Source organism: Notothenia rossii (assembly GCF_949606895.1).
Source record: "Notothenia rossii genome assembly, chromosome: 4".
Taxonomy (NCBI): Eukaryota; Metazoa; Chordata; class Actinopteri; order Perciformes; family Nototheniidae; genus Notothenia; species Notothenia rossii.
In genome coordinates, this window is record NC_136902.1 from 52,346,571 (window position 1) to 52,406,707 (window position 60,137).

At 40.9% G+C, this 60,137-nt stretch overlaps 1 protein-coding gene and 2 long non-coding RNA genes across 4 annotated transcripts; 1 reads left to right on the top strand and 2 right to left on the bottom strand.

Annotated features, from left to right (window-relative positions):
* The first annotated feature begins 10,078 nt into the window (after positions 1 to 10,078).
* On the top strand, positions 10,079 to 15,125 carry LOC307035549. 2 transcript variants are annotated; one of them, XR_013807135.1, is made up of 4 exons: positions 10,079 to 12,635; positions 13,363 to 13,530; positions 13,662 to 13,795; positions 14,657 to 15,125. It is a non-coding gene; the product is annotated as an uncharacterized lncRNA (long non-coding RNA). The 2 variants fall into 2 exon arrangements; XR_013807136.1 differs by lacking the exon at positions 10,079 to 12,635 and having other exon boundaries at positions 12,655 to 13,530.
* Positions 15,126 to 30,161: 15,036 nt separating this feature from the next.
* On the bottom strand, positions 30,162 to 31,990 carry LOC307036802 (uncharacterized protein). The gene is made up of 3 exons (XM_079677415.1): positions 31,755 to 31,990; positions 31,577 to 31,669; positions 30,162 to 31,184 (listed from the first exon to the last, which is right to left on the bottom strand). Exons 1-3 carry the CDS (start codon positions 31,926 to 31,928, stop codon positions 31,008 to 31,010), a joined length of 444 nt encoding a protein of 147 aa, XP_079533541.1. The 5' UTR covers positions 31,929 to 31,990; the 3' UTR covers positions 30,162 to 31,007.
* An 888-nt stretch (positions 31,991 to 32,878) lies between these two features.
* LOC307038343 lies at positions 32,879 to 35,335 on the bottom strand. The gene is made up of 2 exons (XR_013807968.1): positions 33,377 to 35,335; positions 32,879 to 33,229 (listed from the first exon to the last, which is right to left on the bottom strand). It is a non-coding gene; the product is annotated as an uncharacterized lncRNA (long non-coding RNA).
* Between the last annotated feature and the right edge of the window lie 24,802 nt (positions 35,336 to 60,137).

Genomic DNA, 60,137 nt, shown 5'->3' on the forward strand with positions numbered 1-60,137 from the left:
GCTGATTGGTCTGAATACACAGCGCGGCATTGTTTATGCGTACTGTCTCCCTGCTCTCCATCCTTCTCTCCATCCATCTCATAATATATAAACAGTATATCCATCTGCCTTATCGCTTCCAAGTTGTCTGCACAATGTTGTGTGTATTGCTGCATCATGTTTTACACTTGCCTCCAGCACTGTGTTCAGTATTCAGCTCTGTGATTGTGCTTTTTTCCTCCACAACTGCCCTCTCGGTCTGTAACCGTCACATTCAGCACCAGGATCTAGTGCATTGGTGTGTTTACTTCCAGCGTACATACAAACAATAAGCAGAGAAGCTTGCTTGTGTACAATTCTACTAAGATGCCATAAACTCTCTTAACACACTAAACATTAGGTACCATTTTTGGGTATATTCCCATATTTCTTTCTTAGCCCTGCTTCATATTCATAGATGTAACCAGTGTTTCTGCCAGAACAGGGCTGAGAGGGCATCCACCCCGAGAGCGGGATGTTGAAATTTGAATTGAGCCGTCCCTTATAGATACTATCTCTTTACGTATTAGTTCCGAGCTGAATAAGGGCATCAAATGACGGCAAGACGCCCCCCTGGCGGAAACGCTGGATGTAACACTCATTCCCTAGGGCTTTGGTTCCCAACCTGGGGGGGCGCCAGGCCTCAGACGATTTGAGGCCAAATATCATATTTAGACTATTTTTTTTTTTTTACATATAATTGTAACGCAATACATGATTGTCACTAAAAGCCTTGTCTCTACATTACAATAAAATATAAAAAAATAATTGATTAATTAATTTGAATACAAATTCAAGTTAGTAGCTAATATAGGCATACAAAGACAGAAATGTATAATTCTTTCTTTAATAGAAATGTTTCTTCTGCCCGTAAAGTGTCCAAACCAGGCTTTTCTGGATAAGCGCATTTTTTAAAACATAGTCATTGTCCATGCCGGTTTCAATTGGATTATTTGTCAGAGTTGCTCCGATCAGATCGGTCTCCTCCATTTTGTAGATTATTTACGACTTTTGAATCCACATAAACACATCGGCAAAATCCGGCTTACTTTGAGCATGTGTTTAAACAGTTTAATCCCTTTGTGAATTGTTTCCACTTGCGCCTTCCTTTAATTTCTTCATACAGCGGGAATCCAAATGAATTAATCCCAAGTCCAATAACCATCAAAGTCACTCAAATAGTGCTCCCATCCTCCTTTAACAAAATACTTCACATTCATCCAATTTTGCGACAGTAGTTGTAGCATTTTTGAGACTTTTAAACTTTAATTACCGGTGTTGCGCACCCCCCCCCCCCCCCCCCACCCCCCCCCCCCCCCCCTCTCCTTGTGTGTGGTTGGGAACCCCTGCCCTAGGGGATCATTAATGTTTAATCTAACCTTGTGCAAAATCACATCCAGAAACCTCAGTCGTGCAGCTCCACAGGAGCATTGGGGAGTTTTTCTGTGGTTTGAAGGCCACTCCACTAACTCTCTGGGGATGCAAAGCATTAATAAGCTGCTGTCCCTGGTAGAGATACCTGGTTTCAGAATAGAAGTTGAAAGATTACCAGTGAGCTGACAGACCGTGCTGTGTTCATCAGATGTTTTTCTGGCAGTCCTTTGCCAAGTTCCTCTTGTGTGCTTGATTTACCTTTTGTTGTTTGTTGAAATGTTCCCTTCATGTCCTTAGATGACTGCAGTGGAAGGAAGACTGAGACAAACACATTAGATGTATAAACAGTATTTACTTACAAACACACAGGCACAGACAAATAAACACACACACATTGTCATTTTCACTTACAGATGTAGCGATTCATTTCAGAAAGTTTGAAACGCGAGGGCCGTGATTGGTACGTGATCTGCCCTCGCTCAAGGGAAAACCTCCAGCTTGACTTGAGACCGCCCCCGTGATAGATAAATGTAATTATAATGAAGCCAGCTGCAATGGATCATTAATCCACCAGGGGGTGCAGTGGGGTTCCACACTGGAGCTCATGTGAAATAAAGTCAGATACAGTACGCTGGATGTAGAGCGGAACTTTGTTAAGATCCATATGTCACGGATATCATACTCTGTGCTAAATAAGAGACATGTAATCATTTACAAAACATCACCATGTTGTTATTTAACAAAATAATGTTGTTTAGTCGAAAAAAACGAACAGGAGGAAATGCAGCCCGGCTCTCGATTTTTAATCCTAATTTAAGCATCATCTTCGCCACGATCATTTATGTTTATGTTCGCCGAATTGACATGAAATCACTGACACATATGAATATACTCTATTCAACTTCATTAAAACGTTATTAACGTGCCTAAACTCAGTAATTCACGAAAAATATTCATATTTTAATGGAGCCTCGTCGGCAGATCAGGATCCCAAAGCGTGGCGGAGGGATCCTGATCTGCATGACGGGTGCTATTTTCCCCATAAGGAACAAATCGCTGCAAATTATCCCGCTTATTACACGGCCACATTCTCAACAAAGTAACGACATGACTCCCAGTATTAATTGAAATGCTTTTATGGATTTAGAAAATGTTTTTATTGATTTAAAAAATAGTTGTATGTATTGATTTAAATTGACATGCATCCGCTAAGAAAAATAGTCCGTTGTTACCGTTTTTTAAACAGTCTGAATGAAACGGCAGCTCTCAGCTGTGTATTTACACAACTAATGGCCCATCAACCACAGCTCTCTCCCTCCCGCTTTAAAATGAGGAATAACAGAGGATATTAGCAGAACAACTAAAGCAGCAGTGTTAATAATAACAGAAACGCCAAAGAGTCACATCTAATAGAAATATATAAAAGCATTTATTTTAAATTGTGTAGCAGTCAGTTTATAATTTTGGCAGCACTGTTGAGCATTTTGAAAATGTATTTTCATGCCTCTGTGCAAGGCTTAAGTCTTTCTATTTTTATAGCCATATGGTGTTAAGTAACTAAGTTCATAAACTCAACAAGTACTATACTTGGGAACAATTTTGAGATACTTGTACTTTATTTAAGTATTTCAATGTTTTGCTACTTTGTTCTTCTACCCCACTACAGTTCAGAGGTACATGGTGTACTTCTACTCCACTACATGTATTTAATACCTTTAGTTACTTTACAGATGTGGATGAATGATGTGAAATATAATCAAGTGTTAAATCAGACTTTAGTTCCACCTGGAGCAAATCCACAAGCTACCCTGCAGTATACAAAGTCATTCAAACTAGCTGCACCTTTACCAGCTTTGAGAACACTTTCATGATCAATCATTATAAAACATATCATATATATTATTCTGAAATGGACCAATCTGCACAATGACTACTTTTACTGTCGCTACTTTCACTATATTTTGATCTGAATACTTTTCTACTTTTACTTGAGGAACATTTTGAATGCAGGACTTTTACTGTAACAGAGTATTCCTACACTCTGGTACTTTTACTTTTACTCAAGTACAAGATCTGAGTACTTCTACTTTTACTCAAGCACAAGACCTGAGTACTTCTACTTTTAATCAAGAACAAGATCTGAGTACTTCTACTTTTACTCTACAAGATCTGTGTGCTTCTACTTTTACTCAAGTACAAGACCTGAGTGCTTCTACTTTTACTCAAGTATATGAGTATATATATATATATATATATATATATATATATATATATATATATATATATATATATATATATATATATATATACTTATACCACCTCTGTTTATAACCTATGAAAAAAACTATTAGAAATAGAAGGCTAAAGCTAACGTTAGCAGATAGTGACAATATATGCTAGCTAGCTAGCTCAACGATTCCTTAAATAATATTGCCACAGAAAAACTTTTCAGTTCACATCACGCTCTGCCGCTCCGACAGGGAGCTCTGCTCTGAACACCTGAACGGCCCGTTCTAACAGCTGTTCACCAGCGGTCCAGTCTGTGACACAGTGACTCCGGACGCGCAGTTAATATTAACGAACGCACCCGTAGGTAATGTAGCTGCTGAAGCTAGACCATCATGTCGGAGCAGCAGAGCCTTATTATACATCCATGAGCAGAGCCGACAGGCAGGAAGACTCGAGCACACAGCTCGCACTTCATTATAATATATAAAAAAAGAACACCATGCGTGTCATGATGGCACATAACAGCTCACGGCCGCAGATTACTCCGGGTCCCAGACCCGCCCATACCCAAAAAATATTTGTATTGCAGATCTACATGAAATGACATGAAATCCCTGACAAATATGAATATACTATATTCAACTTCATTAAAACGTTATTAACGTGCCTAAACTCAGTAATTCACTACAAATATTTATATTTTAATGGAGCCTCGTCGGCAGATAAGGATCCCAAAGCGTAGCGGAGGGATCTTGATCTTGAAAAATAGTCCGTTGTTATCGTTTTTTAAACAGTCTGAATGAAACGGCAGCTCTCAGCTGTGTATTTACACAACTAATGGCCCATCAACCACAGCTCTCTCCCCCCCTCCCCCCTTGATCTTTCTTCTCCAGCAGCTAAATTAACTGTAGGTTACTCTGAGTGACAAGCGTACAGTAGACGCAACACTGTCATTGCAAGTGACCCTCAGTTAGTTGACTTTTATGTTCAACTGCTAAATTCGTTACTGATAAAAAAGGGCTTCTGCTGTACCTAATTATCTTAACATTAGAACCGCCAGAGGTTTTTGTATAGGCCTACCTAAAACCGTCAAATCCCGCTATTAGAATGCAATTTTTAACAACATAGGGTGCTACATAACACACTTTCAGGAAAAGTCACGGACTGGGAGACTTTAATATTTTATTTTTAAAAAGTTACATTGCACACACACATCACACAAATTGACCCGATTGGTGGTTCTAGTGTTAAATAAACTCACTAATTAATTAAATAGTTCAATACGCATTATATTTATTCTTATCATTCTTTATGAGCGCAGAAATAGTCTTAAAATCAGATCTGTTTTTTAAATGAAATCTGACGGCAGGCAGTTAGCTCTGATCACCTATGATAAATGCGCCGCACCTAATCGCTGGCCATTCAGCCACAGAGCTCCCTCTATACAAATCAAACTGTAGACGGTGTGAAAGCACCTATTGTTTTAAATAATGGTCAGAATGTGAACTGTGAGCCTTCTGAATTACCGTGGGACAGCACACTCTAAACTAAAATGTTCAATCAATAAAGTAACATCTTATCTTATCTTAATAATAACTTCATATTAATAATAATAATACTAATAAATAGGGATGTAACGATATACCGAATATCGCGGTATCGCGGTAAATAAAATTTCCCAATACCGTCGTGAGACTGACAAAATCTACGCCGATTTTTAAAAAAAAATATATTTTTTTTAAAACACTTTTTCTTTTTTTTAAACCTTTATTTAGAGAGCCTGTGACACGATTTTCCCCCATCATCCAAACCCATCAATTTGAGTAAATATTGTCCCCTTGAAAACCGTTACTGAACTGATTTTGGATATTTGTACTTTGATAACCATTAATCTGCCCTTCAATGTTGACCATTTCCTGGATCTTCTCGGGGATTCTTCAAGTCCCGCCAAATTATGGGTGACGTCAATGCGGGCACAGCGCTCCAGCTGCACCGTTCAGGATCCCAGTATCTGCATGTAAACGCACGATGGCGCACACAGCAGCAAGCTCAGACAGCGATGACAGTTTAATTTTGAACGTGTCTGAGAGCTCATATCAGGCTGAAGGATCGGTTTATTTTGTATCTGTTAGAAGTTTAAGAATTAGGTGCGTCAATATGGGCGATCATACGGTCATGTAGCCAGTGGTGGACTGGGACTAAAAATCAGCCCGGGACTCTCGACCGGCCCACTTCGGTACCACTAGTAAATTATCAACGGGGGGAGTGGGGGATGTGCTAGTGATTTATCCGACCGGCCCACTTCGGTACCGGCCCATCGGGATTCGTCCCGATGGCCAGTCCGCCACTGCACCCAGCCCAGCCCACGTAAACTGTCAACAGGGGGAGCCTCGCTGCGGGGAAACGGTGGACCTAGTGTCCCGATCGGAGTGGGAATAATAATAATAATAATAATAATAATAATCCGTGCATTAATTTCCCGAACATTGTGGTAAAAAAAAACACACGTTTAATCCATGTTGGTGTACTACTACAACCAGTGGTGTAGTGGGGATGTTTTTACTGGGTGGACGGGGTGGTGGGTGGACGGGAGACACTATGGACGCGCTCGTGAACTGTCAACGGGGGGGGGGGGGGGGGGACCTCTGTGTCGCCTGTCAGCGCAACTTACATGATGCCGTTTAGACAATATAATAATAAAGGGCGGTGCCGGCTGTCAGCGAACCGATCCGGCCTTTCTGCGCGACTATCAGTCAAATGCGGGACATAGTCTCAATGTGTGGGACGCGGGACAAATAATAAAAATGCTGTGTGTGCAGTCCCGCACAGTGCGGGACACCTGGTCACCCTACACACACAGTTCTGCCCCTCACACACACACGCTTCAAATCAAGTTGCATAAATGCTTGAGCTACGTTTTTATTATAATTACTGTGAAATCTGCCTATTATGTTTTCGTCATTATTACAACAAACACACACTTGCAACTGATAACACTGGCAATGATTTTAGATGTATTAGACTATTAAAAAAAGAAATCATGCTTCAAATAAGTGGGGGTACGGCGTACCCCCGCGTCCAACGCCCACTACACCACTGACTGCAACTACAAAAAGCTAAGGTTTGTTTTCTCATCAGGAAATGCAGACCGATGTTCGCCGAATTGACATGAAAGCACTAATAAATGTAGTTTCATCCACTTGAGTTTACAAAAATAATCGATTTGTTTTTATATCACATCCGACGGGAGGAAATTCAGCAGCTCTCACTACCGATTTTTAATCCTAATTTAATCATCATCTTCACCACGATCATTTATGTTTATGTTCGCCGAATTGACATGAAAGCACTGACAAATATGAATATACTGTAGTCAACTTCATTAAAACGTCATTAAGTGGCCTAAACTCAGTAATTCACCATTTCTACGCATGACAACACACTTTGTCCGTGTTTGGCTCTCTCGCCGCACAGTGAAGCGTTCCCGCATTGACGTCACTTCCGGCTTCCCCCAAAACCTCAAAATGAGTCGAAGGAATTTTCCCGCGATGTTCGAAATTATTGATATTTATCGGAACGGTATCGCTTTTTCTTTTTTAAACTGACGGTTCGAGATTACTAGTAGCCCACTATTTCATTGCACAACAGTTGTTGGGTTCGTGTCACAGGCTCTTTAACCAGGTGGTCCCATTGAGATCATCGATCTCTTTTTCAAGAGATCCCTGTCCAACATGGCAGCAAGTAGGTTACAACCTGAAAATAAAACAACAGATAACACAAAAGGACATCTTATTTACAGGGCTACATTTACACACCTAGAGACATTGACAAGTACCAACCATATATTTATATCTCGCCATGTCAATAAGCCTGGCTTTAGACTTTTTCGCTGTCCGTCATTTTGACAGACAGGATCGTAAAATATCCTTCATAATCCCTTATTACCCGTCGGGTCTGAACAGTTCACGGTAGAGCACACTCGTGAACTGTCAACGGGCGGGGGGGGGGCGGTGTTATGCCGTGTGTGCATGCACCTCGCGGGACGCGCACAGCGTAAAGCAAAACCTCCCAGACATGTATTGATCTGTACGGCAAAGTACGGTTTGGAAACTATATAATTTCCTTTTGGAGGGCATGCATAACACGGCATAACACCAGAGCCTGGCTCTGGGGAAACGTTGGCGCTGTTCCGAGTTTGTTCTAATCTGTCAAAATGACAGACTGCTTTCAGATTTTTCCGTCATTGTTAAATAAAATATTCGTTTAACGCGACCACCGGTGTCCCAGCACCATTAGTAATAAGCGAGAGAGTTTTTTCCAGAGCAGGGGATATTGTAAATGCCCAAACACCCCAGCTTATAAATACCTGGAAATGTGGACATTCTCATATTCCTAAAAACCTGTTTGATGATGCTGAGTGAGTGACTAGTGAGTTTGAGTTGAGTTACTTGAAAAACTAAAGTGAAACTTGATTTATTTTATTGCAGGGTCTGATTATTAAATGTCCTTGTTTATTTGTGAGATGCAGTGGCATAAAGAAAATGCTAACCGGTACTTTGTTTGGTAGTACCAGTAGGTACAAAAACACTGGTTTTCTTGTTCCAGTCGGTTACTGTCACTTTAAAATACTGCTATCCTACACAAATGCTGTACAAATCAGATTTATTATGTAATAAAGAAACATTTTCCTAGTAAAAAAATGTTTTATTGAAAAAATAAAAATTCAGAATTTTTTTTCTTCCATTTATTATTCAATATCGCGATAAATACCGCACCTTGGACTTGTTATCGCGATATTATCGTACCGTGAGTTTTTTGTATCGTTACATCCCTACTAATAAATCATACAGTATGTGTCCGAAAGGGAGGAGGAGGAAGCAAACACAAAGATATACAACAAATATACTGCATATTAAAGCAAACGATTGTAAAGGTAAAAGTATGAGCATAACAAATAAAGAGGTGTATTGTAAACATTTACATTATTATTATGATTATTTAATATATAAAGACTATATGTTATTGAATTACAAGATTAGATATACTTTAGTATAGTATCTAAAATATTGATGTGTTCAAATGCTCTTCAAACACAACTGAAAGTCCATGAAACTTGTCTTTCTGTATTTGTGAATGAAGCGCCATCTCCTGGTTAAAACCTGAAATTGAAAATCTGGCAACGCCCTCTTGGAAAATACTGGGAGGGCTTAACATTCCTCTATACTGGTTTTAGGCAGGTGGTAGGCAGGATGCTGTAAGCTGGAGTCTGAAATGAAGTGCTACATATGTACTTTAATTCCACATGGGCCAATTCAATTAGACGTTTTTTTCAAAATACACATACATACAGTATTCTGCTCAGAGTTCCCGTTAGATTATTTTTTTGCCGGTCAACATGTCTGTTAAAGTTTAAATCTTACGGACAAAATGAGAAAAGTGCCGGTCAAAGGTCTTCTTTGTTATTTATTGTGCTTTAAAACAAATTGATATGATTCGATATTAAACAAACTAATTATAGTAGATTAACTACATTATTCAAAAGTGTACAATAACACTGGAATAATAAACGGAGCGCTCTCCCTCTCCTGACAGCCCATCAAAATGCAGCTCGCGGATCAGTAATGAGTGACCCGACAGTAAAACTAAACATATCTATAACTAGTTACGGTAGTTTGAGAGGTAATTAAAATAGCTACGTGTGATATTCTAACCTGAAGTGTGTTTTGTTCCGCTCACCGCTGCAGGTGATCATGCAGAGCTGCGTGTCGACTCGTCAGCAACAGCTCATCTCTCTCTCCTGTCAGATTAGACTTCACTCGTGTTTATGTCCATATCGATCAGATCCAGCTAGTTCTAGCTAATGCTGCTTATTACACCTAAACAATAAGCGTCACTATGCGGGTGAGGCCGCAAAGTATAGCGCAGCATTATGCATTTGTTTACATGACCACCGGAACCCCGAGGCATTACCAACAGATCAACGCACAATCAACCCATACAGGACATCTCTTTCTCCACATTAAGTGTTAGACATTATAATTGACTATTCTTGTCTATCACATACTCTTTTGTCTGTCACATAAGTAGCGCAAGTTGTGCAACTGATGTGGTATTGCGCTAAGCGGAAATTATTTTGAATGGACACTTTGACCGGAGAGATTTAGATTTGCCCGTCTTCAGCATATTTTACCGGTCGTAGTCTGGTAATTATCGGCTAACGGGAACTCTGATTCGGCTCTGAAACATAATGGCAGTTTTTGGTTTGTTTCAGGTGGAAACACATTCAATAACTTGGTTAAACTTTTAGTAGAGCTAAAATCTAAGTATTATAAAAAATACAAATATTATTATTGGATATATCTGTCAGCTGGCACATTTTCCATGTCAGGAGACTCTATTCATACTCTTACTATGAGAAATGTGGATTGGTTTGTTTTGCTATGTTTCAATAGCATTGCACATCCCAAGGTGCTGTTTACAGGAATCTGATCATTCATATTGATCAAGTAGCATGAAGGAGCCTCACACATTTATGGTTGTGTGCACCTTTACTGCAGAATGCTCATGTTTTATGAGCTTGCATCCTGTTGTTGGGTTTAAATGTGATGCTCAGTATTTACACATTTCTCCCAAAAAGGGTCCCCCAAAAATAACTATGATACAGAAACATGTTATTTAATTCACACCTTCATGACAGTGTCACACGGAAAAGACTTGACATTTTAGGCATTGTAAAAGCAGACTCAATCAATCAATCAATCAATCAATCAATGTTTATTTATATAGCCCAATATCACAAATGTTACATTTGTCTCAGTGGACTTCACAGTTTGTACAGAATATCAGTATGACAATACGACACCCTCTATCCTTAGATCCTAATATCGTACAAGGAAAAACTTCCAGAGAAACCCCACAGTTTAAAGGGAAAAATGGGAGAAACCTCAGGGAGAGCAACAGAGGAGGGATCCTTCTCCCAGGACGGACAGACGTGCAATAGATGCCGTGTGTAAATCGAAGAGATAATACATTTTACAGCGTAGGTAGACCGAATGTTTGGAAATACCAAATGTTTAGACATTCATGTGTCTATAATACGAAGATGAATCCACGAGGATGTCAACAATCCTGTGGGAGCCATCAGAGAAGTAGTATGATGAGAGTCAGGCAGGACCACAGAGACAGGTTCAGGATCCAGGACTCAAGATCCAGGACTCAGGATCCAGGACTCAGGATGCAGGATCCAGGACTTGGGATCCAGGACTCAGGATCCAGGAGTCAGGATCAACATTTTGGCACCCAAAGCACTAAATATATCTCACTGGCTTCAGTAGAAGAAGAACATGTTTTAATGTTCCAGTAGGTTGGATTTGCATAAACCTCTGGGCTAGTGCTGAACAATTAACCCTTTTTTATGTCAAAATCCAAATTGCAGGAGGCACAATATTTGTAAAAGGCAAACTTTGTGAAACGATACCAGTCTGAATAAAGTATGGTGGTTCTGCAAATATATCACAGCTTACACATCATATTCTACAGACTTAAAGAAAAATATTTGTTTGGTACTGTTTTCCCGAAACATCCTACCATGATCATTTAATATCTTTTTCAGTGAAAAACAAAATAATGATGCAAAAATTATAATGCCATCAAATATCCTGATCCATATACAATTGCAATATCATTAAAGGAAATTGCAATATTACTTTTTCAAAAACGCTCAGCCCTACACTCTAAAAAATGCTGGGTTATTTCTATAAACACATTGCTGGGTTGATTTGGCTGGGTCAAAGGGGTTATTAGGGCTTCAATTGCAGTTGAACACCTGCCTGGTTTGTTTTATTAATTTTTTTATTAATTTTTCCACTTCTGAATCATTCTGGAACCATCTTTTTGTCATTTCTCACAACACAAGGTATGTAACCTATATTTGATCACTATATTTTACCTATATTTATATAATTATACAATTCTGTAACTTGTTTAATCACTAGTAAGTGATTTGGAAAAACCACTACAACCACAACAGTGATTTTGCAGAACCAATAATCAGCCAGTGATTTCAACACCAGTGTTCTTGCACACTGTAAGACCGAATATTACAAGCTTCTGAAAGAAAAAGGGTTGTTTTAACTCAAACATTTAAAAAAGTCAATTCACCGCTAATTTTCTGATGACTATGAACTGATTTTTAATACTGTGTATACAGTGTTCAACCACTTTGGGTCATAGTGGTAATAGTACTCAAGCGCAACTGTGGCATGCTTACGGCCCCTACACACAGCGGCGGGCTTGTCTGAAGCTCGACCAACAACCAATCACTTGAATATCCCGCCCCGGACACACAAGCACGCCGTTTGATTGGCTAAAGCTTGTACTGGCATATGATTTGATTGTCACAATGCAGTTTGGCAAAGCGTGCCGTCACTCCATTAAAAGTGAATGGGCAGAAGCGTTGAAGCTTCAATGCACGCCGTTACGGCCCCTACACACGGCGGCGTGCGTTGAAGCTTATGCCCATTCACTTTGAATGGGGTGACGTCACGCTTAGCCGAACTGCATTGTGGGAGCAAAGCGTAGCTTTCATGTGATTGGTTGTTGGTCTAGCTTCAGACATGCCCGCCGGCAAGCGTCAACGCACGCCGCCGTTTGTAGGGGCTGTTACACTGTAGGTGCGCCGCGTTTGGGGGTGCTGCAGCCCCTTCCCGCGTCCTTGTTTATTCCACATGGTTACTAAAATGTGAATGAATATTTAGTGCTCAACACTGAAATTGTTAGATTTGTGTTGGTGCCTGTGAATATTGTTACGTTTTCCAATGGCTAGGAGATGCAAACTTTGTGCTGCTGTCTTTGTTACAAGGGCAGAGTTAGTTGAACATTATAACATTATTATTCCCTTGATTTAAAAGTTAATGCAGACTACCTTTGCCCTGCGGCGCAATGAGATCATCAATGATGAGCTACCTGTTGGAGAGATCCTGGAACGCTGGCCTGCCTTGAAAATGGAGTCACAGGTGAAAATATTTTATTTATTACAACTGTTACGTCCCGTCCCTCTACCAAGCGGTAGTGGCTCTTGGGAAGACCCGTAACATAAAAAAAAACTACACGCCAAACACAGAATTCAGTTATCGATGGGCATTTATTTGTAGCACAGCCGTAACTCACATAAATGCCTTTCGGCAGAGAGGAACCAAGTCTGGAGGACAGCGTAAAACAAACAAAAAGAAGAAGGGGGCCTGGGCCAGCCACACCATGAGCCGTAGGACCCAGACTTCCCTCCTCTACCCAGAGGTCCAAACACAGCCTACTGGGAGGAAACAAAGCCGCGAAAAACCTATACTATTATCCTCCAGAGTTCACACAATAAATGCAGCATACATATATATATCCACACGAGGTCAGAGGAAAGCCAAGTCGTAGTCCCTCGGTTTCAGGACGGGAAAAGAGACCTCTTCTCCTTCAGCTTCTCCTCTTTAAGTCATCCCCAGCTGAATGTCATCAGGACACCTGGGGAAGGCGGAGCCAGGGGCGGACCAGGTGTACCTGCACAGCAGAAAGACAGAGAAAAACACACCCAGCACGTAACAACAACTATATAATTATTTTGTGTGCCTTTGTCACTGATAACTTTGACATGTTTACTCAGATTTAGCATGTTATGTTTCTGTTTATCTCTGCTGCCTTCAGTCCACACATACATTGTACTGTGAATTAAATAGTCATTTTATATTTTGGCAGATTTGTGCAGAGTTTCACAGGATAACAAACCTCAACCTGAAGAACCACTTCTATGCAGAGTTGGATAGACATGTCCCCCGTCTTCAGAGCCTGTTCAGGTAGAAGGTGGCAAGCAAAGGGAAGGTAGCTGAAGTTCTGGATCAGCTATTCGCCTCCTATGACCTCCAGGTGAGTCGGTTATGCCTCTTGGTGTTTTATTCTCATACTAGAGTGGATTATCTTTGTCAAAATGTTAATCTCTTCAGTCATGGAAGAGCCCTTTCTTGTGATATCAATTGTTGTGTGGCTATTCTGTTTAGCATCCAAAGTAAAACAAAGAGATGTTCTCACACTCAAGGAGCAAGGTGACGTCCATGTCCGACGTGCTGCTGTCCTCCGTGCTCTGCCTGCATATCTGCATGAAGATGACTCCACGTTTCTGAGGCTGTGGCATGTAAGTCATCATAATAACTGTTTTGAATGTATGTGAAAGATCATCAAAAAATATAGTTTATCTTGTTACATTGTTTCAGGAGCTCTATCGCAGGAAGAAAATTATTTGAATTTTTATAGTGAAAAAATTATAATAAATGATAGATTTAGTTTGAAAAAGTATGAACTGTCCTGGTGTCATAGAAGCTTGATTCTCTCACTGAGGTGTTGTTAATCATACATTATATCTTGTGTTGCTCACATCCCATTCAGGTTCTAGTTCCAAGATTTGAATATTGCCATACGAATTGTAATTATTGTAAGGTACACAATGGACATGTTGAATATAATCTCCCTTTACTTCAACACTTCAGAAGTGTTGAATATGATTTCTACTTTAGGATTTATTTGAAATTAAGCTCTAGGTTTCAGTGTAAAAAATGGGCTCACGTGATTTAATAAAATACACAATCAAGAGAGGGTTTTCTTTCCTGCAGCATCAGTGTTCAATACAAAATAATCTCTAGTGTTCCCCATATTTTTTTGTATGTGTAGTAGGGAGAGATTATACTGTAAATATGTATTCAGTTGCCAGTTTATTAGGTACAACTAGCTAATAGTAACGGTCTAATACAGTGATAAAAATAAATCCTACCCTTGTGAAGGTTATAAATGTTTGTTTTTTTAAGGAATTTATGTCAACTGACAGGCTGACGTTTCTGGTGCTGTAACATTATGTTGTGCAATGCTAATAGGCGTTTCCTTAAACTCACATTATGCAAAAAACATAAGGTTATTCAATGTGATATGTCACTGATGTATTTTTCAGAAAACACATTTTTGAGATAGCCAAGGCAATTTGTTTATCTGTTCTTGTCATTAGGTGGAGCAGTCTGATGATCCAGACACAGAGGACATCGCGGTCGGACTTCTCATGATCAGTGCCAGGTCAACAGATACCACGGTCTTCTGCCTAGAGAGGATCGCTGTTGTCATTGAGGGTAACGGAGTTATTGAACTCCCGACACTGGCTGACGCATTCATCCTGCTTTTTGCACTGACCTTTGCCCTGCATCTGAGCTACCCAAAAGACTTGGCCAACACTTTCGACTTCACCCAGAAAGTGTTGATGGGCCTGGATGAGGGGAACTTGAAGACCTTGAAGCCCAGGGTGTTGAGCCTGAAGAATTAGCTTTTGGCAGTTTAATCCTACCAACAATGTTGCACTTTAACAATCACACACACACACACACACACACACACACACACACACACACACACACACACACACACACACACACACACACACACACACACACACACACACACACACACACACACACACACACACACACACACACACACACACACACACACACACACACACACACACACACACACACACACACACACACACACACACACACAAACACACTGCTGCTTTACATCTGTGTTCTGTTGTGTTCATTGACAGATTTGTTACTGTTCAGCTTCAAGTTGAAGGACTGTTTGTAGATGTTGTTTTATACTTTTATATGTATTGGGTCTTTATGGTCCATGTGTTAAATTGATACGCAGAACTGTTCCTGAAAATTGTGTTCACTCATAAGTGATGGTTAAAATAATCACAGATATTTCTCAAGGCCCTAGCACTGTTTTTAAGGTGTTTTTTATTTTATTTAAAATAGTTAATATAAATATATATATATATATATATATATATATATATATTATTATAATATATATATATATATATATATATATATATATATATATATATATATATATATATTAGGGCCGGGACTCGATTAAAAAAATGTATCTAATTAATTAGAGGCTTTGTAATTAATTAATCGAAATTAATCGCATTTTTAATCACATATAAATATTTGACCTGAGAACACTGAGAAGCAATTTTTTTCACATGAATTTTAGTATACCATTGAATAATAACTGAATACATAAGCTTAAGCAACAAAACATTGTTTATTTTTTTCAAGGTGGTACTTAACCAATACCAACAGAAAAGTGCAATTTTTGCCATAAAGTGTAGCAATAGCATATTTAGGAATATAGTACATTTCAGAGATTCAGGTAGCCTATAGGTAGGTATACCTTCTGTAAACTATAACACTTTGTTTTTTAAGTAAAACACAATACTTTCAAGTACATTCAGAACACTGGAAACCCTGACTATTAGAAAACATCTCTCTGTTGCTTCAGACGCCATAACAGACTTTGTTGATTTACCAACAGTTGATTTAAAAATCTAATCAATTTCAGTCCAACTCTCTCAATAACCTTGGCCAAAACAATAAACAGTTCAACATAAAGTGCCAGTTGCACCAACAACGTAATAAATAGTTCAACATAAAGTGTACCATTTAAAATAAAATAAAAAAGTGCCAGTGATTGACCACAATCCCTCCTATTCTTCCAATATCCTGATAAAAATAAAATCTCTCTGTTGCATAGGCCACTGTTTGATCAACGCGAATTGGGTGTGGGTCCTTGTACTCCGAGTCGGGCTAACGTCCACGCTAGCTTCCACGCTAGCTGCTATATGTTTTGCATTGAGGTGATACTTGAGGCTTGATGTACTGCGGTGATATGCGAATTCCTTTTTGCATAATTTGCAAACAACCATGCTCTTATCGACGCTTCCATCCGTCCGTTTTTTAAAACAAAATGTCCCATCATATATATATATTATGTCCGGGACGTATGGAAGTATGGGCTTCCAAAATGTCTGTTTTTTAAAACAAAATGTCCCATCCACAGGGCCAACCAAAGCGGTCTCATCAGCTTCTTCGTTCATGTTTGACTATTGTTCACTGTGGTTTGTTGTTGTCTGAAGTCATGAACGTTAGTTGGTGCTCCAGTATAATCGGTACCCCTGAAACTCATCCAGTGAGAAACGTTCCGCGGTGCAAAAATAAGTGCGATTAAAATGCGTTAATTTTTGTGTAATTAATTCATCTTAATTAACGCGTTAAAGTCCCGGCCCTAATATATATATCTTAATAAAACAGTGATTTGCATTTCAATTGTCAGTGTTAAAGTGCTTTTTAATGTTTACTCAAAATGTTAACTTAGCGATTTTGAGTTACTGTTATCTAAAAAAAATTATGTAATCTTTTTCAAAAGATGTTTTAAGTACTCTACATTCAATTCATTGAATTTGTATTGTGCTTAAATGCATTGTTCTTTTAGTGGAAATGGAATGTTGGCGATTTGCCTATTTTTTAACCCAGTAGTTTTAAGAGTGTACGGCTGACTTCTGGGATGCTGTCAGAGAAGGGTCCGATAGGTGCCATGTTTCCAGTTGTAGCCTACTCAGCCCTGTTGGCTTATAATTGAATTCGGACCGGAGACACGAGACGGGGGCTGTCACATGTAATGTAGCTGAGCAGACGGGAGAAACATGACAGACTGCTAACCTGCGCTTACCCAGCTGCCTCAGCTCCTCACATCACCCAGAGATGATGATGTTAGCATCTCAGCTATGATCCTTTTGTGGCCCGCCTTCTTTGTTTTGGTGTGGCACTGTTTATACAGCTAACACCTAAGATTACATATTAATTAGGAAGCACGGATGTTTGGTATAGTGCTTCATTAAATATTGAGAAACTGACTTATCATGGTTTGTAGTTAGCCCAACCTTCTCTTGGTGAAATGCAGTGTGTGAACTAGTTTGTAGGTTGGAAGCCAGATATCTACTTCTGATATTAAGATATAAGCTGGCACCTGTAACATCTTTAAGAAAAAACACTGATGGAAATTCTTACAGATCGACTTCAAAGTAGAGAAAAACACAGGCTCATACTGTAAGGCTGGCTGGTCCCTTAAATGACGAGTTCTCCAAACTCACTGCTCAGATCAACCTGAAGACCCCTTCAGCTTACTGCCTCCCGATGGACTGTATATATAATAGGGGTGTAACAGTATACGTATTCGTACCGAAATTATTCGGTATGGGCCCTTCGGTTAACGAATATAACGTTAAACGTAAAAAATGTAGAACGTGTACAACTTTTTGGAAGTAATCTCAGGTGCTGCGTCGCAGCGTTCAGAGTCATTTGCTCACATTGGGTTCAACGCGTCATAGAGCGAGCAAGTCATTTCATTGGACGAGAGGCATACTATGAGAGCAGGTCACAGGGATGCTTTCAAATGTAGTCAGTAATTTGAGGAACTGTAGAAGTGGCGAACGCCGATAAAGTTAAGCTCGAAAATCCTCCAGCATCATTGAAGTCTCCGGTTAGGGAACATTTTGGTTTCGCAGTTACGTACAAGGATGACGGACAAAGACAGGTGGACCGAACCAAAGCTTTTTGTCGGCATTGTTCAACTGAAATTGGTTACGCAGCTGGCAATACATCAAACTTGCACACTCATTTGAAAAGGCATCACCCGAACGTGAATATCACCGCTACCAAAAGAAAAAAGACTGAAGTGCAAACCCAACTCCCACTAGCATTTAAGCCTCCACCACTCGCAACAACTTCAGACCGAGCCAAAGCTATTACAAACGCCAAATATCCTTATGTTGCCATGTTAGCAAAGCGCTACCTGGCTGTATCTGCTACCTCTATCCCTAGCGAGAGGGTGTTCTCCACAGCAGGAGACATTGTTAGTGCCAGCAGATCTGCCCTTTCGGCAAGCAATGTGGACAAGTTCATTTTTCTTAAAAAAATCATGAAAATACAATGACAAGCAAGTCTAATGTCAAGCTGGCTGCTTAGGTACTAGTACAGTACAGTTCAAATACAGACTATTTGAGTTCATCGAAATGCTTCACCTTAATGTTTATTTTATTATACTGTATGTTGTATTTATTTGAGTGAATATTCAGTTTAATAATAATTAAAAACCCAAAACTAATATTTTATGTTTTGTGAGTACTAGTACAGTAAAGTTCAAATACAGATTATTTCAGTTCATCGAAATGCTGCACCTTATGTTTATTTTATTATATTTTGTATTTATTTGAGTGAATACATTATCCACAGTTTAATAATAATTAAAAACCCACAAAAAATATTTTATGTTTTGTGATCATTTTTTCTGCTGTACCGTAAACGTACTGAACCGTGACCTAAGAACCGATCATCATTCCATCTCTCCTTTTCTCCTGCTCAATACGCTCTTATTGAAGTAAGCACACTTTTTTTGAACACACTCTCTGTGAAAAGTTCCAGTTATTAACTCCGGTATTTACAAAGCCATCATCTCTACATTTGGATTTGATGGATATCCATCGATCTGATTGATTATTATCAGAGCAAATTAACAAAGTACTAACGGAGGGAAAATAATTTTTTTTGGATTGTGTGTGTGTGTTTGTATATACGTGTGTGTGTTTGTGTATTTTTGCCTTTGTGTGTATTGTGTTCACTCACGAGAAACACTGGCTGTTGCTCATACCTATGAGCAGTAGGCCAGGGCCCGGCTGCAGTAAGGATTTAGTATTTATTTGTCACACTTCGTTTTACAAAATGAAGAAAGCAATCTTTAAGTCAAGCCTGATGTTTCCTCAAACGTAATATAATGAACCAGTTACTTCCACACAGTGAGGCAAAACAGCTTATTGATTAAGCATGCAATATCCAGATTGATACTCTGTATCGGTATGAAGACTGGAAATGAGGATGGTTGCATCCAAAGTGTGCACCCTCTTGTTTAGAGAAGCACATATGGCAGGGCTTCCACCTCTCCATCTGTCTGTTTCCGTGTCTGTGTCATGTGCTAGAGCAGTGCTTCTCAAAGTGTGGTCCGCGGACCAATGGTGGTCCGTGAGCGGCCCCTAGTGGTCCGTGAGTATACTGGTAAAATTTCACATTTTAAATAAATAAATGTAAGTTTTCCGCACTCTCGCGGTAATATCTCCACAATGGAGGAAGCTTAATGTTAACTTGCTATTGCTTGATATAGCCCAGGGCAACACCTTCGTCACACATGTTACCACTTGTTTGTACCATTTTCAGGCGATTTGTAATCTGTTCTAGAAAAACGATGTGTTTTGGGATATTTGTGGAGTTAGGTGGTCCGCGAGTGTTTTTTTATTGGTTAAGTGGTCGTTGGTATGAAAAAGTTTGAGAAACATTGTGCTGGAGGACATTCCAGACTGAGATCAGAGCAGCGCTGCCTGTCTGACTCTGTGTGGAACACACTGCATCATGCTCTCTGGGTTTGCCTGTGCTTAAGCTGCCAATGGAATTGTCAGTTGATGCTTTTATGCAGGCATTGCAGGGTCTTTGCCTCATCTGAAATAAACACTCCCACTACTCACTTTAAAATGAATGATTACACCTCAAACATAACAGTGTTCAAGGTTCAAGGTTCTTTATTGTCAATCTCACATAGCAACAGAGTAATTATGTCGTTGAAAATCTGAGGTCACAGGCTTCTCCAACAATGCAACACAATAATACAGATAAGCAGACAATATTAAAGCAATATATTATAATAATATATATATTATATTAAAAGTAATACAAAAAGAAAATAGTTCTAAAAAAAGTGAGAAAGTGCAATAGTGCAATACGAGTCTATATACAAGTGTCATGTACTTTCTAAACTTGCTGCATGTTGAGATGTGTCAAGATCTGACAGGCAGGCCGGCAGGCACAACCAATGATACTTTACTTTACTTTACTATTCATCAAAGTAGCGTGTTGCAATTTTTGGGAACATGAAAACATTCCAAGTTTTTTAGAAGTTGGGAGAATTAAACGTCAATAGTTACATCAGTCAGCCAAACAAACCCTTGGTTGATTTTGGTTGGATTAGCAATAGAAAAGTGAACTACTGATTCTGCAGAAAGCTGGCGCTTTATGCGACGGTGAGAAAGTAAAACTCTGTTTACGTGTTTTAGGATATATGCAGGACTGATATTTGGTTAATAAGGAAAAAGCCTATGTTCCTGTGGTTTTCATTCATGCTATCACTGAACAATAACTATCTGAACCTTGCAACATAGTTAGGCAATCCATTACAATGTAGGCTACTGTACATCCAGTCTCACGCAATTTTTGTCAAAGTTTTGAATCCTATGTCATTCAGTAGAGTCCCCTTCACATACACACATGTATAGAAGAGTGTGTGCAGCTGACCTTAACTGACTTGGATCTCTCTGTAAAGAGCTGGCTGAATAAAGTGCTGTGCACGTTTGATGTCGGGCTGCTAAAGAACTGCCCAGTTTTAAGCTTTTCAGAGAAGAAGTGGAACAGACAGATGGAGAGTCAATGGAAGAAGATCTGAGACTAAGACAATTAGTTAGTTAGGTATGGAAAAGACAGATGGACAGAGAGAGGAGATGCAAATGACTGACAAAAGAGAATAATAAGGAGCTTTCTGGCATCATAAGATCTTTAAAAATGCAGAATCTTTTCCACTTTCTCTTGTTTTTTGCAGTCTTCTCCTGTGCTATCTTTGTCTGTTACCTCACTTCATGACAGCAGGTTTTTCTTAATGCATTCTCACCATTCTCCCTGTACATCTATGAAATGGACTCTCTTTTTACCTCAGGAGCTCAGAGAATCCTTAAAGTGTGTCACTGCTCTCACAATGTCTCCACCTGCCATGCATCTGTTTATAAATCTGTGAAAGTAAAGATGTACATTAGTATTGACGGGAAAGATGGGAAAGACCCTCATCAGCTGTCAGAAGTGCAACACATATTGGTTCAGTTCTGTTGTAAGCCCATTCAAAAGACTGCAGGCTGGAGGGCTACATGTATAACAGCTACCAGCCTACCACCATTATCACTATACACTATGGAGATAAAATACATTGCCGACCTAACTAAAAAGCCTAAAAAAATTGTGAAAAATAAGGAATCGCTAAAGAAAAATGTGGGAACTTGTTCTTCGGTCCACCCGTTCCTTGGACATGTGAACCTTGTCTGGTGAAGGCACAGCCTCCCAGAATGTAAAATCCACACGAAAAATATTTGACCCTCAATCACTGACGTCGGGTACAAATCATGTGCCTGTTGAAAAAAAAAAGGCAAATGACTCCCTGTTGTTGCAATGGCTTATCAATCCATTCTCTTTAATATGATTCATCATTATCAATAAGGCATATAAATATACTTAGAAATAAAAGCAGAGACATTTTAACTGATCAGCAATTACAGATTTGTGCCTCTTGTTAAACACAGCCGGCTTCCTGTCAGGCCAAAGTGACTTGTTTAGAGCTCTTTACCTCATTCTTTTATCTCATATTGCAACTACAGCTGTACTGTATTGCATAACCCATCTACACCTATCACATGTCTCCTATTCTGCGTTACTAACATTTACTCTCTCTGTCCTCTCTTCTGTCCTTTGTCAAAGTCTCTTGACTCTCTTGACTCTTAACTATACATTAGACCTGTCTGCCGGCTGACATTGTTTTTCATATGAAACTTTACCTAATCACCTTTTTAAAGCCCCTGTCACACTGTCCCGAAATTGACACCAGATGGACACACAAATATGGAATTGTGAATTTCGCACGAAGATGGCCCCGAACCACACACAAAGGCAACATTTACATTACATTTAAGACATACAACTGCAACGAAAGTAACAAAAACTATAATGTTAAAGTACTATGATAGCCTACTGTGCTGATATTTTCAGACTTTGTTCTTTACTTTCTCCGTCTTTATATGTAGAAGATATTACGTTTTCTCCGTCATGTTGTTTCCGTAGCAACAAATACTTCCTGTCAACTCACCTGCTCACCCCCGCGTCAAAGTAAACTGCAAACTGAATTCAGATTATTTATCTTTCTCTCGATATGGACATAAACGCGAGTGAAGTCTAATCTGACAGGACGGAGACACGCAGCTCTGCTCACCTGCAGCTCCTCCCGCTGTGATGCAGCGGTGAACGGAGTAAAACACACATTTCAGTCAGATCATCGCCCTTAGCTATTTTAATTACCTCTCGAACTACCTAAACTAGTTATAAATATGCTTATTTTTACTGTCGGCCGGGTCACTCATTACTGGATCAGCTGCTGCATGAGACAGACACTGACGCTGTCCGAAGAGAGGGAGGAAAGAGGCTCCTTGTATTTTATTATTATATAGAGTCGTTATTCATTTGTTTTAAAGCTCAATAAATAACAAAGAAGAACTTTGACCGGCATTTTTTATAATTTTGTCCGGAAGATTTAAACTTTAATACACGTTGACCTCGGCCCCATGGTTGTATAATAAGAACTGGAGCGTGGGAGGCGCGGCCTCATTCATTCCTATGAGAGTTGCTTGGCGTATGATGATAAAATAGCCCAACTTTTGAGAGAGCGAAACGTCACAGATTACCCAACATGCCTGCGAAGTACCCGTATGTGCGCTCATAGCGTATGCGCAACTTTAACCAAAATGCAAAGAATTATTGCACTGTATATATATATATATACAGTGCAATAAGCTTCTTAGTGCAATAAGTAGCTACAGGGACGTTAATCTAACGTCGGTAATATTAACTTTATTTAATACAACATTTACGGTACAAGATTTAATCATACAGCCCATGTAGTATAATATTTTACAAATGAGGAATTACAGCAAACATGTGCAATATATCCATTATTACAGCTCCGTGGGATGGCAGTGAGACGATATGGGTCCGTTGTTATTGTGCATCCATGGGTAAAGATAAACGCATGTAGTGCTGAACCTGCTGAACACGTAACATGAACGTGCCGGGCGGCGTGGTCCCGTGGGTTAGATGCACGTTCATAATGCAGAGGGATATAACTCTCAGAATAACGTTATTAGCACATTTTTACAAATTGAGGAACGAATGTTTTTTATTAGGGCTATACAAGTGTTCATACTGAGTGGTTTATTTAGTTTTTTAAAAATTATCCAACGATTTACAGACCATTCTTTCCCCATGTAAGTCAATGGGAAAAAGTGTTTCCGGGCCCAGCAACCTAAAGGAAGTGTAGTACTGCCGTTTGGCCACAACGAATATTCTACTCAGAGTCCGGCGTACTTCCTGGGGGCTTCCTCGGCCCCCACCGCGGAGAATAAACAGAAGGGCAACCATGACAACCATGCTTCTTCGCTGCTTTTGTGGAAGTTACAGGCTCCTGCATGTACTGCAGCTTCTCCATTGGTTGGAGCTAAACAAACGGAGCTGTCTCGTGTGGACCATAGACTGTATATATAAAGGTGTGGACAGAAACTTTCCGGTGTCTATTGTGTGTGGACGGAAGCTTTTTTGCGTTTGCGTTAATCCTATGCGTTTAGCCGTTATCGTCCTCGTGTGGACGGGGCGCATCTATCGTTATTCCAACCCAGTTTAGATTTAACCACGCCCACTTCCGCATTACGCAAGAACGTAGCTTTAGCGTCATAGACTTCATCTTCGGCAGTCATAGCGGTCGCAGTAAAGCAGGATATTGAATAGTTGTTTTTTGTCTTTCCAAAGGATTTGTTGACTGAAAGTAAACGATCCTGTAATCAAAGCCATATCGAAGAGTCCTGAGATTGTATTACTGGTGTTTTATCATCTCAGCTGGTGAAAGTGCAGAATATTGAATATAACCTTGACTATTACTGTGTACTTCATTTATCTGAGAGCATTATTTAATGATACTATTTTATATATACACACATTTATTCATTTATAAACATATATATATAAACACACACTTATATGTACTCACACATGTGTTTATTAATTTATACACACAGATGTATTCATTCATTTATACACACACAGCATTATTTAATGATACTGTTTTATATATATATATATACACACACACATTTATTCATTTATAAACATATATAAAATCCTAAAACATTGGTATAGTTATGCTAAAATGTTTATATTCTCTTTAAATGTACTTCATGTGCTTGCATGTTATTCTTTGTAATGCCTTGTCTTTTATCTGGACAATAAGTCTGTTATTAAGTGGTATAGTTTAGATGATGATGATGATGATGATGATGATGATGATGATGATGATGATGATGATGATGATGATGATGATGATGATGTGTAGGTGAGGCATTGATATGAGCAAACACATCCAATGTAATTTGATGTTCATCATAGTATTGAGAGATAGGTCTTATCAGATACCTTCAACTGCGGGTACTCCTCTATATTGTTCTGTGTGCTTCCAGAGCACACTAAAACACGAGGTCTGAAATGAAAGCAACAAAAAAAGAGCATATAGTTATTCAGGTACTATTCTGATGCTAATACTTTGGTACTTATACTGATGCTAATACTTTAGTACTTAAACTTGAGTATTTTTACACTCTGGTACTTGTACCTTTACTCAAGTACAAGATCTTATCACTTCTTACACCTCTGGAAAGCACTTTTATGTAAAGGAATACATTTTTATAAATGTCCCAACATTTCATTTTTACATACCAAAACGTTAATATGTTATTAATGTTAAAATAGACATTTATAACATATTATAAATGTCTATAAAATATTAAATAAACGTTAACATGTTACATGACAAACAAAAAAACGAAACATTATATATACAGATGGAGCACTGAATTTCGGACTCCAGTTTACAGCTTCCTGCCTACCACCAGCCAAAGACCAGTATAGAGGAATGTTAAGCCCTCCCACTATTTTCCAAGAGGGCGTTGCCAGATTTTCAATTTCAGGTTTTAACCAGGAGATGGCGCTTCATTCACAAATACAGAAAGACAAGTTTCATGGACTTTCAGTTCTGTTTTGAAGAGCATTTGAACACATCAATATTTTAGATCAACTAAAGTATATCTAATCTTGTAATTCAATAATATATAGTCTTTATATATTAAATAATCATAATTATAATGTAAATGTTTACATTACACTTCTTTATTTGTTATGCTCATACTTTAACCTTTAAAATCGTTTGCTTATGCAGTATATTTTTGTGTTTGCTTCCTCCTGCTCCCTTTCGGACACATACTGTATGATTTATTATTATTATTAATATGAAGATATTATTAAGATAAGATAAGATGTTACTTTATTGATTGAACATTTTAGTTTAGAATGTGCTGTCCCACGGTAATTCAGAAGGCTCACAGGTCACATTCCGACCATTATTTAAAACAATAGGTGCTTTCACACCTTCTACAGTTTGATTTGTATAGAGGGAGCTCTGTCAGTTTTCGAATTACCCATTTGCTTTCGGGGAGCCCTATTTTTCAGAGCACATCAGGCTACTAAATATGTCACACGCACGCTCTGTTGACTGGCGCAGCAGCGCGGATGCGATCAATTGCTATAAAAACACTCTTCTACTAATACAGACGGTGTCACTATGCCGGCGGATGTGGCCGTTGTTGAAGCCTCTTCAGGCTCCGCATCGGCAGGCCTCTCCCTCGGTGTGGAGCTGTCAAACTCGACCCTAACGCCGCTTACAGTCGGCCAACTAAAAGTTGTTTTCCGTTCACGTTGTCATTTTTAGACTCCTTCGCTTCTTTGCTTGTGAATCCAAAAGCTGTGACGCTTGGCTGTTTTCGTTTTGCCATATTTTTTTATTACACAACCAGAGTTAAAAATATATCAATATGAACATTTCAAATACCGCGCCGGCATCACCGCCATAATCATAGCAACGTAAGTAAGAATGCAGCGCCGCCACATACAGATGGCAACACCCAGACATATTCACAAATATAAAACAAATATTCAGAAACTGTAATGAACAATAACTATTATTTATTTCAAGAACTGTTATTTACAGAAACTCAACATTTCTAATCTGTGTGACACAAATATGCACGATTGTTTTGGGCTCCCCCTATTTATCTCAAAGTCAGCCTTCAAGGGAGCTCCCTCCCTCTTCGGGGGAGCCAAGCTCCTCCTAGCTCCCCCCCATTTCGAACAGTGTCTGTGGCTGAATGGCCAGCGATTAGGTGCGGCGCATTTGTCATAGGTGATCAGAGCTAACTGCCTGCCGTCAGATTTCATTTAAAAAACAGATCTGATTTTAAGACTATTTCTGCGCTCATAACGAATGATAAGAATAAGAATAATGCGTATTGAACTGGTTTCATTCATTAGTGAGTTTATTTAATACTAGAACCACCAATCGGGTCAATTTGTGTGATGTGTGTTGTGTGTGTGCAATGTAACTTTTTTTCAATAACATATTAAAGTCTCCCAGTCCCTGACTTTTCCTGAAAGTGTGTTATGTAGCACCCTATGTTGTTAAAAATTGCATTCTAATAGCGGGATTTGACAGGTTTGGCGGTTCTAGTGTTAAGGTAATTAGGTACAGTAGAAGCCCTTTTTTATCAGTAACGAATTTAGCAGTTGAACATAAAAGTCAACTAACTGAGGGTCACTTGCAATGACAGTGTTGTGTCTAACTGTAAGCTTGTCACTCAGAGTAACCTACCGTTAATTTAGCTGCTGGAGAAGAAAGATCAAGGGGGGAGGTGGGGAGAGAGCTGTGGTTGATGGGCCATTAGTTGTGTAAATACACAGCTGAGAGCTGCCGTTTCATTCAGACTGTTTAAAAAACTGTAACAACGGACTATTTTTCTTAGCGGATGCATGTCAATTTAAATCAATACATACAACTATTTTTTAAATCTGAGTAACAGTAAAAGTAGTCATTGTGCAGATTGGTCCATTTCAGAATAATATATATGATATGTTTTATAATGATTGATCATGAAAGTGTTCTCAAAGCTGCTAAAAGTGCAGCTAGTTTGAATGACTTTGTATACTGCAGGGTAGCTTGTGGATGTACTCCAGGTGGAACTAAACTCTGATTCAACACTTGATTATATTTCACTTAATTAATCCAGATCTGTGAAGTAACTAAAGGTATTAAATACATGTAGTGGAGTCAAAGTACACCATGTACCTCTGAACTGTAGTGGAGTAGAAGAACAAAGTAGCAAAACATTGAAATACTTAAATAAAGTACAAGTATCTCAAAATTGTGCCCAAGTATAGTACTTGTTGAGTTTATGAACTTAGTTACTTTACACCATGTGGCTATAAAGATAAAAAGACTTAAGCCTTGCACAGAGGCATGAAAATACATTTTCAAAATGCTCAACAGTGCTGCCAAAATTATAAACTGACTGCTCCACAATTTAAAATAAATGCTTTTATATATTTCTATTAGATGTGACTCTTTGGCGTTTCTGTTATTATTAACACTGCTGCTTTAGTTGTTCTGACTGCTAAAATCTTCTGTAATTCCGTGGGGTGGGGGAGCCGGGGGCTCGGATCCTTGTCACCTTTTTCATACCTGATGAGTTTGCATCCCTGTATGTTAAAAAGCCTCAGTCACCTTAATTCATGTAATAAAAACATCTCAGGTCAGTAACACTCAAAGCTAAATGTGCAATACCATGTTCAGCTATGTTACTATTTATAATGTTATTGTTGTTACATCAGAAGATGTACATATTGAAATGATTTCTTAACTTACAGTAGGCTATTTTTTACAATGTTGGAAGGATTCATTAAATTACAATGAATATTGTCATTGTTGAAGGCTTTTAGAGAAGGGTGAACGATAAGCCTGAATTACATAAAATGTTATACCTAAAAACATAAAAGCCACAATAAATAAGTCACAATTATTGTAGTTATTTTTACCTCCCGTATTGCTTTCAACCCACCAGCTTTTATGGTGTTGTTACGTCACTAACTGTAAGCTTGTCACATACAGTCTATGGTCACTCAGAGTAACCTACTGTTAATTTAGCTGCTGGAGAAGAAAGATCAGGGGGGGAGGGGGGGAGAGAGCTGTGGTTGATGGGCCATTAGTTGTGTAAATACACAGCTGAGAGCTGCCGTTTCATTCAGACTGTTTAAAAAACTGTAACAACGGACTATTTTTCTTAGCGGATGCATGTGAATTTAAATCAATACATACAACTATTTTTTAAATCAATAAAAACATTTTCGAAATCCATAAAAGCATTTCAATTAATATTGGGAGTCATGTCGTTACTTTGTTGAGAATGTGGCCATGTAATAAGCGGGATATGTGCAGCGACTTGTTCTTTATGGGGAAAATAACACCCTTCATCCAGATGAGGATCCCTCCGCTACACTTTGGGATCTTGATCGACCGACGAAACTCCATTTAAAATATACATATTTTTGGTGAATTACTGAGTTTAGGCACGTTAATAACGTTTTAATGAAGTTGAATACAGTATATTCATGTGTGTCAGTGATTTCATGTCAATTCGGTGAACATAAACATAAATGATCGTGGTGAAGATGATGATTAAATTAGGATTAAAAATCGAGAGCCGGGCTGCATTTCCTCCCGTTCGTTTTTTTCGAATAACACAATTATTTTGTTAAATAACAACATGGTGATGTTTTGTAAATGATTACATGTCTCTTATTTAGCACAATAGTATGATATCCGTGACATATGGATCTTAACAAAGTTCCGCTGTACATCCAGCGTACTGTATCTGACTTTATTTCACATGAGCTCCAGTGTGGAACCCCACTGCACCCCCTGGTGGATCATTGATCCATTGCAGCTGGCTTCATTATAATTATATTTATCTATGACGGGGGCGGTCTCAAGTCAAGCTGGAGGTTTTCCCTTGAGCGAGGGCAGATCACGTACCAATAACGGCCCTCGCGTTTCAAACTGTCTGAAATGAATCGCTACATCTGTAGGCTATATACAGATGTTTGATAATGTATCCCTCTTATATCCATCAGGAATTAATATAAAATGATGAATTAATATTACCTCAGCACTGCATAAGTGTGGTCGTCAGTCATATTGACAAAGAAGCACTATTATATTGTATATTATGCAGTTTTTATAAGGACGGTATTTTGCTTGTCAGATTCAGATTTCGCGGGTGTGCCATGTCTATGACGCTATCCCGTAGAGCTACGTCGATCCTTGCGTAATGCGGAGGTGGGAGTGGTTAAATCTAAACTGGGTTGGAATAATGATAGACGCGGACGGGGCCTCAGTCTCTCGGTTACCCGGTTCCTAATTTTATGCCACTGGTCCGTGGTCAGGCCTGGGAACCAACGGGAGACACTGGACTCAAGTTTCTGCCTCACATTGAGGGGAAGGGGCATTTTCCCTTTGCTCCCGCTCCAGTTTGTGATTCTGACCATGTTCTCATAGGTTTCAAATGGTAACATGGCCATGAACATATCCCGCTATTAGAATGCAATTTTTAACAACATAGGGTGCTACATAACAGACTTTCAGGAAAAGTCACGGACTGGGAGACTTTAATATTTTATTGAAAAAAGTTACATTGCACACACACACATCACACAAATTGACCCGATTAGCAGTTCTAGTGTTAAATAAATTCACTAATTAATGAAACCAGTTCAATACGCATTATTCTTATCATTCTTTATGAGCGCAGAAAGTCTTAAAATCAAACGGCAGGCAGTTACAGGTGTGTGTGTGCCTTATGTGCCCATCCCCCCATGTGAATCACACGTAGCTCTAACACCTATGATAAATGGGCCACACCTAATTGCTGGCCATTCAGCCACAGAGCTCCCTCTATGCAAATCAAACTGTAGACGGTGTGAAAGCAGTGAGGCCTGTGAAGACACCATTGCAGTAGTCGAGTCTACTGAAGATACAAGTTTAAAATCAGACCTGTTTTTTAAATGAAATCTGACGGCAGGCAGTTAGCTGTGATCACCTATAAGGCCTGAAGTTACTTCAGATGCTGAAATATTTTTATTTTTCAAGTATAAACATACAGTATACAACAGATATACATGCATACAAATTATAACATCACATTTATGTTATTAATTTGACAAATAGGACAGAGGGTGAAGCACAAACAGTACGAAACAAATAGAGAGCTTTCTGAACATCAGCAGGAGAGGACTCTTTCAAGACGCTAGTAAATACTGAAATGAACATTAAATGTCCTCTTAAAATGAAAGTTTCTTCGTGACACTTCCAACACAAATGGAATTCTCACTAACCTAAAACATTTTATTTTTTTGAAAAACATGTCACTGTAGATAAATGGTAAATGGACTGTACTTATATATATAGAGAGACACAAAATACTTGAACATACAAATGAACAACATCAAATTGAACTCACTTTCTACACTCTTTGATGATCTACCTCCTACCTAGTTTGTTTTTTAGTCCATGTATTTTGGCAGAGGCTTGGTCTGGCTGTATCTTCATAACAACCCTCTGGATAAACTCAAATGAATATTTCATTTCCAGAGTATACTGAAGATTAAAGCAATATATTAGTCCAAGAAGCATCGCAAAGCCACATCTTTCAGGTTGTGGAGCACAATTGTCTCCTCGACCACAACTGCCACATTGAAGATCTGCTGAGGAAAGGCATCCCGTTCACCTTCGTGGCCTATGAGTAGACCAACTTGCATCACCTTCATGGCTTCCTCGAGAGTGTCTCCATGAGCCTTAAAAAAGGAGAAATAAAAGTGAGCTCAGTGTACTACAAGTATACTTTTTCTCTACAAAGCTGATTAAGAGAACTCTGCTATAAACATAGAAGCTAAAATCTACAGTTCACAAAAAAAAAAAAGTGCAATGTGATGGAACATCATTTCAATTGCCTCCCTTTTCACAGTTTGAGCTATATATTTATTTATATTATTTAATAGTTAAACATTTATTTTCTTGCTGTTTTTGCTTGTATTAAATGTATCATTCTTTATTGCAATTATTTTAGTTAAATTAATGTAATTGTAAACATTACTTTTGAAGGAAACTTTGGGCACAGGGTGATTTGGGTTGATTTATGTTAAAATGTACAATTACATAAAGTAATTCAAGACAGTTATGATCTTACATCACACATCCTGATGACATTTTCCTGATTTTCGCCAGACATGTAGTGTGATAGTCCCAAGAGAGCAGCAGTCCTCCTCCTCTCATTTGTGTCCTGCAGGACAACAAATGCAGTGGGATATAAACATTTGTAGCAAACAAATGGTGGCTAAATTATGGTCATCAGCATCTCCACTTACATCTTTCTCAAGGCAGTCCAAAAGGCCTTTTAGTGCCGGCTTCTTTCCAGTCCTGGATGCACCTTTGTAGACCTCCAGCAATGCCAGGCCATCAAGTCCATCCAGAAATGATGAAAGCAGGTCCGTAGTGACAATTCTCTGGAGCTCTGCCTGAATCTGAGGAGACACAGACATATAGAAAATATTCTACCAACAGTCTGCAACTGTGCATGTTGCCTTCTCATTGTAACTGGAAAACCTGCACAACTTACAAGTCCACTTCATCCAGTTGCAGCAAAGCGGAAATCTTTGAAAATCTGTCTGTAATAGAGAACAGACATTTAGGTACATTATGAAGCAGGCCTTAATAAAGTAATAAGAACTGAGAACATGACAAAGAATAAGATGCACACAATTACAACATTCACGTTGCCCATAAACTATAAGCCTTGGCTTTCACAATTACAATATTATCCCTGAATTCATATGATAAAGACTTAAACAGTACTTCATTTAAATAAATAAACAACTTGAAATGTTCATCTTTGATTGATGAGGCATATTCAATCTAATAAATTCATGGGATGCATGTAATAATAACAGGGAAATGTTAGTGTGCATCCACATAGAGCATTTTTGTGTCTACGTGCATGCCAAATATATCAATAAAAAAACTATTATTTGTTTTAACCAAACTTAAAAGAAATTGTACAATGGTTGTAATTTTTGATTATTTGCTAGCAGTTATTTTTAGGGGTGCACCGAATGGGAAATTCTTGGCCGAAACCGATACCGAAAATAGGAAACAGTTGGCCGAAAACCGAATGCCGAAAGGCCGAAAATGATTAATAGAAATTAGTGGTGAGCATAGATTATTTTTTTTAATCTAGATTAATCTCACTGTATTCTTGGAATTAATCTAGATTAATCTAGATTAAAATGGCTCATTTGAATTCTGCCGAAGGCATTCAGAATATGTGTGCTACCCAAATAATGACTAAAAGTAAGTCTTTGAGAACGGGTTTCTCAAGCCAGGTGGTGCATTAGACCAAGGGCTCATCTCCAGTTTCCGAAATGCATCACAAACTGCTTGAGAAAGCTGTTCTATGATAATTGGTGAGGAAAATAAATCAATGACAATGAGATGTACTTGTGTTTATTAACTGTTTATTTTTAGTTGAACAGTAGGCCTATATAACAGGTTGTAATGAACTGTTTACAGTCAGTAGCTTTGTGTCAGTCAAAGCTCTATTTCTCCTTCTTCCACCAGTCACTCAGGCAGACCAGTTTGTTCACATTTTCTGGTGACAAACAAGCTCTCCTCTTCTGCACAATATGGCCTGCTAAAGAAAAAAGTCTCTCGCATGGGACAGTTGTGGCAGGAGTCCCCAAGTATTTACGGGCATCAACGCACTTAGCTTTGCCCACACTGGCTCCCTCTCTGCTCTGGGCAAGCACTTGAGGTCCTTAAATCGTGGATCTAGAGCAGTCGCCACCTTTGATGAATAAAAAATAATAATTATTGATTGATGAAAATGTAACTTTCCAAATCCAACCTCCATATTTCTTCATGACTTATTCACCTGGCTTTACAGTCTATTATGGTCATACAATGTAGTTATCTTCTGGTCACTCTGACATACCCTAAGCCATTCCAGGTTTATTTTCTCCCTCCGCTGGTTGAGGTCCTTGATGAAGGCAGCCTTGAATCGCACAATATAGGCAGGATCATCATCTGAGATGTTCATCGCATGCTGGAGGTGGCACAGGGCAGGTAGAACCACAGAGCAGGATACATACTTATCTCCACCAAGGAGCTCAGTGATGTACCAGACAGACAGACAGACAGACAGACAGACAGACAGACAGACAGACAGACAGACAGACAGACAGACAGACAGACAGACAGACAGAAACACACACAGCAAAAAACTATTAGTGACAGATTAATTTAACTCAGATTACACATTTAAGGGCAGGTGTTTCTTACATACAAAGTGACATTTAAAAACTTGTATGCCAATTCATGAACACACTATCTTTGTAGACCATACCTGCATGGCTCCAGCAGTTTCTCTAGCTTTGCCAACTTCTCATAATCCGCATTTGTTGGGAGGGCCAGGTTGTGCTTCTGCAGCGACAGCGTTGTGTGCAGTGCGTCTCTGTTGCGCCTCACGCGCTTTATCATCTCAAGAGTGGAATTCCAACGTGTTGGAACATCTTGCACGAGTGACTCCTTAACTTGTCCAAGGGAGGATTGTTGGACATTTAGCTCGTCTGAGTTGGCCGGACTGTGTTTGAAATGTCCGACCACTTTACGGCACTTGGCCAGTGCACCATCAAAACCACCTTCCCGAAATGACATTACAATAGCTCTCTGTACAACATGCGCAACACAGGGCAAGTGCTCGAATGGAAGTATCCTCCCTGCTGCCACCATATTAGGAGCGCTATCTGTTCCAATAGTGCTTATTTTGTCAGTTATCCCCCACTGATTAGCGACGTCGAGGAACTGCCTAGCACACGCTTCTGCAAAGTGACGCTCCTCTGTTTTCATCACACCTAACGGACAGACAAAGTAAATTAGAATAATTTCACTACTAGTAGTAAACAACTAGCAATTATCAAGAAGCAAACATAATGTGGTGGTAATTAAAAGGCTACGAAATTAAATTATGTAATTTAAAATGACATAACGTAGCATACCTAAAGCGAAGGAGTGAAGTTCCCAGCTAGCATCGATGAGGTGTACTGTAACGCCGAGGTAGTTGTCGTTGTTAACGGACGTCCAATGGTCCCCAGTCAGTGCTACAGACCTCGCCTCTACCATCTTCTCAACTTTCGTAGCTTTCTCTTCTGCGTGCTGGTCATGTATTCTCCTCATGATAGTTCGCCTCGCAGGTAGTTTGTAAGATGGGTCACCTGTGGCCGCCTGGAGAACAAGCTCGAGCCCGTCATCTTCAACCACGCTAATGGGCCTGCAGCTGGTGGCAATCCACTGAGCGAGGAGACTAGTTAGCTTGGCTGATAGAGCTGTGCTGACGGGCTTGCCTCGGTTGCACTCAAACATAGTTGTTTGACGACGAGTCTTCCCCCGCGCTACATCAGTGCTCGGCCCGGCATATTCCGCATTAGCTAAGGGATGCTTTGCGTTTAGGTGGTACTTGAGACTGGATGAACTCCTACAGTAAACTAATTCCGCATTGCACAAGGTGCAAACAACCTTATTTTTGTCGAGGTTTCCATCGGGAAGCTTCTTAAAAATAAATTTCCCCTGAAGCAAACCCCGCGGCTTCATTCCTGCTGTATCCATGTTAGCATGTCACGTTTAATGTGGCTGATTTGACCGGGGTCAGATCCATAGACAGTAGAAGAAACACAGGTCAAAGACTCGATCTCGCCCCCTACAGTGCAATTCGGCTAGGTATACATCCGCGCTAAATTATCAAGGTGAAAGTCATCATCGCTTGCGTAGTATAGACCCAGCTCCCAACCCAACTTTGAGAATAGATTAACGGCGATATTTTTTTTTATCGCCGACAAGAGTCTCACGTTAACGCAGCACGTTAACGCCGATAACGGCCCACCACTAATAGAAATATATATATATATATAATGTATACATTTTTTACCAATGTTGTTCAGCTGCCTGATTATGGAAAAAGACATGATTATGGCAAAAATTAACTTAAATAATAATCACTATTATGGGTCCATAAAACATTTATTCAGCACTTTTGAATGCATACAGTACATTAATTCCAAGTCAAGTGCATTTTCTTTTCTCTGTAGGATAACTACAACAAAGTGCATTCAGAACAAAGCCAAGGTGCTTTAAAACTACATAAACATCTAGGCCAGTAGGCCTACAACAAAATAGTGTAAATAAAGACTGTACCAGCCAGGCCTTCAACAACAACAAATGCATCTATAAGTGCATGCATACAAATGTGCAAACTGGATAAATCAACATGAATGTAACTATTTACAAATTCAATTACAATTCAATTTCAAGAATCTGTAAATAAGGCTGTCTGTCCTCATAAGCAAAGTAGTAAACATTGTATAAAGATACATAAAGTGAAAACTGGATACAAAATGCACAATCAATTACAAATTAAATTACAATTTCAAGAATCTGCAAATAAGGTGGTCTGTCCTCATGAGCAATGTAAACAACATTGTATCATTTAGATACCGAAAGTACAATATATTGAACACTGTGCTGCTGTCATTTCCCCCTAATGATAACTTGAGATGGTGAATTATAACTCACAATGAAAATTGTTCAGGAAAGTGGGTATAGAGTAGACATGTAGAACTAGATAAGCTTATGATAAGCCAGCCTTGTCTACTTATTAAGGAAAAATGGGAGGTTCTTTTTAATGAACATTAGCTTCTCTGCTTTATCAGCCATAAGTCTGTTCCTCTTCTCATCAAGCACATGAGAGGCAGCGCTGAACAAACTCTCGCTGTCAGTGCTTGTGATTTGATCTTACTCCGCATATTTGTCCGGGTGTTTTGATTTCAAGTGATGGAGTAATCCCGAAGTGGTGAAAGTCTTTGCAGTTACACCCCCTCGAGGAATGTCAGCTGAACACGTTTTACAAATCGCAATCCGCGCCCCTTTCTCTGATATTTTTAAATATCTCCAAGCGCCAGACATGTTGGCTGTGAGCCAGCCGCGAGCATGATCGCGCACCGTGCTTGTCGCCGCATTTTGATTACGTCATCACAACAACACGTTAGCTTACCAACGTAACCCTGTTCCCTGACATTCGGTGATATTTTTTCCCTTTCGACTGTTCCCGCTGACTGTTCCCTGCTGATATTAAGACACTTCAGTGCGCAAGTCACAGAACGAAATGCATTGTGGGACATGTAGTTTATGGGCACCATAGTTCAATAAAATAAACTAAATATATTCCTTTCTTTTCTATAAAATATTTTCTAAAAAGCAGAAATACAAATTTGTCTCCATTTCAAGAGTGGAACATAGCATTTGTACGCAATATAAATGCTATTTCTGAACACAGTTAGCATTTTACTCGTTCAATGGCGCGAGGCACCCCCTCTGTTGGGCAGGTTTAGTGTGAGCTGAACCAGAAAAACTTTGCAAGGATAGAATCACTTTAACACTTGCTCGGCCTTAACAAAAAACAATCTTCAAGTCCCCTATACTTATCCACAAATGACATCCATTTCAAAGCCATGGCGGGGGCTAACAAACTACAATTCTTAGCCGAACAGAGAGCCGGGACACGGCTAATTACTGGCAGGAACACACACAACCTCACCGAAACACGTTAATTTAGCTTAAATATTTAGCCGAACAGAGCCGGGACACGGCTAATTACTGGAACGAACAAACAAAACCTCTCTAAATTAAGCTACAAATATAGGCAGTCACCATTCAAACCTTTTAAAAATCCATAAGCGTCATACATAAGAGTAAGTATACTTGAAACTAGGGCTGGGCGATATATCGAGTTTACACGATACATCGTGGATTGCACTACATGCGATGTCGTAAATGACCACATCGTGAACATCGAGTATTATGTTGTCAAATCAATTTCCCGCCGCGGCCAAAATGAGCTTTCCTTTCTCCCTCATAGACACAGTCACACACGCAGGCACACACGCAGGCACACACGCAGGCCCCGTCTAACTTGCACACAAATTTGCATATGTTAAGTGAAAGTAACTTAAAGACAAAAGTTACAATAACTTAATGATCAAATCCTTTTTTACAGCGGCTCCATAATATAACTTTATACATATAAAAATGTAAGAATTTCATGCATCGGCCTACAGTGGGAAAATGGTTTAATATGTTGGAATAGAGTATAAATATCAAATATCACTACTTTTCTTCTAAATGAAATGCTGACATTACAAAATGCATGGTTTAATGTAATGTAAACATTTACATTATTATTATGATTATTTCATATATAAAGACTATATGTTCAAATGGTCTTCAAAGCAGTTTCTGTCAACTACGAAAGGCAACATCATTTCTGTATTTGTGAATGAAGCGCCATCTCCTGGTTAAAACCTGAAATTGAAAATCTGGCAACGCCCTCTTGGAAAATAGTGGGAGGGCTTAACATTCCTCTATACTGGTTTTAGGCAGGTCGTAGGCAGGAAGCTGTAAGCTGGAGTCTGAAACGAAGTGCTACATCTGTAAATTACATTTAAGACATACAACTGCAACAAAAGTAACAAAAACAATGTAATATCCTTTTCAGTTTCACAGAACATGTTTACATTATTTTGTTGTGCAATAAAACAACCAGATGGACACACGATAAAGGAAATGTTCAAATTTGGCTCTGACCGTAACAATATCTGGCCATTCATGAGGGCATCTTAAAGGCCCAGTGAAGTGTGCACCTGTGCATGATCTGTTATGCTAATACGTATAGTAATGACCAAAATTGTCCATTGGAACCCATATCAAAAAATGTTGGAATAGCAACAAATTTGACGAGTTTTGAATTTTCCGGGGAAATCTGCAGTCGACCTTTGCCTTCGTGGGCGTGGCTTGCGATCTACTGCGTGACGTCACGAGATGGACGCCGCTGCACTGTTTACATTCACCACCGTTCGTTTTTTCTCTTTTTCAAAGTCGAATTTCTCAACGTTTTTGAGCTAGTATTTTCCTGGAAAGTGTGTCGGAGTCGACTGGAAGTGATTGCCAATCGAGAAAACCTGACAATGGAGGCGACAGTGAAGAAAGAGGGATGAAAAACACAGGGGAAACGATGCATTGCCGCTGGCTGTAGTAATGTCAAGTCTGCCGAAGTGGCGATGTTTCTGTTCCCAAAAGATGAAGGTGAGCCTGGCTGGTGTCATTGTTTCGGAGATTCTTTGATTGATCATGATAAATAAAGGCCACTGGTCGATTCGAGAGAGAGAGAAAGAGAGACTGAGAGAGTTACAGGGTTGTTGTTAGCATCTGGTGCTAGCTCGGAGCTAACGGAGATTAGCTGTTTCAACAATAAGGAGAGGGAGAGTGCTCTCCTGTGGGACTGAGAGAGATAACGTCAGCTCAGGGAGGTAAACTGTAGCCTAAGTTATCTCAGTGGGTTTGGTCATCTATGTAAACAAATATTTCCATCTATGTAATATTAGTTGTATAAAATAGGTTAAGAAATCATTCCAATGTTTTTTGATTATTGAAATATATGTTTCATATGAGTGTTGAGAGCTGTATCCGTAAATCTCTTAATGTTGCCCTCAAAGTGCACCAGATTGATCACTTTCCTCATCTATCCTGTCCGAAAAGCTGTCCAAATCAATCATTTCTCTCACACTAGTATCACTTTCCAGAGTCTCCGCCATGTTTACAATCGCAACTGGGTACATCTTGTGACGTCACAGCCACTATCGTCTGCAACTTCCGTTAGGCTCAGACGGCAAAATTAATAATTCATTAATTCATTAATTATGAATTATTAAAAATTATTTTAGCCATGAACAGGCACAATGATATGTAAGGAATGAAACTGCCATTTCATTTTGGTGCAAAAATATGCACTTCACTGGGCCTTTAAGCCATCGTATGACCGCCGGTGGGGTTTCTCAGGCTCCTGCAGCAACTTTGTGAGCGGTGGCAAAATCTTTGGCATGCCAAAAAATTGCCGAAGGACCTTTCCAAGGTTCATTTTCGTTTTCAATTAGTGTGTCCATTTTGCCATTCGTAAGGCACTCGTGAGGGTATCTTGTAAAATCGTGTCATATTAATCTGATCATCGGTGCCATCGGGGCGAAAAATGCCCGATGGCACCGATGATCAGACAAAGATGACACGAAAATGAACCTTCGCAAGGTCCTTCTGCAATTTTTTGGCATGCCTGTTACGGCTGTATGTATTCCCTGTTTCTTTTTCCCGTTGGTTCCTCTACCCAGGTGTGCTGCATTGCTGTAACGAGGTTCAGACGAGGTGCACCTGGAGAAGGAAGTGCTTAAAAGCTCCAGTGCAGCAGCAGAAGGGAGAAGCCTCTGGGGTGGGGACTGCTGTGTCTCTGCTTCTCATCCTAGGAGAAACATTTGATGTGTTGTCTATAATAAATCCTATGGATTCGATGATTTTAAAAGGTGTCTTTCGTGTTATATTTGGGTCAGTGGTGGAATTTTGTCCATAGGGCCATTTTTGTGGGGCGTAACAATGCCAAAGATTTTGCCACCGCTCACGAAGTTGTATTATAAAGGGTTTCATCCTTCCAATTCAAAATGGGATTTCTACACTTTACGTTAAATCTAAATGGGAGAAAGAAGCTAGAATAACCATCTAGAGCAGTGGTTCTCAACCATTGGTACGCGTACCAAAAATGTATTTAACCTTTACACATAACACAGACATAAAATACAGAAAACACAACTAAGTAAACACAAAGAAAAAAAGCAGGCACTACATTGTGCACATTTGGGACATTAAGGTACACTACTTATTACTGCAAGAGCATCTGGTGGTAAGGGCCTCAGACAACTTCAATTGAAAACAGGCTATAGGGACAAGTGCCATCAGTTTGAGGCTTGATTGAATAACATTTATTAAAAAATAAATCATACTATCAAAATACTACAACGAATGAAAATAAGCTTGAGATAATTGAAACTGTGGTTTAAATAAGTTCTAATAGGCTGTTGTTGTTTTTAGATTTAGAAAAGTAAAAAAAATGTAAATGTATTTCTGGCGTTGCTAATGACGACCATACTACCCGTGAACGATTAGCGAACTTTGCAAGCAAGCTAAAGAAAGAAGAAAGCTGAATGATGTTAAAAACCTGGCTCAAAACGGGAGGTATTCAGAAGAGAGGTACAGAGGAGAATATTACCAGCGAAGGTGAATGAGGAGGAGGACAGTCATCAACCGAGTACAAGCGCAGGCTCCGCCAGCAACGCAAAAGCCCACAACGCTGTGATGGAGGAGAGAAGTGACTCAGGAAGAAGGCATTTGCGCAAAGAATGGAGAGAAGGCTGTGACCGAGGTCAAAAGCTGAAAAAGCACACACTTGTCCTTAATTGTTATCTTTTTTCTTTTCTTTTTTACTTTGCCACCACAGAAATGGCAATAGCAAACATCAGCACACTGAAGATGAGCTATTTGCCCTTAGGCTCATCTGCTCCTGGAGGCTTTCATTATTATTGTGGAACTGGATTCCCAATAGGACATTTTCTGTTACAATGTACAGTAGGTTGTTGCAGGAGGCCTACATTCAAACTTTGGCATAGGACAGGGGTATAGGACAGGGGTACGCAACAAAACTGAAATTAAGAAGCAGTTTGCGCTGTGCAAGGGCTATGCATGGGCTATGCACGGGCCCCCAATGAGGGGGTTTCCCGACATGTCGTTGCAGTAAATTAAAGGGTGTTTCATGTTTTCGTTGCTGTGGACCTTCTTAATCTACCTCAGTGGTTCTCAAACTTGTCCTCTCATTCTCCACTTTGAACTTTTCAAGCCCCACCTGTTCCTCATCGCTCCAATCAAATGGAAGGCCAAGCTTAAAATGGTCAAATGTATCGTTCTACAACAGGGGTCTTCAACCTTTTTTAGGATGAGAGCTACTTTCAAAAAATAAAACAAGTCGTGAGCTACTTTTACTCCTTTTTTAGTTTTTTGCAGTGTATATATTTAGCACATTTGAACATTATTATATGCTGACCTTTAACCTTTGTGTGCTGTTTGGGTCTGTGGGACCCGTTTTCAGTGTTTACTAAAATAAAATGTATGCAATTTAATTATTTTAACCTGATTTATTTGGGGGTGGACCTCACCTCCTCTAGGCGGGCCCGGGGGCATGCACCCCCGGGAAGATATTTTTTAAATGTTGAAGTGAAATGCATCAATCTGGTTCACTTTGAGCACAACATGAATGTATGGATACAGCTCTCAACACTCATATGAAAGGGAGCTGTATACTTTTCAATAATCCAAACATCTTTAGAATATGATCACAACCAATAACAAATCATTTAAACTTGTTTCTTATCTTATGTTACCTATAGCATTCTTTCTTTGCTTGTTTCTTTTCTCTGTGCTCGCTCACACAAGTAAATTAACGTTCATTCTCACAACGCGTCAGACACATAAAATATACATTAATTTACATCAGAATCAGAACGTTTTTATTTTTTATTTTGTATAATTTTTTAGAATGGGACACAGGGTTCGGTCCGGATTGATTTTTAGTTTGGTCCGGAGTTTGAAAAACCCTGGTATAGGAAATGACATGTGTGTACAGTTGACATTTGTTGTGTGAGAATAAGTTATTGTTTTGTTCTTTATATTCTCACTCGACTCTGAAATCAATCAGAATGGCAAAGAGGAAAACGAAGTGTGCATCTCTGTCGGGCCTTAGGCCTGTACATAGTGAATGGGAGGTTCAGAGGGGACACTTTAATAATAATAATAATAATAATAATGCATTTATTTTATAAAGCGCCTTTCAAGGCACTCAAGGTCGCCGTACAACAAGGTTAAAAACAATTTAGGGAGATTCACATACTCCTCAGCTCTAGGGTCTAGTGTAGTAGACTATGCAATCACTGACATGGACCCCTCCACTATCAGTGCATTCACTGTCAGACAGCAATCCCCCTTTTCAGACCACAACCAAATCAATGTGTTCTTTAAACTCTCAGGTCAAATGAGTGACACAACAAGGGAACCCAGTAAGCTGTATACATGAAATCCTACTTACAGATGGGCCCCAGACAGTGGAGACTAATTCACCATGGCCTTGAACTCACCTGATCTGATGAATGACATGTCACTATTTGACCAAAATTAATATGTTCCTTCCAGAGATGGTGTAAACATGGCCATTGATTATATCAATATGATATTTCACAAGGCAGCTATTAAAGCTGACCTTATAAAACAAAAGCGGAAGCCTGTTAAAAGGCAAAATGCTGACAAATGGTTTGACCAAGAATGCAAGACCTGAGAAAAATACAGTGTTAAAGCTGTTCAATATCGTATTGCAGTGAGGATGTTATCCTGACATCTGGTGCAAAGAGCTCATTTCCCCCATTCATAAGAATGGAGACAAATCAGACCCTAATAACTACCGTGGCATCTGTGTCAGCAGTTGTCTGGGGAAGTTATTCTGTAGTATTCTAAATAAAAGAATACAAGATTTCCTTAACCAACAATCCATCTTGAGTAAAAATGTAATTGGCTTCCTTCCAAAACACCGCACCACCGACCATGTATATACCCTTCACACTTTAGTTAACAAACATGTACACCAAACACAAAATGGTAAGATATTCACTTGTTTCAATGATTTCAAAAAAGCTTTGGACTCTATTTGGCATGAAGGGCTTTATTATAGACTTCTACATTGTGGTATAGGGGGCAAAATGTACGATCTGGTTAAATCAATGTATTTAGGGAATAAGTGTGCTGTTAAAATTGGAGACAAACAAACGGAATTCTTCACCCAGAGAAGAGGTGTTCGTCATGGTTGCAATTTAAGTCCCACTTTATTTAATATATATATAAATGAACTTGCTGTTCAGTTGGATCAATGTGCTGCTCCTGTCTGCTTTATGCCAATGACCTTGTTCTGCTGTCTCCTACTGAACAAGGACTACAACAACAGCTGGACATAGTAGACCAGTACTGTAAGAACTGGGCCCTGGAAGTCAATATGAAAAAAACTAATGTCATGGTTATCCAAAACAGCCCCAGATGTCAGGAGAACAAATACCAGTTTATCCAAACAATCATATCATTGAACATAGTATGAGTTATACCTACCTCGGTTTAACCATAACAGCATCAGGAAGTTTCAACATGGCAGTGAATGCACTCAAAGAAAAAGCCAGAAGAGCTCTAAATGCAATTAAGAGAACATTTTATAATTTCCAAATCACTGGCGGCACATATCAAACCCGGGCCGGGGGGCGGGGCCACATGACCGGGCCCTTTAAACCCAATAAAGCTTGACAAAAATATCGGGAGTGCGGGGTGGTAATCTCTGACGCTCGTGCGTAAAAAGTCGCTCAGTCAGTAAGATTACAATTTAAAACAGTGTTTGAAAGAAAAGTAACAAAAAAAAGGTGTAATATTTAAGATTTCGTTTCTGCAAAAGGTATAGAAACGAAATATATATCAGAGATAATAATGATATAACATGACATAAAGTCCGACAAACCACAAGGACAACGAAAACATAGCCTAATAAAATGACTACATTTCTGACACACCATTCACCATGGACAGCCAGCCGCCACCATGAGAGCACAGCAGTGTAAAATTGGCACGGCGGCGCATATATTCACGTACAAGTAGGCTACTGTCCAAACTAAATTTGAAGTGTAGGCTACTCACCACTACTTGAAGGGCACTCGGCAAGCCTTGCGCTCCGCGAACTCCACAATCCGCTGTATGTCCAATTTCTTGGCTCGGTCACTTTCGATGGACAGCATGGCCAGTCCACTCAGTCTCTCCTGTCCCATCGTGCTCCTCAAATAGTTTTTATGAGTTTTAATTTGGAGAAAGAGCGCTCGGCGGTTGCCACGGTGACAGGAAGAGTCAGAAATAAGATGAAGGCTGTGCAAACCTCATTGAATGTAGATGTTACTGCTGGGTTGTAAACAATGAGCATTTTTACCAGATCCACGACAGATTTTAGTTTTTGTATTTGGTCCCTGAAACAGGTTCTGAAAGAAAGCAGCTGGCCAGGGAAGCTGGCGGCGATGTCCCGACTGTAGTGCTCTCTAAGCCGCTGGGCAGCTTGGTGTAAATCCTCATCCTTTGCTTGTAGTAGTGTGTTGGGGTGAATTGCCTCAAACGTGTTCACAGTTGCACTTAAGCTGGTGAATCTTTAGGACAGTTGCTGGATGATTATATCGAGACATGCATTGAAAACGGTCCCCCGAAAGTTGCTCTCTGCGTCAGTGAGGCGGCTGTCTTCAGAAAGTTCATCAAAGTGTCTCTTAACTTTCCTGGCCCTGGTTGTTTCAAACTGTGTTTGACTTCCCCATTTAGTAGCCAGGGCAAGAGTGGCGGACTTCGCCTCATCAAATTGTCCCCTATAGGCCTACTCCACCAAAACACTGATGGCATTTTGCAGTAGAGTAGATGCTTTGAGAATATCCGCGTCTTTTGCTTGCAGTAACTGTGAAGCACAATTTATGCTTTCCAAAATCTTGGTCTGCATGTTGACCAAAAATAGAAAGCTACATTTGCTTATGGCATTCTTGAGTGCACTTGCTTCATTGCGCTCATCCTTTTTGTCACTGGTAAGGGATATTTTGACGAGGGCTTTTATAATGTCTCCATATCTGTGCCTTAACGCAACAAGCGCATCATGGCGAGATGACCATCGAGTGGGACATAAGCGTTTTAATATGATAGTTCTGCTCTCTGGCGTCATTAACTCACTGAGCAATGCCCATCGTTTGATACTGTGACCAAAAAGGTTGTAGAGCGTCTCTACAGTGTCGTTGAGTAGTAGGTTGAGATTATGAGCAGCGCAATGAACATAGTGGGCAAGGGGCTCCTTCTCGGCTATTCTTGCTTTCACGCCTGAATACACACCACTCATATTAGACGCCCCATCATAGCCCTGTCCGCGACATTTAGACAGATATAATCCGTTTTTCTCTATAGAACCAAGGATTTTGTTTTCAAACTCTGAAGCTGATGAACCTTCAGTCACTTCAAAACCCAAAAAGACTTCATTGATCTGTATATCTGTTGCAATATCCATGTCGTTCTTAACAACAGTTATGTAGCGGTAAACCTGACTCCACTGGTCTATCTTTGACACATCTTGCGTTGTGTCCATGATGACGGAATAAAATGGGGCTTCGTTTATTTCATCAATGATGTCAGCTTTCACACGTTGAAATACTATGTAAATAATCTCATCTTGAATCTGGTGACTGAGGTATTTCACTGACCCTTCTGTTCGGTTGATTAGCTCTTTCAAAACAGGGTCGTAGCGAGCCAATAATTCTATTATTGACAAAAAGTTGCCAGCTTTTCCCTGACCTAGAACGTCTCGATGGCCCCTGAATGCCAAGTTGCTTGAAGCTAGAGTGAGAGTTACATTAACAATGCGCTCCACGACCTGTCTCCAAAATTGGGCGGCATTACGCACATTCCTCTCCATGTCAGCGTCTATTGTGTCGTTGGTTTTCCACTGCTCATATACTACGCATGCACCAAGGTGTATTTGAGTGGATTCATGCCTCTCAATTTTAGTAGAAAGATGTTTCCAGTCTTTTATTCCGTTTACCCATGCATTGTTGTAGAACGGTGCCTTTCGGTTGGCAAAAAGCCAGCAAGGCTCACAGTAGTGTTTGTAGATGTAGGTGCATTAATAAACAAGGCAAATCAGGCTGTGTCTCAACGCCGTGTATTCACATTAAGCAGGTAATCATACAACTGGGGTAGAGTCACGTGAGGCAGATATATATATAACACAGGCACAATACGTCCACAGGGTGGAGCTGCAACCTAGCCTAAACCATTCTGTAACATCTCCCTTCCTTTTGTTAAGTAACAACACAGGATCAATACTGCCATTAAACTGTTGACCTTTAAACAGAACATTAATCAAATGATTTCAACAACAAATAGTGCACCTAGCAAAGACACTTCAATAATAGCTGGATCAGAACACATCAGCAATAAACTCAGAACAATCAATCACATTTGTTTTACAATCTCTCCACTTCCTTTTTTTTTTCTTTTTTTTTAAAAATCTTTATCGTCCATGTGTGTTTGAGTGCGCACAGTCCAAGTGTGTGTGTGTGAGTGCGTGTGTGTGTCCTAGAGGTCAAGTCTGTCAGGAGGTCTAATCAGCCGTCCGCTCCGGGAGAAGGCCCGGCCCTGTAACTCACGGCATGGTGTACCCCCAGTCTGCGGGGAAGACCGCAACGACCTCGGGGGTGATGGCCTTGGAGACTCCTCGGGGACGCAGACGACCTCTCTGGCGCTCCCCCCACTCGCAGGCTGCTCCGGGGCCGATTCTGGGAGAACTGACGGCTGGAGAAGGGCCGCCTCTGCTGGTCGAAGATCAACCCTGTTGCGCCGATACGTGGTCCCCTCCACACCGACCAGATAGGACCGGAGTCCCAACTGCTGAAGGCACACACCTCTCCTCCATCGGCCCGTCCTGTCTCCTGGGAGCGGCTTCATCCGTATGGGCTGGCCGACGTTCAGCTCCGGCAGATCCTTGGCAGATCTGTCATATGTCAGCTTTGCTGCTTGATGTTTCACTTTCAGCTTGTCAGGAACACCCGTGACGACCTGAGGCACCAGTAGCTGGTCGGCCACAGGGAGAAGGGTTCTCAGTCTCCGCGACATAAGCCGCTGTGCTGGGCTGCAATGCATACCCTCAGTGGGCGTATTTCTCCAATGCAATATGGTCCTCCAGGGGTCCTCTTTGGCACGGTCTGCCCTTCTGCACAGGCTCTTTACAATTTTCACTGCTGACTCCGCTTTGCCATTAGCCTTTGGGTGCCTCGGTGAGGACATGACATGCTCAAAACCCCACTCTCTCGCAAACGCCCGGAACTCTCCACCGGCAAACTGGCCTCCACCATCAGAAATGGCCCTGTCTGGGACACCGTAGCGTGCAAACTGTGCCTTGCATCTACGGATCGTGGTGTCCGCTGATAGGTCAGGGAGCAGGTCGATCTCCCAAAAGTCAGAATAATGGTCCACCACGAGCAAGAAGTTCTGTGCTGCGTAGCTGTACAGATCCATGCTTACTAGCTGCCAGGGACGTGTGGGGAGCGGGTGTGACATCATAGTCTCTTTCTGTTGTTCGTGTGCATACTCATTGCACACAGAGCACTTTTGCACATAATCCTTGACTTCCCCTTGCATACCGGGCCAGTAAAGTGTATCACGGGCCTGCCTGTAGCACGCCTCGCCCCCCACGTGGTTGTAGTGGATCCGTCTCAGCATTTCCGGGCGCATAGCTTTTGGAATGATGACGCGCTGACTCCTGAAGAGCACGCCATCCTGTGCACTTATCTCATCTCTGACGGCCCAGTAGTCCCTGACGGCTACAGGGGTCTCCTCTTTGTGTCCTGGCCATCCCTCCAGCACGACAGACTTAAGTTTTTGAAGACACACATCCTCCTCAGTGTGTGTCCGAATCTGTGCCAGGCGTTGGCTGCTGACATTTAAATAGTCTGCCTGCTGAATGGCCGCCGTGTCACACTGCTCCTGCTGCATGCTGCAGACCATTTCACGTTGGTACAGTGTGTCTGTTCTCTGTGGCGGGGTGGTGGCTCTGCTGAGCGTGTCACTTATGTACATCTCAGGGCCTGGCTTGTATACCACCGCAAGGCAGTAATTCTGAAGTGTGAGGAGCATGCTCTGAAGGCGCTTTGGCGCACTGAGGAGGGATGCTCAGGCACTCCTTTTCAATCTGTGCATAATTTTGCTCTGTTTGGGTCAATGCCCGGGAGGCGAATGCGACAGGCTGTCCCCCTTGAAGCAAGCAGCAGCCCAGACCCGCCTGACTGGAGTCGCTCTGTACGGTGACTGGCTTGCGGACGTCATAGTACCTTAGGACTGGCACCGCCGTGACCAGTGCCTTTATTTCCTTCATGGCGGCATCATGTTTGGGCAGCCAGTGCCACATCACATCCTTGTCCAGCAGTCTCCTCAGCGGCTCACATACCGCTGACAAGCGTGGCATGAATCTGGACAGATAGTTCACAAATCCGACACACCGCTGGACCCCTTTTGCGTCTGTGGGGTTTGGCATGTCCAGCACCGCCCTGACTTTGTCAGGGTCAGCCTTGAGGCCCTCCGCGGACAGTATGTGGCCGTGGAAGCGGACCTCCTTCACTCGGAACTGCAGCTTTTTCAGGCCCAGTCTCAGCTTTACTTCCCTGCATCTGTCCATCAGAGCGATGAGGTTTGTGTCATGGTCGCGATTGGCCTCATCCTCTGTGTCCCCACAGCCGACTACAAGGATGTCATCAGCTATGGGCTCAATCCCTGTCAAGCCAGCCAGCAGCTCATGCTGCTTCCTTTGATACAGCTCCGGGGCAACTGACACACCGAAAGGAAGTTTCAGCCAGCGTTTCCTACCCCACGGTGTCCAGAATGTTGTCATCAGGCTGCTTTCTTCATCCAAGCGGCACTGCAGGAATGCATCACGTGCATCCACCAGGGTGAATATACGTGCCTTTGGCAGCTTATACAACACGTCATCTAAAGTGGGCATAAGGTAGTGGGACCGTTTCAGAGCACGGTTGAGATGCTTCGGGTCAATGCATAGTCTCAATTTGTCTGGCTTTTTTACTCTGACTAGATTGCTAATCCAGTCCGTGGGTTGAGTGACTGTGGTCAAGTGTCCCTCCTCTTCATATCGATCAAGCTGAGCCTTAACAGCTGCCTTGAGGGCCACTGGAACGTTCCTGGGAGCACACTGCACCGGTGTCACAGTGCTGTCCAGCTCAAAGTGAATATCACCAGGCAGAGACTCAACAGGGCTGGTGAACACGTCGTGGTAGGTGCTGACAAGACACTCCTTGGTCAGGTCTCCCTTCCTGCAGTGCTCCACCTTATTCAGCTCCTCAGGAATGGTGAAGCGTATCAGACCAAGTCTCTCACATGTCTCACCCGAAAGCAAGGGCCTCTGGCCAGTATGCACGATCTCAAAGTCCAGTCTGTGCGTCTTACCCCTAATGACGCATTGTGTGCTGTACACACCTAATGAGCTCATCCACTCACTGTTGTATAGTTTTAATCTGGTGAGACTCTTCAGAAGAGGCGTTCTAGACGCCAGTCTCGTCTTGTCCTTGATGCTCATCACATTGCAAGTGGCTCCAGAGTCGAGCTGGCACCTCTGAACCCCACTTTGCAGTGGCAGGTTGACAAACCACTTTTTACCTTGAGTGTTCACAGCCCCCACGCTCTCCGCTGTGTACACGTCTCTCTCATCGCTGTCCTCCAGTTCCCCTGGCAACGGGTCATCCACAGCATTCAACTGGCGTGCCTGCTGGCCTCTTTTCATGCATACTTTTGCAAAATGGTTAGCAGTGCCACACGAGCGGCACGATTTACCAAAAGCAGGGCACAGGTCCCGCCCACGCTTGTGCCGTGTGCCACAGTACTTGCATTCGCCAGCGTCTCTCATGCTCTGTGGTTGTGCAGATGTGTTGGTGGACTCGGATGGCCTGCTGGCAGACCTCCGTCCATATCGCTGTCCTTGTGTGGCATTAACGCTGTCTCCAGGTCCAGAGCTGCCCAGTGACATGGTTTTTAACTTGCTGTCCATGACCTCGGCTGCACGGCAAATTTTAATGGCCTCGTCCAATTTAAGGTCCTTTTCCCTTAGTAAACGACGTCTAGCACCCTCGTCAGTTATCCCGAGAACAAGCCTGTCCCTTATGAGTTCATCTTTTAAAGCTCCATATTCACAAGAGGCAGCCTTTTCCCTCAGCCTGGTAGCAAACGTATCCAAGAGCTCTCCATCCTCTTGTTTAAGGTTGCCAAAAACGTACCTCTCAAAGATTACGTTCTTTGCGGGCGTGAAGTATTGCTCCAGTGCCACCAGTATATCACCCGCATCCTTTTGTTGGTCCGCGGTGAGTCCCAGGTTGTGTTTGTAAACATGGCGGCAGTCGTTCCCCATTAGCCTCCTTAGCGCAGCTGCTTGTACCGGCTTTTCTTTCTCGCTGAGCCCGGTCGCAAGCAGATAATCCTCAAATTCTCCTCGAAAGCTCACCCAGTTGCCGTGGATGTCCCCCGCCATCTTCATAGGCTCCGGAGGTGGGATGCTGGATGCCATTGTTCCAACGTGACGCTAATGCTAACAGGCTAACTGAAACTGCTAAACCTCACCAAAACAAATAAATGCACGCCGTCTCAGCGACGGACAGTAGCATGCAATCCACAGCTGGGTCCTATTTGAGCTTCTGACACCATGTTTGTAGATGTAGGTGCATTAATAAACAAGGCAAATCAGGCTGTGTCTCAACGCCGTGTATTCACATTAAGCAGGTAATCATACAACTGGGGTAGAGTCACGTGAGGCAGATATATATATAACACAGGCACAATACGTCCACAGGGTGGAGCTGCAACCTAGCCTAAACCATTCTGTAACAAGTAGCAGCAGTCCAATTTTGGGGATATAGCACATCCAGCTGCGTGGATATTTCATCCCAACTTTAGTGTTGGAGGTGTAATAGCTTTCTGAAAAGCAACGGTTATCCTTGTCTTTGGGAAATGGACCTTTGGGTTTGCATGGGCCATTTTAAGGATATATCTTTTGATATTGGCGTCCTCAATGTTTTCAAAATAGTTTGCCCGATCAGTCGGAAAACGCTCCAGAGGATAATTGCAGGACACATCATGATCCGTGGTCTGAGTTTCACCCGTAGGAGTAGCGTGAGGAGGAGACCTGTTGCTGCTTTCATTCCCAGTGTCCGGTAGGCTACTTCTTCACCTTGCAGCGCAGCAGGTAAGGAGCCGGAGGGGGAGGGGTGCGGCTGGTCAAGCGTCAGGCCTGGCTCTCCTCTAGACGAGCAGCTAGCAGCTGCTGAGTCGTCCCTATTATTATTATTATTATTATTATTATTATTATTATTATTATTATTATCATCATCATCACTACAGCCGAGAGACAGAAAAGGAAATAAGCTAGGCGGCCGAGGTACACGAAGTAACAACAACCATGATATCAACATTTACCACAAACTCACATTTTCTTGTTGACAGTGTGTGTCCGTGATTGTAGCCTACCTGTAAATCTGGCTAACCCCCACTAACGTTGTTGGCGGGCTGGGGCTCGGTGATGAAACACGGCTGGCAGTGGCAACAACTTCAGGTTCATCTCCCGCAGGAGGAGGAGTAGGGCGAAAAAAATATCCATCTAGCTTGGACAATTTGGCTTTTCCTTGGTCCTTTTTATCTTTTTCTTTGCGTTTTGTAGCTCCACTTTTGTGTTTATAACTGCTCATGCTTAGGCAGTGCTCTGTTGAATGACAAGTGATTGATGATGAGGTTGACGTTCATTTACGTATGATGTTGATGGACGGCTGTTGATGACGATTTTACCCAAAATACATTTGGAGACAATAGAAGGGATTCACTTGCAATTTTTCATGTTTTAATGTTAAATGTGAGTGTGAAAATAGCAGCACAAGTTCAACTCATATTATAGGCTACAATGCTTTATACCTAATATGACCACGAACGTCAGTGCACTCAGTGGCGCGAGGCATTAGGGCCCGCCGGCGAATATCTCGGGGGCGGAGCCTGCTGCCTCTGCGACGGGCCCCCATTGGGTCCCGACCGTCCCGGGCCCGGGGAGCCCTGCCCCTACAGCCCCCCCTGAAGCTCCGCCCCTGGTCCAAATTCCAATTAAAATCTGGCTCAAAATCTTTGATAGTGTGATCCAGCCCATTGCGCTGTACGGTAGTGAAGTATGGGGTCCACTCAGTCACCAGAGCTATACCCGCTGGGACAAACATCCAACAGAGTCTTTACATGCAGAATTCTGCAGATACATTTTACGTGTTCAGAGAAAAACACCAACAAATGCATGTAGAGCAGAATTAGGTAGATACCCACTGATCATTAACACTCAAAAGAGAGCATTAACATTCTTCAACCACCTTAGATCTAGCCCCCGAGACACCCTCCACTCCAAAGCCCTCCAAAGCCAAGAGCTAACCCTAGGAAAGAGTCCCCTATGTCAGCTGGTGCTGAGGTTAGCTGCCCCCTCTCACAGCCACTCTGACCAGTCTCTCAACACCACTGCTCTCCAAACATCAATCACAGTCAAACGCATTATAACACAATGTAAAGACAACTATTTACAACATTGGGAAGAAGAAACTAAAAGCCAAAGTAGATTAGAATGTTACCTGGCTCTAAACAGAGATTATGAGCTGGCAGAATATCTCTCTACTTTCAGAGATAGAAAGCAGAGTGAATACTGTATGTATGTCTGTGCATTTAAACCTGCATTTAAGAACAAAGGTTTGTAACCCTTATGTATGTTTTATAGAGTACAAAAGCCCCCTCCAACATTGAACCAAAGTGACTCATTGACCGGATTTTTTATTTTTCTATGCTTGTCTGTGCTTTTTTGTTGTTGCTTGTATTCTATAATATGTAAAAAATGAACACACATCACATTAATGCAGTACATATGCCCCGATGCCCGCACTGTTAAAGGAAGTGCAACATCATGTCCTGCTGGCACAAACAGTCACACAAAGTATGTACTCACAATGACTTATGTAAAATAGCTGTTGCAAAACACTTACAAAATTACTGCTAATCTGCTTCATCGTATCAAAATCATACATCCTGTTTCTTATGACCAAATCAGTTCACACTCTGTTCAATAAATTGTTTATAATGGAGAGTGTGTTAAGCTGTTAAGCTGACCTCTCTGTTCTTAACTCACAGTTAACGGAAATAGTTAAAAGCTACATTAAGCAGATTCAGCCCCCTTCTCGGGGTCTGAACCACATCAGGATCACCTTCAGTAGTAGTATGGATACATGAGGCTCAGTGGTTCACCATGTGTGCGTGATCTCAGATCAGGTTAGAGCTGAGATCATTTAGCGTGCAGATGCATGATTTGTAGCATCACACAGCATGTTCACAATTATATTGAGTACATGGTCAGTGTGTTTTTCTGTGAGAGGATCTGCATCTGGTGGGTTAGTTTAAACCATAGACTATATAACTGTATATATATAAAGGGTTAAACAGGCTGAATGAACTAAACCATGACTCCACATATGAACAAACATACACACTAAGTCTTGCTGTCTCAGATATTCATATACATTTATTTTACATTTTAAATGGATTCAATCCTTCTTCTCTCCGTTAGATTGTGTGGTGGCCAACAGTCCTGCCTATACTCCTCCATCTTTTCTCTCCCCCCTCTTGTCCCTCTTCCCTCTCCCTCCTCTCTCTGTCTCTCTCCCTCTGTGTCTCTGTGATGCCGGGCTGTGGGTGAGTGTTTGCTTGTGACCAGACTGAAGCTGGGGAAGCTAAAGGTGGTGCGGCGGCAGCTGCTGCAAAGGTACAGAGCAAAACACAGCACCATCACTAGCTCTGGCACAACTCTGATGTAGTGGAGATAGGCTGCAGTCATCCGTTTTCCTATGCATTCACACTTCTTTGAAGACAGCCATTGTGTTAATGACTGTTGTTTAATTTGGATTACAATTGGGAGCAATGTGTGGACTTAAAATCTGTAATAAAAGAAGAAAACCAAACAAACAAAAATACTTTTTACTCGTAATTATTATGTTAAGGGATGCTGATACTGTAGTCTACATTGAAGTGGAGAGGTTTTGAGATGTTCTGCTTATGCTGAATATATTTCAATTTGTTTGGATGATCAGAAAACCAAACAAAGAACAACAACTCATCAGCAATATCTCTTTCCAAACAATGTGCTGGTGACCCAGGAGGGTGATCTTCAAAGCTTGCTGTATGCTCTTTTCATGAAAAACGCTTTGATCGGACACAGCCTGTGTCTGTGTGCGCACAGAAAGACCAGTCACAGTGCTTCTGTGCAGAGGTAGCCTAAACGCATTATCCAAAGAGGAGAGAGGCCTCATTTATTATTTTTGACATTACATTAATAAAATAGTCAAATAAATGGTAGCGTTTTGCAGTATGAAATCTTGTTAGTGAATCTGAACCCTTTGGGATGCCTTATCTTATCCCTCTTCATTATACACAATCCTTCAGCAATACTTTGGAAAGTTCCTGTACAGAACTGAACAGCTTTTAGGCATATATATTTGACATATTTTGTAATGTTTACAACAATTCTGTTTTCATTTTTATTTTATATATTTATTTAAATTCATTACAACTTTAAAGGAAATTCCTTGTGTGTGAACTATAGACTGTATACAGTATATACAAATGCCTAAATGGCAACAAACCGTATTCTGATTCTAATCAGCTTTAATTCACAAAATGGTGGCTGTTCAAAGTAACTAAAGTAATAACTACAATAGGTTTCAGTGGCAGCCTCATATAGTGAGGACAGCCTGCAGATGCAACCTGATACTGAAATAAGCAGAATAAGAAAATACATTCTGATAGTAATTGCATTTGACACATTGAACCAATGGTGCATCCTACTGACTTTTGACACTATAAGTTTAGTATAAAACTTAATAAAGCAGTCTAGATAGTTGTTGTTTAACAGTTGCTTTATCTTTAATATCTCTTAAAGCTAACCAGGTCATATGTTATTATGTTATGTATTATACACACATGCATTTCAAAACATTTGGACTACCTATGTTGCAAATGTATTATCTTTTCAATTTACACACGGCATCTATTGCACGTCTGTCCGTCCTGGGAGAGGGATCCCTCCTCTGTTGCTCTCCCTGAGGTTTCTCCCATTTTTCCCTTTAAACTGTGGGGTTTTCTCTGGAAGTTTTTCCTTGTACGATGTGAGGGTCTAAGGACAGAGGGTGTCGTATTGTCATACTGATATTCTGTACAAACTGTGAAGTCCACTGAGACAAATGTAACATTTGTGATATTGGGCTATATAAATAAACATTGATTGATTGATTGATATGTTGCTACATGTCTTTTAAAATATGAAGATGTTTCTGTGTTTGTAATATTGTTGTGTTAATGTTAACTGGTGTTTCCTTCAATGGTTGATTCCTAACTGGCTGTATCAGGTATGAACACCAGCCGTTTGTCTCCTGTCTGGCCGGCCTCTATGGTTGCCAATGGAGACGATACCAAAGAGCCCGGGCACAGCCAGGAGAATGCTGCTGCAGCAAGGTAAACACACACACACACACACACACACACACACACACACACACACACACACACACACACACACACACACACACACACACACACACACACACACACACACACACACACACACACACACACACACACACACACACACACACACACACACACACACACACACACACACACACACACACACACACACACACACCCACACACACACACGGTTTCAGCTATATCAGTGAGTTGAGTTAGGTGTCTGCTGATAGTGCAGAGAGTATTGATTCCTCAGACGGATCTCGTCTGTCCAGCCTGCTGACTACAACACTCAGTTACTGCTTTTCCTTTGAAAACATGAGCATTTAATACTCTGTCAGCTTCATCCAAATATGCTGCTACCATACTGTATGCACTTTGTCATATGATTTACTTTCTCTGTATGTGCCAGATTCTCTAGCATCAGGGAGGCCAAATCTGACTGTACCTTTTAACTTTTAGAAATGTCATATTCCCCAAAATAAATGTAAAAAAAGAAATACATTGTAGTTTGGTAAGACGAAAATGACCCATAACCACTGTTTGTGTTTGTTACAGGTGGAGTGTGGCAGTTTCGGCCTCCTGATCCTCACCTTCTTCCTGAGTTTTTTATTCCTCTATTTCTGGAGTGAAGCTCAAAATGACTACTTCGACTTTGACTGGTGGGTAACAACACAGATCAGACATACTTGAACACACCAACACACACTTGTGTTGACTGTTTTGTGTGATGATTGTCAGACTATTTATAGGGCATTGGTTGACATTGTGATGAGGATAAGCAAAGAGGAAATATATTTATCCTGAGGGAAACTGCTGTGCTGCAGTTGCTTAGAAGGACAAAGATAACACTAAGGTATATAGGATTATAAAACACTAAGGTGCAAATAAATAAAAAAACACATTTAGAAAATAAATATACACATATAGCAACAAATAGCACCTGCCACCTGCCAAACAGGATCAATGTTGGGTGTGGTAGGTAAAGATTTCAGGTAACCTGCCACCATGATACTGTATAGTCTTCTTGAAACAGAGATTCCTCAGTTAAAAATAGTGAGGGATTATGTTTACATGATACATTTCATATTTCTACCATCTGGTACCTCTGACTCAGTGTTTACATTTCTAATGTGTTGTTCTTACATTTCAATGGTTGCTGTCAATACAATTGAGTGGTATGATGTCAATTGTTGACAGTATCAAACCTGAGGATGGAGTGTGTGCAAGAGTGCATGGTAACACATAATGTTGATATGAATGTTCATGGTGTTGATTAGGGATGATTGTCTTTAACAGGAAAGGAATCAGTGAATCAATACACGATGGATGGAGGGATCAAGCCATCATTCAAACCTGACTCAGAACATGAAGCACACCATGTGATGGCTGTTGACAGTTTTTCTTGTTCCTCTTCAGGTTTAACTTTGGGACTCTGGGCTTCTGGTTTCCCTGGTCTCTGGTCCTGCTGGTCATTGCTGCTGCTCTCTTCACATACATCGCCCTCCTGCTGGTATGAACACTGATGGTGGTTCACATTAAGCAGACGATCGACAATAACAAAGAGAACAATACTTAATTAGTTCACTTTAATGAATTAAGTTTCCATCAAATCGAATTTCGTGGTGTGTTGGTAATTGTTACTTGAAGCAGCTTTGTGTAATGTTTTTTTATGAATATCTAAACTTTGTTCAGGTCTTGGCAGTGTGCCTGCTCTCTGAGGGACAGAGGCTGTACCTCCACTGGAGCCACAAGGTAATACACACATACACACAGTTCGTTGTATTTGTGTTCTCAGCTTGTTGTTAGATGTAATTTGTTGTGCCTTCTCGTCCTGATGTGTTTGTGTCAGACTGGCATTGTGGTGGCGTTGGCGTTCTCAGTCACAGCCACCGCCATCTTGTCCGATCTCTGGAGCAAAGAATGGAAGACTCTCCTTCTGTCCCTGCAGGTAATCCTGACACGCCAGCCAATCACATTTCAGGACTTTCTTTATGTTCTTTATGTTTTGAGGGAAATGGTCGTGCTGACATTTTGACCAATATCATTTCTTCCTCTGTTTATCTTTATTTGTTCATATCTTCATATCTTCCTCTTTAAATCTTTAGGTGACGGCACCTTTCCTCCATATGGCTGCAGTGTCACTTATGGCGATTCTCTCATGGCCAATAGCTTTGCACTTCTTTCGCATGAACAAGAAAGGTAAGAAGGCTGATGAGTGTCTGTGGAGGGGGGGGGGCTTTGACTCTGTCAGAATGTACAGTTGCAGCAGTTGTAGATGCATCTTATCAAACATGTAATGTATTACAAAATAAATGGACCCGGTGATGAAAACTAGAAAAAACACTAAATAAAGCAAATATATATATATCAGTGTTCACCCTGTGGCCCGCTACGCTTTCTACAACAGAGCTGCAGGTGGCGCTGCCCCTGATATGTGCCGAGCTTGTTTCTCTGATGGAATCGGAAATGGAAACGGACCATTTGAATCAAACTTGAAGCCGTCACACATGTACACTAAATTACATTAAACCATTCTAGTAAAAGGAGCCCATAAATGTAGATGGCCCCCTCAGCAACGTGACACACTTGTCTTGCGTGAATTACACAGCCAGCTGAAGACGTCCTTGTCATCCATTTTTCTCTCTCCACTTCCTCCTAACAGAAAATCAATGTCTCATTTTCCTACTGGCACTCTTCTCTCTGTCTCTCTGATGTCTACTTTGATGTTGCTCTGCACATTTTCCTGCAATCTGTTTCTGTCTTTCCTTCTATTTTCTATCGAACTGTTTTTATGCACATTTTCAATATAAAAAATTAAATTAAATCTTGAAAGATTGCAGAAAGGTTTTAATTCATGGATATACTGTAAGTAGGACTAGGTTAAGTCTCCTCTTTCTCTACACAGAACTGATGTTACCTTCTTCACATTATTACACTGAAGACACCGAAGAAGTGTGATAGTTCCATTAGGGCTGAACAATTCATGAAAATGTTGTCAAAATCAGTACAATGTCAAGCAGGAGGTACAATTTTAATATATAGATATTTTAAAAAGTGTTATTCCTAGATTTATGTGCTGACTTATATTTTTACAATTTGTATTCCAGACCCTTTAGGTTCCTTCCATTATCTTACAGACTAACTTTGTACGATATTTTCTGAGTTGAACAACCTGTAACCAGTGACAAGCTAAAAAGCTAACAAGCAGCATTAATGAGACAAGACGCTTTCTACTCTAAAGATTCTGACCCGTGGGCCAGTTGAGCTCCTTTAGTGCTGAAAAGTGCTGAAATCCGGGCTGGGCCCTGTGTTCGTGTCCATGCAGCAGAACAGGGAGAGCTATGTTACATCCTGAGCTTTGGCAGATCACTCTCCTTATCTCCTGCCAGGAGAGACCCTCAAGATGACTCAGCATCACTCTACCCTGCTGACTCACCATGGCAACCAGGGACACTACCCATGGTGACCAAAGAGGCAAAAGAGATGCAGAAAAACTAGAGGTCAAAGAAAATTCATAAAAAGACAGTGAGACAGGAAGAGGAATGTTGAATAAAGTGGGTTAGCTGTTTTACGGAAATCCATTAAAAGATGTGAGTGAAGAGCAGTCTTAATTTGTCCTCGCTGGGCATGTTAATGGGAATGCAGATCTTTAAGATACATTTGATGGGTGTCATTCAGTGTGCGACTAGCACTGGTTTGTTCTTTCACACTGTTACGTGATTTAAGTAGATGCTATATATAGGCATGCTAAATAAGCTAAGAAATTTTTTGCAGCTAAATTGAACATAGTGTTTTACTTCAGCTAAAGTTCCAGTTTTGCCAGGTTTGGTAAGATACTTAGCAGCTAGCTTCACAGGTGGACTGCTTCCTGTTCTTCCTGTTGCCCATACAGTATGTCTGCTGGTCAGACCACCATGTTGATCCTCTCAGGAAGATTTACTGTTTCTGATCCATATTAAAGTTCTGCCCCAGGACACTGCCATAGTCCTGAGCCATGTGTACAGTGTTGAAGGCTGGTGTCTTGGTTGGGATGTGTTAAAAGTGCATTCAGTCAGTCCGCTGAAGGTGCACTTTGTGTTGTGTTGCAGTGCGTCAGGTGGCAGCTCTGGCTCTCTACCTGTCCGTGCTGTTCTCTCTCTACCTGGTTCCTCTGGGGATGTACTCGCCCTGCATCAAAGAGGCAGGGACGCTGGGACCTGCTCCCACACTCATCGGACACAGAGGAGCTCCAATGGTGCGGACTTTGGGATTCTTCTCTTTAAAGTCAGATCAATCTGATAGCAAAATATATTTATTTTTCTTTCTCTGGCACTCTCTCTCTCTCTGTGTGTGTGTGTGTGTGTGTGTGTGTGTGTGTGTGTGTGTGTGTGTGTGTGTGTGTGTGTGTGTGTGTGTGTGTGTGTGTGTGTGTGTGTGTGTGTGTGTGTGTGTGTGTGTGTGTGTGTGTGTGTGTGTGTGTGTGTGTGTGTGTGTGTGTGTGTGTGTGTGTGTGTGTGTCTGTGTCTGTGTCTGTGTCTGTGTGTGTGTGGGTGGGTGTAGCTTGCTCCAGAGAATACTATGATGTCGTTTGAGAAGGCGGTGGAAGCTGGAGG

Bases quoted from the DNA above. Each gene is read 5' to 3' on its own strand.
- LOC307036802 (XM_079677415.1), bottom strand. From the start codon at position 31,928: ATGTCTGTGTCTCCTCAGATTCAGGCAGAGCTCCAGAGAATTGTCACT. The intron at 31,670-31,754 runs GTAAGTGGAGAT...GTTGTCCTGCAG, and splicing joins TGGACTGCCTTGAGAAAGAT to GACACAAATGAGAGGAGGAG. The intron at 31,185-31,576 runs GTAAGATCATAA...TCCTTTTTTAAG, and splicing joins ATGTCATCAGGATGTGTGAT to GCTCATGGAGACACTCTCGA.